The sequence below is a fragment of the Ochlerotatus camptorhynchus genome, unplaced genomic scaffold, assembly GCF_037179485.1.
Source record: "Ochlerotatus camptorhynchus isolate MF236.1 unplaced genomic scaffold, CSIRO-AGI_Acam_v1.1 ptg000062l, whole genome shotgun sequence".
NCBI classification, from domain to species: domain Eukaryota; kingdom Metazoa; phylum Arthropoda; class Insecta; order Diptera; family Culicidae; genus Ochlerotatus; species Ochlerotatus camptorhynchus.
Genome location: NW_027040552.1, coordinates 7,407,538 through 7,479,626, shown reverse-complemented (window position 1 = coordinate 7,479,626; position 72,089 = coordinate 7,407,538).

Below are 72,089 nucleotides of genomic sequence, written 5' to 3'. Positions count from 1 at the left end.
ACCAGCTATTGAGAGAGTAGCTAGTCTTTGCAGTCTCCCCAGCTTCTTCTGAGCCGATTTTTCATTAGTTTTCGGCCACCAAACTAATGATGCGTAGGATATTCTGGGTCTTACAATCGTCAAATAAATCCAGTGGATCATTTTTGGTTTTAGGCCCCATTTCCTACCAAATGTTTTTTTACTTATCCAAAGAGCATTTATTGCCTTATTAACAACCTGCTCTATATGTGAATTCCAGTTAAGTTTACTGTCAAGAATGACTCCCAGATACTTGACTGTTCGTGAAAGTTCTAAAGAGGTTTCTTTCAATTTTAAGTTATTTATAGAAAATTTTCTTTTCCGTGTGAACGGTACAATAGTGGTCTTAGAAGGGTTTATATTCAACCCTTCTCTAGCGCACCACGACGAAACATAATTTAAAGCAGTTTGCATTCTATTTGAAATGATATTATCAAATTTTCCTCGTACTATTATGACTATGTCATCAGCAAAGCTAATTATCTCGAAGCCCTTTGCTTCTAAGTTTTTGAGAAGTTCGTCAACAATTAAAGACCATACAAGAGGTGAAAGCACACCTCCTTGAGGACACCCTTTTACAGCTCTAACTGTTATGGATGAGCTTCCAAGATTTGCTGAGATTTCTCTTTTAGAAAGCATCTCATTAATCCACTTAACGATGCTTTTGTCGAATCCACGCTTCAACATATTGTTTTTCATGGAGTTATAAGATGCATGCTCCTTCAATATCAATGAGTGCTGCTAGTGACATTTCTTTTGATTCAAAAGATTTTTCTAGTTTTGTAACAAGCGTGTGAAGAGCTGTTACTGTTGATTTACCAGCTTGATATGCAAACTGATATTTACTCAAAGGAATTGTAATCAAATACGTTGATTTTATATGCTGATCTATTATTTTCTCCATTATTTTTAGCATAATGGATGATAAACTGATCGGCCTGAAGGATTTAGAAGAAGTTTTATCCTTTTTATTAGCCTTCGGAATATATATAACCTTTACTTGACGCCAAGTTACCGGAATATAACTGTTAGAATGGGTGTCAAAGTTTCTTTTCCTTTCTGAAGTAGTACTGAAAAAATTCCGTCCCTACCTGGTGATTTGAAAGGAGCATTCGACTCGTTTTTCTGTAAAAATTTTAATGGCCAGATTACGAGCATCTTTCCTGGCAATCTCTAACCCAGTCGATTCATTCATTGGTGTCTGAACTTCCGTCCTTATTTTTCCATAGCCAGTTTGCGCTGCACGTGTATTTTGGTCTTCATTTATGTTGGTAATTGAACATGGAAAGTGTGTTTTCATCATTGTTTCTAATGTTTCTTCCACAGACTTAGTAAAAGTGCCGTCTTCATTTTTAAGAGTTCCTAAGCCATTTGAATGATCTTTTGAAAGGACTTTTTGCAATCTGGCAGCAACTGGAGTATTTTCAATGTTTTCACATGTATGCCTCCAGTCCTTCCTTTTAGATCTTCGGATTTCCTTATTATACCATGTGAGGGCTTCCCTGTATTGATCCCATTGTCTTGTTATTTTCGCCCGGTTAAATAGCTTCCGGGTTTTCTTCCGAAGTTTCTCTAAGGTTTTATTCCACCAAGGTACATCCCTATTCGTAGAGCGTTCCTTTGCAGGACAGCTGTCGTAATAAACTTGTTGGATTAAGCTTGAAAGCTCATGAGAATTTTTCTCAAGTTCATTACATGTTTTTGAACATCCTCTCAAGTTATTAACTCCAACTATAAGCTTTGAGTTGTATTGCTCCCAGTTAGTTTTCCTGGGATCTCTTATAGTTTCAATGATTTGTTGATTAACTTCATAATCAAAAATAATTTGCTTATGATCGGACAAAGATACTTCATCCGATACGTGCCAATTCTTGATTTTGTCAGAAATCGTTGGACTACATAGTGTTAAGTCAAGAACTTCTTGCCTAATTGTGTTTATAAAAGTTGGATCATCCCCCTTATTACCAGGGTTCCTTCCATTCATTTTGGCTATAAAAATGTTTTATGAAATTATGGAATAATAAGATATTATAATAATATTTTGTTTGTGTAAGAAACAAGAAAAGATTGTGGAGTTTGTGTTTGACACATAATACCAGCCAATGTTGCTGCATGAGAGTGGCAATAAGCGATTTTGTCATTTATCTCACCCACTCTTCGCTCTTCACTCTTCGCGAAGAGGCGATCAGAAAATCGCTCATTGTGGCTCTGTGAAAGCTAAATTTGCAGGTTTTATGTGTCAAACACAAACTTTAAAATCTTTTCTTGTTCCTTACACATGCAAAATACCACCATAATATCTTATTATTCCATAATTTTCTAAAACATTTTTTTAGTCAAAATGAATGGAAGGCACCCTGCTTATTACATATATCTATTTCATGTTTTGAGATAAAGTCTAAAAGGCACTCACCTCTGCTGTTGATGTCTGAACTGGACCACACTGTATGATGGGCATTTGCGTCACATCCAACTATGAATGCTTTATTTTGTTTCTTGCAGTAAGACACAAAATGTGCAACCTCTGGTGATGGTACATCTCCCACGTCTCCAGGAAAGTATGCTGAAGCAACATACATTTCCGTTTTGCCGTGGGTTGTTGACAGCTCCATCATGATTGCTACGATGTCTCTTTTAATAAATTCTGTAATCGGAAAAATTTTAACTTTTTCATTTACTATAATGGCAGCTCTTGGAGATAGCTGCCCTTCATCATAAATTAAGTTACATGATTTTGTAGGAATTCCTAGAATCCTACTTTTGTTTGCCCATGGCTCCTGGATTAGCGCTACGTCCAGTTTACTTTCTGTGAATCGTTTGTAAAGTACAGCGGTTGCTCCCTTTGCATGGTGCAGATTCACTTGAATACATTTTATTTGCTTACTTTTCATGTTGTTGATTGAATTTGCTGCGCTTATTGGGTCGAACTTTCTCCTCGGCGCCGTTATTGACCTCAACAATAATGGAGGCGAACCAGCCCCAGGCTGAAAACCTCCCTAATAAAGATAAATCAATCAATCAATCAACCTCAACAATAAGGATTCTCCAGATTTTGTACACTGAGAATGGATTGCTAGTCCCAAGCATTCATATGGTTCTTTGTGCGAATTTCGCTAAATCTGGTGAATCGCGACATTAAGACATTTGCGTGAAAAATTCATGTAAATTTAGATTCTCCGACATTGACATATACGACCGTCAATTTTGACATTACTTTAAGTCATAACAGACGTGAAATTCAGCTCAATCAATCGTATTTTTTTGTCTAATAACGAATTTTTCACTTTCAGAGCTCTTAATATTACATGACTGGTTTGTTAACGTCTCATCCTTTATGTGAAAGATGGATTCCGTCACGTGTAAAATTAGTTATTTCTTAGTGTGTATGATCGGGAGTGTATTTATTGGCATGGAAACAATATCAACAGAAAATTTTCTCGTATCGTCGTGTCTTCGACTGAACGTGAGACGATAATTACATTTGCGATAATAAGTAAATATTAGTCGCCTCTCAAAACACCAAACACGTATGCAGCCGGGTCGCCAAATTCCAAGCTACAAGTTTGTAAGCCGCTCCGGTACTTTTAATTTCAAAGTCATTTACTTCAATTAATGTTCATCATCCGCTAGTCATTCGTCCTGCCCGGTCAACCTAACACTACAACCGTTTGTTTCTGCAGCCCTTCAACGAACCTGCTGCAGAACACAGTGCAATTATATATGGAAGGTACTTATGTTGGTACATATGTGGACACGCAACTGTAACTGTGTCTCACCGAGTCACCGCCACCACCGTCCTTTGCCGGGTGATCGTGAGCCTAATTTTAGTTCAGAAGCAGACAAAATTTAAAGTAAGTACATAAGCAACCCTACTCTATGCGTTTGCACTTGCACTTCAAACGGCTACTGCACTTCGCACGACATTGCAGTCAGTGGGGCGAAAAAAAAACTGTATCAAGTGCATCCACTCATCCTTTTGACTGCAAGGCGGCAGCGGTGGCGACGATGATACACTGTCAGAATTTTTCGTTGAATCCGCTTGATGGATCATGGATGATGGTATGTAGATGCAATTTGGGGGTTGCTGAGGTGGATGGAGGGAAGACGGCAACTCGCACTCCAAGTATTCCATCGCCATCGTTGTCGTCGTCGTCGCAGTGAACTGTGTTAGGAGTGCAACTGCGAAAGTCTGTGTAATGGCAAAAAGGTTGCAGAGGAGGGTGGACGTGTAGGGACAGGCCGAGTTGTCAGTCAGTCAGTCAAGTGTGAGAAGACGAACCAAGTGCAGCATGAACGTGGTGAGAATGAAGAAAGAAAGGAAAAGCCCCGAGACTCAGTCAGTCAGTCAGTCAGTTAAGTGGAGCTGTTTCACTGTTTTTGCACTCAGATGGGCGGTGGGATGGAGGTGGAAGCAATGGATAGAACACTAAGAAAGTGTTAACAATTGAAAAGTGGAGGTGGTGCTAGTGGGTGGTAGAGAATGGATACAGACAACAGGACGGGCGAACAGAGCGAACAATAAGTATGAATGTTGCAAAACATAAAAATATATTTCCAGAACGAGGACTCCTCGTGAATGGCAACGTTGTCAACGTTTTTTCTTTGCCATTTAAAGCGGTTTTACTTGAAGCGACGAAGACTGAATTTCAATCAGTTTTAGGAATTTGGTGTTCCCAATTTTAGTTGGTTAAAAGAAGCATACGCCCCCTTCCCCCATTCTTATTTTTCTTTAGCAAAAATATTGCAACGAAAAAAACACCATGCTAATGGTATTGAAATAATTATGAGGAATCTATCATTGCAGCTTTTTAGGGTGTTTTGATAAATTAGAACATTTCTAACTCCAAAACTGAAAATTATAATCCAGCTTCCGATTTTTTTAATAAGTATAGTAAATTGGTGGCAAAGTGATTACTGTTTAAGGTGAATAACGGACTGCAAAAACAGACATTGACCAACAAATGGTATTAAACCAGTTGCTATGAGGGCTCTATCGTTCTACTTGGCTATTAACAAATATTATAAATTAACAATATGGTTCACTCTTCTATTATCCCCAAGACACGATTTGTCCCGACACTAGCGGCACTAGTGGCACGGAAGGTGACTAGTAAACTGTAAATTGTGCGCTTAGCAGTTAACAGCTCAAACTCACCAGGCTATCAAAAAAACTCACAGTTGAGTAAAATTTTACCAAATATTATAATTTAACAACATGGTTCAGTATTGTGAAAAATTACCTGTTTTCAATTATATCACAATTTTATTCAGCGGCGCCGGTGGTGTGGTGATAAGCGTGATTGCCTCTCACCCCAGCAGGCCTGGGTTCAATCCCAGTCGGCGCCGCCGGGATGTTCTGAGGCATAACATCTCTGAGCACGCCTTCCTTCGGAAGGGAAGTAAAGCCGTTGGTCCCGGGTTCATGAGTTGATGGGTCGATAGGTAGGATCCAGGTGTGGGAGCTGCCTTGCTGGCGTCGGTAGCATTGGTGCTCAGCACGGGAAACAAGACCGACGGAAAACAAATCAAGGAAAAAAAACAATTTTATTCAAACTGGAGGCTATGGTAAAACAGAATATGACATTTAATAGAAAAAAAAAACAAGCTTTTTAGTCTAATACGAATAATATTTAATCTTAGTTGTTTTATGTTGAGAGCCGGCAAAATACTTACAACAGAAGCGTTAAAAGCCTACACGCTATTTGAAAACTTCTCAAAATTGGGTAGAGTCTACCCGGTTCGGTCAAAACTGAACATACCCAAAAATGGGTAAACATGCATTTACTCAGATCTGGGTAAACATACTTTTGAAGGAAAGTTTACTCAGGTGTTGACGTTTTATATCTGGGTAAACTTTACCCCTTTTGGTAGATATGAAAAGCCGAGAAGAAGTTGTTCCTCTTCGTCGTTGAAGGATGTAGTGTTTTCCAAATCCGGAAGTGACTGAAAAAATATCTGTAACATCAATATCCTATCAAATCTCTATTATGACCACTACAAATTACTCAGCGTGAAAGGAAAAATCCTAAAATAGTTTACATAAAATCAAAGGCTACAAATCAAGAAGACTGGCAACTCTTCCAAAAATCAGGAGACAGTAACGGCAACGCCTCTTCTGATCAAAAGTGGAACCTGTGTATGATGGTGAGTGTTTATTTACGAGTGCATTCACACACATAGGTAGAAATAAATAGTTGTCAATTATTGGTTTTGTTATGATTGTCGTTAAAAGTTAAACGTTTTTTTTCTTTGCTTTATGCTGACAACGAGTAAAATTCCAGCTGAAACTGAACAGATGCGTTAGTAAATTTGTTTTGAAAATTAAAAATATGACAATGATGCCATTCACAATGATGGTGGGACCTTCCTCCTTAATTTGCTATCTCAGAATTATTATTCACTTTCCAAAGCCTTTTAGTGATGCATTTATGGGCATTCGTATGGTGCATTAGTAAAATGCATGCCCGTTCCGCACGGCTTTGACAGCTGGCCACAGCGGGGGGAGTTAAGTTGTGACGCTTGGCAACTAGGCACAGTACTCGCTGACTATTTGAATGTCACTGGTCAATCCGACACTGCTGTTACCATTCTCTGGAAGGGGTCGGTCGATTCCAAGAAATGGTAAAGCATACAGAGGATCTGATCTGTTCTGACAGCATCTAAAATGGAAATATTTTCTTTATCAATACGTACCGTTTGAGATTGCAGTCCTTCAACCTTTCATTTTTATTTTCTCCAACATTAGATCCTGCTACGCCTTCCGTTGGATCGTGCTGTAGGTACCAGATCTTTCTTCTTTTTGAATCCTTGAATTTTCAGCAGCTTCCGAATGATAGAAGTTCAGTCAATGGTGGTGGAAGCAGCCAATTCCTTATAATTGATTGCTTCCAACAGGCAAAATAAACAATATGTCGGTTTCTCGTTCACAAATAAAAGTTACTTTCACTAGATATCGATCCGAGCTTCAATCCTCTACTTGATCCACCATGACAAGTTTTTCGGTTTGGAGTTGGAAAACCACCGGCTTGCTGGGATTAGGATACAAATCACCGTGAAATTTTATAGAGCAAAACAAAAACAACAACGGGTACCGTGTTATAATTATTCGTTTCGGTGACATTAGGTCTCACACACACAGTCACTGTTTATGAGCACTAACACTTGTGCTTCATAGTTCCATCTTTGATTGACAGAGGCGCTGTTATCAGAGACGTTTGGCATTTGTATGGGAGAATGGAACTGTTGCCAGTCTTCTTGATTTGTAGTCTTCGTTCGTCTATACGTTCTGTAACTTAAAACTTGGATCTTGCAACTTATCAGGTTGGTTCTATAGGTGCTGGTTATATAGGTATCTGTTAGGTACTGATCTAAACCTAAACTTATCTAATAGTTTAAAAGAAGAATTTGTTCCTAGAAGTAAATTGAATTTCTTACATCTAACTTAACCTAGAGACATTATTTGCTGTCTACCTTACAAACTACGAAACAGATCTAATTTCTTATATACCAGTACCTACGAACTACGAACAAATCACACAATGCAAACATGCAAATACACCGATCGCGATTATACTACTCGATCCCGATCTTTTTCCTTTCAAACACATACATATATGCAGAGCAGAAAGCAAAATCAGTTTAAAACTGCGATCATTTTGTATGTAGATTTAGTTGCCATCAGAAGTTCGAGAAATATAAACGTTCCAACGAGAAACGCTATTTTTTTAAGTGATCCGAAAGATTTTCTCTTGGTTAACCGAGGTCGGTGTCCGCCGTGTGGTTTTTGCTAAGTGCCGTTTTAGCAAGACACTTTGCCACTTCGGTTGTGTGGTCGAGGAAAGTTTCCACTAAGTCCCAAATTAACGGGGGACTTAGCCGTTGATGGTGAGAACTTGACCATATATGCGTCGGCCGATCTTAAGTGAAAAAGAGGGCGAGCAACGATCAAGTTCTGGATGTAGGAAAACCCCATCGCCACGTGTATGGGAAGCGAACGCCTTCGTTCAATTCCATCGTGACGTTTATTTTTTGTTTCAACGTACCGCAGATACGCTTTTGGGCCCAGAGGCCACCAGTGCCGTCAAGAAAGCCTGCGTATGTCCGGAAATTAGTGCTTGGCGCGTACATTGGTCCTTCGAGCCGGATACGTAGGACAATCCGGGACCAGGAGTGTGTCAGTTCTGTGGCCACGTTGGCACGAAAAAGTGAGTGGCATTTTCGGCCATTGTGAATAGAACCTTCTCGACCCAAGCCAAGTCACACCTTGAACGACATTCTCCTCGTTGGCCCAGTCGTGCAAGAGGATCTCCAGTCCATCGAAATGCGCTTCCGGACGAAACCTGTTGGAGTCGTGGCGGATGTGGAGAAAATGTACCGGCAAATTGGAGTTGTACGCATCGACCGATCGCTCATCCCATCTCTCTTCAGAAAAAAAAACCAATAGATCCAATCTCCACGTTCGAGCTTCAGACAGTTACATATGGTACATCCTCTGCACCATTCCTCGCCACTCGAACCCTAGTCCAACTCTCCAACGATGAAGGTGAGAACTTCCCGATGGCGAAGAAGGCCGTGTTAGAAGACTATTACGTCGACGACCTCATCAGCGGTGCCGAAACCCCAGAAGAAGCCATCGAACTTCGTCGCCAGCTCAGTGAAATGCTACATTCCGCCGGTTTTCCATTGAGGAAATGAGCCTCCAATAGCTCAGCCGTCCTGGCCGAAATTCCTTCGGACGAACTAGCAATCCAACCGTTCTACGAGTTCTCCGATGAACAGTCGGTGACCACCCTCGGGCTGATCTGGGAACCGAAGTCCGATACACTGCGATTCTGAATCCAGCTTCCAATTCCTGCTACCGTGCTCACCAGACGAAACGTCCTTTCGTATATCGCGCAGATCTACGACCCACTGGGCCTCGCCGGTCCGGTAATCTCCATCGCCAAGCAGTTCATGCAGCGCCTGTGGGCGTGACGACCAACGACAGGAAGACCTACGCTTGGGATGATCCACTTCCACCAAGACTCCAAACCGAATGGAGAACGTTCCATGATCAGCTGAATCTCTTAAGTGACGTACGAATTCCCCGATTTGTCTCGGTGGCCGGTGCAACCAACATCCAACTACACTTCTTTTCGGATGCTTCCGAGAAGGCTTCTTTTCTTTTTCCTCTGTTCGGGACATAAAACCACTGCGACCAGTAATTTGATCTATTGTAGTATATCCCGTGTCCTTAGTTTAGTGCATGTCGTATTACTCCATCACTATTGAGAAATGATGAAGTATTCGGTTTTGATACAGTTGTCATTCTTGCCTTTATCGCAAGGAATCGATTCTAATTGAAAGGTCCCGCTATTTATACCCTTCGGAGTGTTGAAACACCCTCCAAAGACGCGCCCCTTTGTCAGTCAAAATTGGATTCCTTAGCAAAAAAAACAAGACATGACACCGATAATGACCATGCATCAGAACCCTAGTCTTAACCACTTCAAACTAGGAAACAACGAATAGAAGATTAGGAATCACATAGGTGAAGACTAACTAACTCATTTTTTCCTTGTTTCAAGATCATCCTCGGTCCACGCAACCCGAGGACTTATCACTATCAACAAGGCATAAAAAGTAACAAGGACTAAGATGTGTTCCTTTGATTACTGTAAAATCCTGTTCCCCTAGTTTGAAGTAGTCAAGACTAGGAATCGGTGGTAGATCTTACATCCCGTAACGTACAACGAAAAGGTGATCTACCCACGTTACGGGGCTCCGAGAAGGCTTACGGCGCATGTGCATACATGCGCTCCGAAGATAAACATCAGAACAATTTTGTCCATTTGCTGGCAGCAAAGTCAAGAGTCACGCCTTTGAAGACCCGCCATTCCATTGCGGGCTTGGAACTCTGCGCGGCGGTTTTGTCTACGGAACTCTTCCAAAAGGTAATTGCTTCCCTAAAATCAGACTGTGCTGTATTCTTTTGGGTAGATTCCACGACGGTGCTGCAGTGGTTAAAGTCATCACCGGCCTGCTGGAAGGTATTCGTGGGCAATCCAGTGTCAAAAATCCAACAAGCTACGGTGGTTCATCCATGGAATCACGTCGCTGGGCCCGACAATCCGGCCGATGACATCTCGCGTGGCCTTACTCCGGCTGATCTTCTCCACTGCGAACGCTGGTGGACCGGACCAACATGGTTGAAGCTTCCGTCGAACCTGTGGCCAAACCAATCCATCGGAGGCGATAATACTTCAACAACCGTCGCTGAAGAACGCAAGATTTGTCTAGTAGCCAACGCAACACAATCCAACGAGTTCTCCGATTTCTTATTTGGTCGCTTCTCGGCATACTCCAAGCTACGCCGAATCGTCGTTTATGTTTCCCGCTACCTGCGTGCACTGCACGCATCAGCCGCAAGCAACCATCCAAATGGTGCTTGTGCGGTCTCATCGAAGCCTCTGGTACAACCCGCCGCATTCCTCACAACGTCGGAACTACGGGAGGCCGAAATCGCCTTATGTCGCCTGGCTCAGCGTGATACGTTCTCAGGAGAAGTGGCAGCTCTACGAAACGGTATAATAGTTGATAAATCTTCGTCGATGAAATGGCTCAACCCGATCATTAGCATAAACGACGACATTCGGGTAGGTGGACGACTCGAAAACTCCAAGGCTGCTGAAGATACCGAACACCCAAACATCATTTCCAGCAAGTATCCGCTGGCCACGCTACTGGTCAACCACTACCATCGATTGCAACTGCATGCCGGACTCCAGCTGATGATGTGCATCATTCGTCAAAAAATCTGGATTCTCGGAGGTCGGAATCTCCTTCGTCAGGTGTACCACCAATGTCACACCTGCTTCCGATGAAAGCCAACTCTTGTGTAACAATCAACTGCCGATTTACCAACCTCACGAGTAACTCCATCCCGTCCGTTCTCTGTATCGGGAGTGGACTACTGCGGTCCAATTTACCTCAAAGGAGCACACCGCAAGGCAGGACCAGTGAAGGCATACATCGCTATTTTTGTATGTTTCTCCACCCGAGCGGTCCACATAGAACTTGTTCACGATCTTCCGACGGCGGCATTCCTTGCTGCACTCCGAAGATTTGTTGCTCGTCGCGGTATGGTCTCAGAGTTGCATTCGGATAACGCGACCAACTACAAGGGAGCTGCAAACGAGCTCAACCAAGTGTACCGAATGCTCAAGACGAACGAACAGGACCGCAAGTTTATCTTCAACTTGTGCACCAACAGCAACATCGAGAGGTAGTTCATACCACCCCGCGCGCCCCACTTTGGTGGACTATGGGAGGCGGCGGTAAAATCGACGAAAAATCATCTGCTGAAAGATTTAGGCACAACAACAACCACCCAGGACGAAATGATAACTCTACTCGCTCAGGTAGAAATGTGCTTGAATTCCCGGCCAATTACGCAGATGTCACCCAATCCAGCCGATTTGGAAGCACTCACTCCAGGTCACTTCTTGGTCGGCTACAATCTTCAAGCGATTCCCGAGTGCGACGTCAAACCAACACCGGACAACAGGCTGTCACGATGGCAGTTAGTGCAGAAACGAGTACAGCAGATTTGGAGAAGGTGGTACCCGAATATCTCCAACAACTTCAAGCCCGCTCCGCCAAAGGCAGTCGATTGCCCGTTAACATCGAAGTTGGTCGTTTAGTCATCATCAAAGACGATAACCTCTCTCCGGCACAGTGGCCGTTGGGCCGCATCTCGAAAGTCCATCCTGGGAAGGACGGAATAGTACGAGTCGTCACACTCCGGACGGCGACCACCGACAGTGTTACCCGACCAGTCGCCAAAATCGCTCTTCTTCCGATGCCATCGGATGACACCGAGAACGATAAAGGTAAAATCTGATGTATCTGATGTATCAAACTAATCAGTCTAGTTTCTTTTCCGGTTACGATCATCGTCTGTACCTTCAAGATACCAGGATGCTCAATACCCTCTGCAAAGGGCACATGGCGCATCTACGCCAGCAGAATGATTTAGAATTAGGTTCGTTAAAATAGGCTATTTTAAGGTGGCCGGAATGTTAGGTACTGATCTAAACCTAAACTTATCTAATAGCTTAAAAGTAGAATTTGTTCCTAGAAGTAAATTGAAGTTCTTACATCTAACTTAACCTAGAGACATTATTTGCTGTCTACCTTACAAACTACGAAACAGATCTAATTTCTTATATACCAGTACCTACGAACTACGAACAAATCACACAATGCAAACATGCAAATACACCGATCGCGATTATACTACTCGATCCCGATCTTTTTCCTTTCAAACACATACATACATGCAGAGCAGAAAGCAAAATCAGTTTAAAACTGCGATCATTTTGTATGTAGATTTAGTTGCCATCAGAAGTTCGAGAAATATAAACGTTCCAACGAGAAACGCTATTTTTTTAAGTGATCCGAAAGATTTTCTCTTGGTTAACCGAGGTCGGTGTCCGCCGTGTGGTTTTTGCTAAGTGCCGTTTTAGCAAGACACTTTGCCACTTCGGTTGTGTGGTCGAGGAAAGTTTCCACTAAGTCCCAAATTAACGGGGGACTTAGCCGTTGATGGTGAGAACTTGACCATATATGCGTCGGCCGATCTTAAGTGAAAAAGAGGGCGAGCAACGATCAAGTTCTGGATGTAGGAAAACCCCATCGCCACGTGTATGGGAAGCGAACGCCTTCGTTCAATTCCATCGTGACGTTTATTTTTTGTTTCAACGTACCGCAGATACGCTTTTGGGCCCAGAGGCCACCAGTGCCGTCAAGAAAGCCTGCGTATGTCCGGAAATTAGTGCTTGGCGCGTACAGTATCTATATGAACATCTGACGGTCCGGGTCCCACATTAATACATTAACAGATTAACAATTAAGAAGTTCATTGTTAGTAGAATGGGGCTAGCGCTAGCAGTGTTATGATATACTTCGTAAATTAGATGCTAGCGACACTCACGACTCTTTTGAAATTCTCAGTCAGGCTACTTTCAGGACAAGAAGCATGACTTTCCTGGCCACGCCCATCTTTACTTTAACTAGGGATAGAAAAGGAGATGTTGATGTAGTACTTACTTAACGAGGGACACCCTCATAAGTGCTACGGAGTTGAAGGGTTGGGTAAGGTATTCGCTTCGCCTCAAGTTGGCGGTGCAACCTAAAGTACCCGAGCAGGAACGAATATCTCGATACCTTAAATTGGTATGGATGAGCCTGACATAAGAGGTAAAATACCAAAAAATAATACCAAAAAAATGTTCTCACAGTACCATTTCAATACCAAATTATGATAATGTAATACCAAAACAATACCACCCAGGTATTCTTTTGGTATCCAAATATCAATTTTTGGTATTTACAAAGTATTTTCCATGTAATTTTTTGGTATTATTCTTTGGTATTTTACTATGGGCATCCCACTCTAAACTTTGTATTTCTAATAAAGGCCCCGCACATTAGATCCGGATCGGACGCGTTGCGGCAAAGTGACAGCTAAATCTATTGTCCAACTGTCAAATTTACGTCAACGCAACGCAAACGGATCTAATGTGGGTGGGCCTTAACGATGTACTTATAAAGTTCTAACTGATATTTTAGATGCCTATAAATACCTAAAAATACTTAAGAAATACCTAGTACTAGATTGCTTCCCTGGTTGCAAGACAAATTTCTGTTGTTTGTTTACTCAATGTTGTCAGTAATTTTATGTGTTAGGTTGGATTTTGTGCACTGCGAGCTTTAAAATATTCAGTATTAAGTAGCTATTTTTGAGATGGTATTTGAGCAAACACACTTTTTCTGAACAAATTTCACTCTGATATTCACTCCTATTCCCTATTTGGATATAAAAAGATTTGTCATAAGTATTTTTATTGAAAATTTGTTTCGATCAAAAAAGGGTAGATAGGTAATACATAAATATATAGAAAAATATAAGAGACTAATTTGAATCCATAGATCAAATTCAGTACTGAGCAAACATGTGCAAACATGTGAAAGAGGACAGTGAGTCAAATGTAAGCCATAACTTTTTTTTATAAATGTGTATGTTTTTTATTTGTCTAAGCTCCTTTTCATTAGCTTTAAAAAAAGCCAAAGTTCAATTTTAGATTAATAGAGTTTTCTTAAACCTAATGCTAGTGGAACGAGGGCCGATTACTCGTGGCATGCTCTATGTTAGGGGTAACAATTGGGTAAACAGATGGAAGTTGACTGTGTCATCGTCCTCATGTCCTCTTTCAATTGAGATGTAGCTTCAGACTTCAGGAGCACTATGGTTAGGCTACCTGAAAATGCCAGTACGTCCAGCACCTTTTTCATCTTTACAGGAAAATCAGGAAAGACCCGTTGAATGATAACTGCAAACAAAATATTTAATATAAAATAAGTAACAACAATAGTCAATTAAATTATATTCAAATCATCAAAATATTTATTTTATCCTATCAGTATGAGTATAGTGAATAAATAAATATTTTACTTACCGCACAGCAGACAAACTCTTCGATAGAAATTTTTCAAAATTCACGAGTAATGTTTGACAACGACATTAAAAACAATTGCACTAGAAACCGATGCTATAGTCAAGACTTACTATGATCAAAATAACGTCAAAATAATAAAAATAAAAACTAAAAAATACTAAAGAGAGATTTAACAATACTTAATGAGTATTGGAACTAAAGTTTAGAGTGGAATGCCCTTAGGTATTTTACATCTTATGTCATGCTGGTCAATACCAAATTTTGATATCAGGTCACAATGACTTATTTAGTAGTTATTTTCTCCTGCTCGGGTATACATTTTTTATGTGCTGCTCATTTTATCTCTCGATAGCCGACTATCGAAAGAAAATATTCATTTTGCAGGAGAGCAGGAGAAACTAACTAATGCATACCTTATTCTGACCTGATACCAAAATTTGGTTTTGACCAGCATGACATAAGAGGTAAAATACCAAAGAATCATACCAAAAAATTACATGCAAAATACTTTATAAATAACAAAAACTGATATTTGAATAACCAAATAATACCTGTAGGGTATTGTTTCGGTATTGCATTATCATAATTTGGTATTAGAATGGTATTGTGGGAACATTATTTTGGTATTATGTTTTGGTATTTTACCTCTTATGTCATGCTCATCCATACCACTTTAAGGTATCGAGATATTTGTTCCTGCTCGGGTTGAGATTAAACCCATGATTTTCTGCTCAATAAATAAAAACGATCCCTCGGGCATCTCGCAATCCACAGCGCTTCTGGTCAAAGTATCATTAAGTTCTCTTTTGGTATGTAACGAACGATTAAGAAACGCAATAATGTTCTACGGTCGAAGGTTAATTTAAAATATAGTATACGAATAGTACTGCCAACGACGACGATAATAGCGGATTTGGAGCTGACCTTTTGCCTAGGATAAAAACCCCTTGGCACCTCCACTAAATCCTCATGAGCATCTTGTTCCAATTCTTGTTCTTTGTTTTACGCTAAAATCCTTGTCGTAAAATCAGTTCATAATCTTTCTCTGTTGTTTTCTGTCCTCCGTGGTGGACGCTCGGGTTTGCGAAGTATTTCCTCTAATGCCGTACTACGATTATCGTGCCAGTGTTCGCGCCGCACCTCATCACTTTTCAACTGTCAGATTGACAACATTGCCCAGGCTACGCCACCCAGCTATTTCCATGTTTCAGCTGGTAATCGTTTGTAATCATATGACTCGTGCAGGCATGAGGTAGGGACTTGTGAGGATGGGAGCTAGGTACCACGCTTTTTCCAGGTTGTCAACTTACCATTTTGTAGCCCTTCATTGTTAGTATAATTTAATTTATTTATTTCATCAACCGATGTAGACTAGTACAAATACATATACAAATTTGTTTTTCTTAAGAATATTAAAAAATATATTGTCAGCTATTATATTTTTACTTCCTACGAGTTATGATTTCGTATGGAGTTAAAATATTGTTTTAGTTTATGCCGAGACATTGAAAAGTCAATGGTTTCGCAGTATTGATTGTAAGACGCCATCATGCGATTTAATGGCCCAAATTTTGCATAATTTGTGCGATGATGGGTTACGGCAAATAAATTTCGATTTCTGAGTTGTCGAGTAGGTACATAAAAATTTAATTTTGATAAAAGTTCTGCTGGTTGTCCACATACTAAGTAGAGAGCCGTTTTAACGATTTCGTTTTTCAATTGTAGGAACTTTAAAAATCTAATATAATCCAATCTAACACATCACAGCCAGTTCTTGAAAGCATCCTGGAATATGATGGATATACCTCCATCGTTTATCTTGTCTATTTGAAATATGTTTCACATCAAAGATTCGTCACACATACCAAATCGGCCAGGTCTATTGTGTAGCATCTCGTACCGTACGTTCCTTTTTTGGTAATTATATGACCGATTGGTCGTTCGAAGCATCTAAGCTAGATAGGTTAAGTGATGCTCCATTTTCCTCTGACGGGTGAACACTGCCGTTTCTGCCCTACTCCGGATATTACAACCGTCACTACCTGTGACTTTTTCTCCACCCGAGAGGTGTTGCCAGTCCAGCGTAGACAAAGTGGTTGCGAACTCCCCTTTACCCCTACCTGAGCGTCAGTGATGATCCTTCATTCAAGAGCGCGTAGGTATTCACGCGTCTTGAGCTGCCATGGAGTGTAACGGGAATAATTCTGAAAGCTCGAGTCGACAAAGCGATGTGTGTGATTTTCAGCCACTAGGGGGATTGACTGCACCGGTGATCTTCTATGTAGTAACGGGTGGTGACGGTACTGGCAACCACTCACGTTGCACCGACTTTCACTGCGCCAGGAACGTTTCCCATGTTCGAAAAGGCAGATTTGACAAACTCCCAACGATCGGATTCGCCTCCAGCGTTTGTCTACGCTGAGCGATTTGAACGCTTCGCACTCCGCATCTTGTAGCCTGCCTTGTTGCAGTTGATGCATTCAACAGACTTCGTTATTTTCATCGGTGACGCTGATAGTCCTACGTCTGTCACATGAGAGTTCACGTAGTCCTTCGATTTACCACCGCTCTTCTTATGATCCGGTTCGTACATAACCACGCTCGCTGCATCTTGCACCACACCAGTAATATAGTCTGCAAAATTCTTCCAGTTTACTCCGTTGAGCTTCCGTTTGTAAGACGCCCCCATCGTTTTCTGATCCGCTGGTAACCTCGGGTTTGCCAGATGATCAGCCTGTCGGATCGAGGAGAGGGAATCGAGCAAATTTTATGTAAAAGGGCATTGATGAGAAGTTCCGGACGACCATACCGCAATCGAAGAGCTTCGATGACGTGCGGTACCACTGATGGCAGGACAAGCCGATTGCGAACACTCTCCAACGCGTGCCCATTCAAGCTCTGCTGGAGTCGAACCATGTTTTCACCATCGTTGTATCCGCACGCTCGGGTGATGTATTCATAGTTTGAAATAAATATCGGCCAATCAGTAGGATCGCTCGAGAAGATAGGGATACCTCGAGCCAGGGACTGCCGTGCTGCTAATTGCTGTTGAGTTGCATAACCAGCTGGACGAAACTGGTCATGCACCGGGAGGAAGTGGACACTACGATTAGGGTTTGGACGATGGAAGCCAGGATTACAATTAAAGATTGTACTCGAAAAAAATGCAACAATTTCTTTTGTGTATAATTTTTTATTGCATGGGTAAAAAAAGATGAAATTTTGAGTAAAACTAGTTAAGACTGTATTGTTTACATGTGAAAAATCTCGTCAGAATCTGTCTAGTGGTTATGGAGATGGCTTCCAAGCAAGAAGTGCTTCGACTAAAAATTATGGGAGCAGTCGTGGAAAATCCAGGCCAGTCCCACAGGTGGATCGCGAAACAGTTTGGAATCGATAATTCGACCGTGTCCCGTGTGGTAGATTCGTTCAAGGAGACCCAGACGATCCAGTGGCTAGCTGGCAGTGGAAGAAAAGCGAAGACGACCTACCCCGTGAACGCAAGGAAGGTGAGGGATTACTTCAAGCACAATCCGAACCTTTCAATTCGGGACGTGGCCGAACTTTATGTTTTCAAGGTAAGGAAGGCGCCTATCCAAACCGATAAACAGAATACGGTGGCCAAATCCCGCGGCAAGAAGCTGTACCGCGAGTGGTTGGTGCAGCCGAAATGCATCGTAATGGACGCCGAGACGTACATTAAAACGGACGTTAAGCAGATTCCCTGCTTGAACTTTTTCGTCGGCAAGTCCCGCCTTGATGTTCCGGAGAAGTTCTGGAAAAAGAAGGTCGACAAATTTGCCAACAAGTATTTGGTGTGGCAGCAGATCTATGGCTGCGGCAAATTCAGCAAGCCGTACATAACGACCGGCACCATCAACGGCCAAATATATAAAGAAGAATGCCTCCAGAAGCGCTTGCTGTCCTTTCTCCGGACCCACAAAGATGACACTCTGTTTTGGCCGGATCTGGTATCGTGCCATTACGCAAAACCGGTGATACGAAGCCAACGATGTTGTTTTTGTGCCGATGGAGGTAACTTCGCCCAATTGAAAAATTCTGAATTATGAAGGGCAAGCTCCGGAAAACAGGGGAGGTCTTCAAAAACGACAAGGATTTGAAGAAAGAGTGGATGAAAGTGTGTAAGAAAGATGGCGCAAGTTTTGCACAGGATTCGATGGGTAGCGTCCAAGGGGGGGAGGTGGCTGTCAAATACGAACAATCGTCGCCTACCTCGCATACCTCGCATAACTGGTTCCAAAGGTAAACAAGCCATAAGAAACCTACAGCGATTGTTTACGTTTGGAGCCAGTTTCATACAAGAATGATCAGTAGGCTGATTTGACAGCACATCCCCCCCCCCAGGTAGCGTCAAGTTCAAAGTGTGGGAATTTAGCCTAAGAGAGGAGGTTGAATAAACCAACTTTGCAAAAACATAACTTATAGGGGAATTTACGTATTCTCGGCAACCTAAGCAGTCATTGCCTTTTTTTCTCTAAGCAACGCACACATATGCAGTATTGGTTTGTTTACAGTCATTTGCTGCCAGCTGCTCTAACAATTTTAGTCGAAAGAATTGTCAAAAACTGTTTTGAAACGCTTTTACAAAGCTCCAAATTTCTCTATTGAGAGTGACCATTGTGGGCAACATCTTTTTATTCGGCAACCTTTCTATTTGAGCTGCGTGTTAAACAGCTGTGCTTTCATCGGAACCTCGAAATCAGCAGAATTTTGTGGTGCCTGTGTTTCATTTCAAGAAAACCCTGCTAGATTGCTTTTTTTTCAGTGGTAAAAATGTAATCAAATGGAAGCTGAAAGCCTAAAAAATTGTTTGAATGCATTCAGCGAAGTGTTTTCGTAAGAAAATCCAGTGCAATTATAGTTTCAATTCGGGTTGCTGAAAATAGTGTGTCATGCCGATGCCGTAATTTCCCCTATGTATTTATTTATTCCCTACGAGTTTCAAAAATATCCGACTTAAAATAAGTTTTTGTTGTCTGTTGATTTTTTTAGTACTGTCTTTATCATTTATCATTATGTACGAGATAGGGACGCAGCTCTCGATATTATCATTTGAAAGCGCTTGTCCGTTAATCTGCTGCTCAGGATAATGTGTCGGAAATGACGGCAAATCGTATTTACTAGTTTCATAGGGAAAGGCTAGACGCTTACCTGGTGTAACCGGTTCCGATTGGTTCTGCTTTGTAATTGTACATAATGGTAGGATCGTTAGCGGGGTAGACGTATTCACAAGTTGGCTTTGGGTCATCGGTTGTAAACTATGCCGATTCGGAACTCTTGACGCACCCATCAATGGCTGATGCTCCGATCCTGCGACATGCATGCTTTCAATCCGCCGTTTGCAGATTTCCAGTGGCTCCATCAGACCAACCATTTGATCCTGCGTCGGGTTGAGCGTTTGAACGAGATTCCAGCTTCCGCACTGATTTATTCAAGTCATTGCTTGGGGTACGATCCACTGCTGCTGGATTCGTGATTCGCGAAGTAAGTTTTCCTCACCACCTACGGCACCTTCCAATCCTGGACTCGAATACGTTCCTGCTCGTTCACTTGGCTTCTGCTATGTTTTTCCGCAATCAGATCGTCGACCAATTGCTGCGGTTCCTCGGAAACATCTTTTGGAGTTCAATTCCTACTCGCTACCTCACCAATGTCTGTCGCTCTTTCAGACGAGAAAGATTGTTGGTCGTACCTGATGTTCTCGGCCGGGTATTTGTGTGCACTTGTGGGATCACTTGTTTGGCTGGCTTGGTCGGTTCTGGTGGTTCCGTGGGAACTAATGGTTCGGTTGGTAGTGGTGGTTCGGTCGGTGGTACGGACTGTTGACACGTATAGCAAACGCAAGTACAATCAGCTATGGAATCTGTGACATCCGCACATGAAAAATGCCACCATGCATCACATTCACCACATCGGACGAAATCATGCGCCGAAACTGGCCTCTCGCAAGCCACGCAGCTACTTCTGACAGGTGGGGTGGCCATCTTGGATTCTTTGAAAAAATGTCGGTTCAAGTTGTAGAGAAATACTGAGGTTTTCCCGCCATACGAGAACCCAACCATCTACTTACAAAACAGCATGCTCTGCACGATCGGAACTTTGATCCCTACAATTCAGTATGGGAAACTTTACAGAACAATGCAATATACTGAAATGAAATTTTAGAGCATCGTCGAAACTTAGAAATAAATCTATTACCGCTGAAAATAATAAGGTTCTCCTGCGACCACTTAAAACAACTTCAACGGTTATTTCACAAAATGTGCAAACTAACTTGCTAGTTTTTTTTTTTTTTATTATTTTGGTTAGAGTTAAACAAATTCTTTTTAATCCCGAAAACAATTAAATCACTATTAGTTAGTTTGAAAACCAAGCTCATTTTCATCCGTTTGACGTTTATGCTGGTGTCCCGTAGCAATGGGCGTTCCCATTACGGTCGTTCGGCAGTGCTGCCAACTCCACTGCGGCGACATTATCAGTGTGTTTTTCTACACAATTGACCACTTTGTCAAGCAGTTTTGGCGTGACTTTCTACCAGCGATTTCACAAAACTGGACCAAATAATTTATATTTTTTTATGAAACGCACAAATTTTGGCTACTTTTCTCGAGGTTCTAGAAGAAAAAATCTCAAAATAATGTTTTATTTCAAAGTTCGAGTGGTAGTAAACGTCGTTTTAAGAGCTCGAATAAAATGGTTAATTGATATCTGCTATAGAATGCAATCAAGCTTTAATAATACATTTATTAAAACCTTTTCTGGATCATATTATATGAATGAATGCTGTTCACAATTTCAAGTCACCTGAACGGAGAGGTAAAAGAACACCACTTCCAGTATGTTTCCGGCAGTTGTCCGGCAGGATTCCAATCACAACGAAAGACCTCATATATCTAATTTGGCCCGAACAACTGAACGGAAATCGTTTGTGAATCGAGCCACGTGTCGCTTAGGACAATTAAATAATAACAACGATCCGATACAGCTAGTCAGTACTTATCAACATCAGTATTGATTTCACCGACATTTTGGCAGACGATCACGACGTTAAGCTTATGGCTTGCAATCGAATTACCGTCCTCCCTGGAGATCATGGCAATATCTGACCAATTCGGAGTCTAAATGACATGTCGCCATAATGAGTGGGTTGGATTATGAAAGCGGTATTCAAAAAGTTATCATGGAGCTTTAAAATTTACTACTGGTTGTATAACATTTTATGCTTTCTATTTTACCAGTGAAGCAATTTCACACAAATTACTAAATTATGTTTAGTTAAAATAATTTGCCATTTAACACATTGATCTTCTAATAAAACTTCCAAAAGACCACCACAATCGACAACTACCGTACTTTTCGAAAAATGTTACGAATTTACCTTTTCAACCCAAACTCATATGTCGTTCTGCTAGCTGAGATCCCTCTTGCAAGGTGTACGTGATGCGTATCCAGAGAAAAAAAAGGAACGCACAACATCCGGAACGAAACAGGTAAGGAGCCCCCATTCGCTTACCCTTTTTCCCGTTCAGTGCTGCGTCGGTTAGGTACCTAAAGGGATGACTGCTTTTGGTGCTAGATTAAATTGACGCAGAAAAGATCCCGGCCTGACGACCGACGACGACGACGACGACGACGCCGGACGGCTGGAGGAAAGCATCATCGGTAGCGTTGAGGTTTGATGATGACATTAAATCACGCTCCAATGCCGATGTGTGCTCGCAGGGAAAAGCGGAAAAGCGAGATCCTGTGCGTGAGAGTGTGTTTGTGCGTAGAGAAAAAGAAGAAGTGAGTCGCAAAACACGCCAGTCGGTGGCGTTTTGCACTGGTAGATTCGCGTAAAGGACGAAGGGATGGATTCGCAATTTTCCCTGCTTGGAGTGGAAAGGGCATGATAGGACGAAAGGTGCGTGGTTTGTTGAAGAGAAGAGAGGGCTCATCCTTGTTTGCACAGTAGCAGGGATTTGGAAAATGCTCCATGGTAACAACAAATCGGTTTCTGCGAAGAGGGACTTTGAACAAAGGTGTGGTTTGAGTCCCGAGTGATTGGGAGGGACGGCTGGTTTACTCGGTCGGTGGGGCTGCTGGCAGGATTCTACGGCGTTGTTTGTTTGTTTAGAAGAAGGACGTCTTCGAAGCTTGCCTATGTGGCTTTGGCTGTGGTGCAGTCGACCAGAGGGAATGGCAGATTAATTTGGATGAAAGGTTTCATTATTTCTTAGCAAATTGACGTAAGAAACGGAAAACTTGCAGCAGGGAAGAACGGTTTTGATACGGAATGGATCTGACGGTAATTGACGGGAGGGGCTTTGTTGTGACCAGTCTAATGGAAATGAAAATTTAACAACTTTGGAGGAAATTTTGACTTGAACTTGACTCTCTATCTATTGCGAGATTTCCAAAAATGAGTTTTTGAACGAAACAGGTTGATGTTTTAAATCAGTCATCGTAAGGAACTGAAAATTGGTCTTCTTGAACCATAATGAAACACACCCAGACAACCAGAAGTTGTATAACAATGTGCAGACAGTATCGCATTGTGTTTAAATTAAATCGTATAGAATGCAAATTTCCGACTTATATGCCATGATTCATTTTTCCATCGTACTGTACCACAAACTAAATCGCATTACATCGAAAGACTTTTCAAATTGAATTTGTTATTACAGATTAAACGTATATGTTGTAAATAAGAAATTGAAATTTGCATGTATATGGTCTCCACTTTAGTAGGTATAAGCTCTTTTTTGCATTCTATACGATTTGATTGTTTGTATATATGTTTGCATATCACAGAAACAACTTTGAATATACGTGCATTTTGGTTATCTGGGCAGTCCTCAATGCCTATCATTAAAAGACGTATTTGAGCATCTAGTCTTTTTTAGCCTTAAGATCCATTCGTTGTGGCCCTGAGCCATTGAAAGTACTCTAGCCAAGTCATGAGCATGAGCATTGATGACAATACAATTCGCTGTGGGTGCACCGTGATGGACCAGATCGAGCGGAATTAGTACAAATAACCAAATGAATGGGGCCTGGGATTAGCAGTCTATTCTCAGAGTGAAAGCCCCGGTGGAACAGTACTTTCCAGATGAATAACGGATCCACCCACGTTCTTACGGCTATTGAGATGGGGGAGAATTGTTAGTTCGACATCCGCTGTTACTAGATAGGTTACATGCTCCTATAGTTGCAGTACGTTAGAAGCATGCACAACTATTGAAACCAAACACATCTAACGTACCGCGAATATAGGAGTGTTTACCCTACTTCTATATCTGCATGGTTGGCACGGAAAGGACGTGTTTGTTAGTGTGAACGTTTAATTATATATTGATTCAGTTGGGAGGTGATGCGACCTTCTAATGTTAAAGCCTGATATGCAAATGACACGACACTATGAACTCAAGTAATGTAAAAGGACCTGAGATTGGTCCCACGATCTTCTGTTCAGAAGCAAAAACCATCGCCATTAAGACACCGAGTCCCGCATAAATCCACTGTGACGTACAATCGTTTAAGCCCAGTCACTTAAAGCTGTGAAACTCATAGGCGACTAAACTCAGGTATGAGATTTGATTTTTGTTTTCTTTTTCGAAACACTGCATATAAGCCACTAACACATGCATAATTACTTTTGAATGCCATGTCACGAGCCAGAACTCGTAAAAATTGTAGACCTTTTGCAAAACCAGATGTTCAGCAATCCGCCGAAAGCGCGGTTTACACTTACGTTGCTCTCGAGTGATTCCATTAGTGCTTAAATCAGGCCTGCTCAAAGTAGTTGAACCGTGGGCCAAATGTTAGAGTCTATATCAACTGGTGGGCCAGAATTGATCATTATACAAACATTGGAGCCGGTTTTTGACTCGGTACGTTTTCAACATTTTTCCAATCGCTTTAATCTGATTTAAAAAATTAATAAAATTGCTTTGTAAAACAAAATTAACAATTTTTGGTGTAAATCCAGAAACATTAAAAAAATTGTTTATTGACCAGAATGCACGAAACATTTGAAAATGTTTAAAAATGTGATTTGGTTGGTTCTTACGCGGTTACACAGTCCGAAGCTTTTGGGTAATTTAACAAAATAAAGAAAACCAAAGAAGGATCTTATAACGTCGCTCAGTGCCATCACGAAAAGTTTCAGCAACTTGTTTATGACTGTAATAAGTCTTACAAATGCTTCCGCAACTGTTTTATGACTAGCGTTCAACTAGAGTTCAGCAATGTTTAAAAAATTTGGAGTTTTTTTTTTGAATGACTTCAACTGATACTCAATCAAAAGCTCCCCCAGGAACACAGAAGCCATTTGATCTTTTTTTTTAGCAAAGGCCAACTGAATTTCTGTGGATTTCTGTTCCCTTACCCTCACGGAAACCAAATTGAGTAACTGAGAGTAAGTGGTTCACCCGTTTGTCCAAGCGAAAAAGGATCATTTTCTTTAACAATTTTCGTATGCACGACAACATAACGATAGGTCGATACGAGTTGCAATCTAACGCGCGTTTGCTAGGCTTTTTAAGGGCTATCACTTTCACCCGCCTCCAATCATCCGGAACAATATTGAAAAACCGACCAAACAAGTTCTACATGCGTCTCTTAGCAACGTCTGGGAGGTTCTTCAACAAGTTGAACTTGATCCTATCAGCCGCCGGAGCCGAAAGGAGCGCGAGTGATAGCTACAGCATTGAGCTGATCTCGTCTACCAAATTCGTCGTTTCGCGAGGAATCATCTGTGCCGGCACGGAATCAGGACATACCTTTCGCGCGAACTTGAGAATCCAACTATCCGAGTACTCCTCGCACTCGTTGTTTGAAGACCGGTTACACATCCCTTCACGCCGCGATAATCCGTCCACGAATTGCCGCCAGTATCCGCGTTTCTTGGCTTTGATGAGGCTTTTTAGTTCGTGTTCAAGAGCCGAGTACGCTTCGAAATGTACGGGTGTTACACGTTTCCGGAATAGCTTAAACATTTTTACGATAAACTTCAGTGCATTGCTGATCTCACCAATGGGAAGAAGGTTCCTAGACGTTCCTGGAACCGTTCGTGTTTGTGCTTGAAGCGTGCTGTTCAAGATCAGATTGGAGAGGAAGTTATATTCCTCCAACGGTGGAAGCTTTTCTACCGACGTTAGTGCTTTATCTATCACAGTCTTGAACTTTGCCCAATCGATATTGCGGGTAAGATCGTACGCAACGTTAACCCACGGATTGAACCCACTGGCAACTGAAACTTTGATTGGCAAGTGATCACTACCGTGGGGATCTTGGATCACATTCCACGTGCAATCCAACGATAATGAAATTGAAGCAAAGGGTGAGGTCTAATCTACTTCCATTCGAGGATGGGCCAGCCAAACGTGTTACTTCTCCATTGTTAAGAATTGTCATATTGAAGTTGTCACAAAGGTCGTATATAAAAGAAGAACGGTTGTCATCGTACAGATCCCCCCAGCCTGTACCGTGGGAATTAAAATCTCTCATAATCAACCGTGGAGTAGGAAGAACTGAACAGATATCAGAAAGTTGTTTACGATTAACCGAAACTCGAGGAGGAATATTCACAGAACCTATACAAAGGCTCTTGCCTTTTAAAAATAGCGTGACATGCGACAACTTCAATATCGGGAAATTGTGGAAGATTCACTTTATAGAAGGACTGGCACTTTTTGATCCCCAAAAGCATCCCTCCTCCACGCAAATCCTCACGATCCAGTTGAAAAATGTTAAAATCATAAAAAGGAAGATCGATATCTGAAGAGAGCCAAGTTTCACAAAGAGCAAATACATCACAATCATTATTGTGAACTAAAAAATTAAAAGATTCTAATTTAGGAATGAAACTTCGACAATTCCACTGTATAACAGTGATCAAATCCCCGACCTAGTTTGGAAAATTATCCATCGAAGGAAAATTATGCTGCAAGGAGAGGTCACGTCGATGTCAATTGCTGCAAGAGGGTCTTGACAGTTGGAAGCATTGCCAGAACAATGCTTTTCAGAGAATCTAAAATATCGAGGTTCTTGAGTATACCGTCCACAATGTTATCAAATGAGAACAACCTTGCTGAAGAAGGGGCTTCTGTTCTTTAAATTGGGGCATTGGGGATTTTAGGTGTCCCTGTGAGAGGTGGTAAATCCTGGGTATAGTCAGTTCTGCGGAATCCAGGAGCAGTAGAAGTCTCCTTTTTTCCACCACTCCTTGATTTGATCCTTCCACGAACGGATACGTCTTCGTTTCCGTGTAGAACCATCCGGAAAACTCAAAGGATTTCCTTTCTAAGCCAAGTCAAATTCAGTCTCGTTATCTGACAAAAGAGAAAAGGGTTGTTGGTCGATGGCGTGGCTGTCTTCAGCATTTCTGCAAAAGACTGCCTGAAACGTTCCTTAAGTGAGCGTTGTAGATTATCCCACGTTGTTTGTACACCAGCCACGACGAGAGACCATGAGGAGGAGTTCCTTTGCAGTACACGCATTTTAGTGCAGTAGCTGCTGTAACCAGTTGGTTACAATCCGTGGATTTTCGTTTGTATGAGTTGTTGTTGTTTGGAAAATTCACGTTTTGTTAAACCTAAAACAGTAGACACACACAAGAGCGAGAGGGTTTGTGCCGCAGCAAACAACAACGTAACGTTACTGAAGGGAGGAAAATCTTGGCTATAAAATAACAATGGATGCGCAAATTGGATGATGAATAGCTAGCCATCTTAGATTTGAAAGATTAGGCAGAAGTAATCAGGCGTCCGTGTAGACCGGTATCGTGAAGTGTAGCGCATATTTAATACACCCCCCCCCCCCCTTGTGGGGTTTGGGCTGGAAAGCCTACCTCCGTTCAGGACCTCTTGTGCTTTTGTACATTTTGTACACCTCGTACCGTAAACAAAACGGTTTTACACGGCTCGGCTCGGAAGTCAAGATGGCTTCCGAGCCTAATAGTAAATGATCCTCGATCGTCCGTCAGGGACGATTCCCTCAGGCCGGTGGCCTTAATTGCCAAGGAGGGTCCCGTCTCGGCTCGACCAAGGTGGCCATGCCACGGACAGCCGATTTTGTCAACGACGGAAGACGCCTGCCAGCCAAACGAGCCAGCAACGCCTGCTGAGCCGTATATGGCTGATGAACGCCACCAGATCCGCCATTCTTCCAAAGCTGCAACAACACTGTCTGCAGCCCGCGCCGCAAGTTTCCGGCCACACGGTAGTGCAGGAGCAGCCGTGTGGGCCAACGCTAGCGTCGCGACGCCGTAGGAGATCCCGCTGCAGCAGTGAGTACAGTGCAAATTTTAAAACCCTCGCATACACGCCACATATATGTGAAAACCCACACCCACACGCCACAGAATAGGGTAAATAAATGTGTTATAAAATGTGAATATTCCTGTGTTTCATACTTTGTCCGCGGAGCCCCTCCGAATACCCAGTAACATGCCGTCCCTGCGACACAGTTCAGGGGTCTCATGCTACTGAGCTAGGTACCCGGGAGTGTCTGGTCATGCCATAGTCACACTGCACAGGTGCTATCCTCATGCTTCTCTCCGCGTTTAGATCAACGTGCCATACTGAACCAGTGGCCGTATTTCCCATCAGCTTACAGTTTTGGGCATTTCATAACCCGGGGAATGAACAAGCCAACAGGTAGACGATGTTTTCCCAGCTCAATGTAGTGAGGAAGGGCTGATCCAGAAAAGGTCACACGAAACGAGTATGCTTCTCCATGATCTCGGTGGTCAGACTCGCTTCGGTGACCACACCTTCGATCTCCACATCACGAGCTGGGATGTAAGCTCTATACTCGAGCGTAAAGAGCTGGAAGACCTAACCTTCGTGATTTCGGTCACGGCCGAGAATCGCTTCGTCAAATCATTAGAAATTTGTACCACATTCATGTTTGTGGGCTGAAAGTAGACAACCTATGGACCAGTCGAGTCATTCGGGTGGGCCCGTGATCTGGTGCTTTTGTTAGACTGCCCATTGGCGTTGACGACACCGTCGAAAAATCGCCTCTTCTAGCAAAGATTAGCAGTGTCGTATTTTTTTATGAATTCAACATATAATTATGAAAAATGCATGATTAGGGGAAAGATCTACCTTTCTTGTTTCTAATAATAATATAAAAAGTTAAATATTATAAACAACTGATTTTTTAAAACGTTTTTATTCAGCAAAGAATTATGATGTTGGATGGACCTATACTGATCTTGGTTGGACCTAAAAATGATGATGATTGGACCTATTTTTGCAAATGCTAGTTTAGCCCATATTTGTTCAAAAACTTTGTTTAGAGCTTATTGGTATCATGAAAAACCCTTTTTTATACAGTTTTTACGAATTTGCTATTTTAAAAAAATCAAGAAATTTGAGTTAAACTTCATTTTAAAAAAAGTTAATTTTCCACGCATTAGCTATTCATCATGGCTCATTTTCTCGGAAATCATTGACCCGATTTGGAAAATTTTAAACGTCAAACTTAAGGTATTGTGGTCCCATTGAAAGCTATCGAATATTTTTGGAATCGGTCTACTGGTTCCGGAGATATGGCCGGAACAAGTTCCAGGGTATATGGAACATGGACCTAATTTTGACATGGAAGGAATAAAACCTATTATGCGACACTTCACATTAAAGGGCGAACACAAAATTATTGCGACACATTCAACAGGGCATAACTTATTTACCATTGGGTAAAAATCAACCAAATTTTGCACACTTTCTCATTGATGTGTATTGTGTACATGCTGTCAAACTCGAAGTCGTGTTTTTAGATTCAACGAAAATGGAGGTGAACAAACGCGAGTTGAGAGAACAAATTCTTTCCAAACACCTGGAATTTCCTGACCTGTCGCACCGGCAGTTGGGAAAAATGTTGAACATTCACCATTCAACCGTCTCCAGAGTGTTGAAGCGGTTCCAGGAGCGGTTGACGTTGGACCACGGCAGTAATTTTCATGTTTAGTTTAGGTTACATCATACATAAATAAGTAAATAAATAAATAAAGAAATATATCAAGCTAGCTTAAAATGAACTAGATTTCCTTGGAATTTTCTTGCAGCTCTCCTCAGAACTTATCTTTGATTGATTGATTGATCAAAATTTAAGGGATTTTCAGCCGTATCCAGGCCTCCGTTGTTTGTTTTTTAGCTAAGGAACTTTTCGGGAAAAGTTTGAAAATGAGTGAAAAAATCAAAGTTTATTCCGAATTTGCAAGAGCCATTGTGTCAAAAGTCTCGCTAGTTAAGCAATAATAAAAATTCCGAATTTGTACAGACTTTGTTCAGTAAACCAGTTAATGATAAAAAATAAAAATGGTCGATTTTATTAATTTCTTACGTGTAACGGTCATTTTACATTTTACCAACATTTTCAGCTGTTCAAAAACTCGGTAAAATGTTATTGACTTTGGTGATTTAAATTCAGTGTGTAGGTGATCATTAGTCTCAGGATTGTAGTCCTATCATCATAAAATTTGTGTACGGTTAATTCACATTGAAACCACTTCTGAATTCCCTTTGAATGCTATCTGAGATTCCTTCCAATTTGCAGATTAACTAGACAATTCTGAACTTATCTGTCTACCATTCTAAATTCTTGGTCCGAACCTAAATCATGACTTTAATATTGTTATTGTTGGCTCTTTTGTAAAGCTACCAGTCGCGTCGAAAGTCAATTCATCAGTGACATACAGATAATTTGTATCGAAATGCACAATAGAAGTGTTTGGTCAGCTGAATAACTGTCTCTAACATCCTAGATGGTAAAGGTATCAACATATAGTCGCCAAAACAAACAGTTAAGGTATGTAGATTTTACAGATACCAACCGCCTCCAACCACCCACACTAGTTTGTTTGTAGTGCGATGAAGCCCATGTATCAGGTGCAGTACAAAACCTCTTTGAAACTGACACCAATGTGTACGGTAGATACACAACTTGCACAAGCTGATTAAAATCGAGTCCCGATGAAGATCCTAACCCCTGGTTCGAAACATTGGCGATGATACGGTAATTAGCACTTTTGTTAAAGACTAGCAAGCCGAAACAAAATTTCCCAATCTATAATTCCAATCGAATATCAAGCTATAGTTTATACAGAAAATTGCATGAACATTAAGGTCGCGTAGTGAGAACATTCTGAACTGCTGTCCTCTATCCAAAAGGCCTTCACCCACTGCACAACTTTGCCGAAGATTCCATGTGGCCGTCTTACACCTAGGGTGACCATTAGACTGATGCAAATATTGAAATTTTCTCTCCACGGTCCTCAAACGGTTCTAAATTGGGTGCTGATTAGCCTCCCAAAACTTAAACTCATTTATTAAGAAACTGACTTGGCACAAACATTATGAAGTTTATATGGTAATTACTATGAGAAAACCAAATTTTTAGTACATATCTATCTAAAAATTCACCATATCACTCTGCTTTTAGGTGATAGGTGTGCTTGTAGGAAATTTTCTCAGCTACAACATTGTTCAAGACCACTTTTTGGTTAAATGTTAAGAAGAAAAGTTATAATTGATTCAAGTCAGTAATGTCCTATGATTATGCTCAATCAACTGTTCAGCAGGAAACATTGGTGTTTCTGGTGCGTAGAACACAAAAATCATGACTACTTTGTTACACTGCACAGTACAGTGTTGCCCACAAAACAGCTGCTTGATCATACCATAAGATTATCAATCTGTTAAACAATTAATAACTATTTATTTTGACGTTTGGCTGAAAAACGACCTTCTGCAAAGTTGTAGCTTACCATAAGAATAGCTATAGAACTTTTTAACAGCACAATATCGAAAATGGATAGAAGACAATGAACAAAAAGTTTGGTTTTTCCATAGTAATTTCTATATAAACTTCAAATGGATTATGCCAAGTCAGTTTCTAACGAAATGAGTTTAAATTTTGGGAGGTTAATCAGGACCCGATTTGGACCGAAAATTTTAAATTTTGCATCACTTTAGTGACCATTAGTGTGGGTAAAGTTTGTATGGTGGATCACAACACCGTGTTATTCACTGCTCTTCCGATGTTTATTGAGGTCCCCAACAACGGTGCCAAATTTGTACGGCTTTGCTTATGATCTGGATTTGCGGGAGAATTTTAAATTGTGTATGGGAAAATGTATAGGAAACGAAACGAACCTCCAAAAAATGAAATATTACTAAAATTTCAGGAGCTGGAAGAAAACCGGGACCGGAGAACAAAAAGACGGAGGGAAAGGTGAAGCGGATGATTAAAGCAAATCCCAACGTCTCAAGCCGTGATTTGGCTAAAAAGATCGGCATGTCGCAGAGCTACGTCCAGAATGCAAAAAAGAGAGCTGGACTACATACATACAAGGTACAGAACTTCCCAAACCGCGATGAGCGGCAACAATCGACGGCTAAAACTCGGGCACGGAAGCTTTACGAGAAGATGCTGACAAAATATGGCTGCTGTGTGATGGACGACGAAACGTATATAAAAGCCGATTTTAAGCAAATTCCGGGGTTGGAGTTTTTCACCGGCAAGAGCAAGTTCGATGTGGACGACAAATTTAAGAAGAAGAAAATGTCGAAGTTCGCCTCCAAATATCTCATTTGGCAGGGCATCTGCTCTTGCGGACTGAGGAGTGAGCCTTTCGTGACAAAGGGCACAGTAAATGGCGAGATCTACAAATCTGCACTGAAAACGTATTTTCGTTATTTCTCTGAAAACCGTTTCGTAAAACTGAATATCGTACATACAACACAGCTTTCATAAATGGTACGAAACATTCATTTTTCCTGTCATCTGGCGCAATGTCAATATTACGCCTTATTCGTATAATATACAAATACATCTTCGTACAATCAAACCAACAACTGCGCTTGTTGTCTCCTAAAGTGCTGATTGTGTGTTGGAGATGGGATATTTTGTTTTTTAGAAATATTGTCGGTTTAACCAATACATGCAAGCTACCACAATACATCAAATTACTCGTCGCGGTGGTTTTATGTTAGAGAAAAAAATACATGCAAGCAGCAGAAAAAGCAAGCGAAATCGAATTACCGTTCCATGAGTGCTTCTTATTTGACTCTAGCTTTATTAATCTCAAAGCACAGATAAAGTAATGGGATAAAGCATAGATCTGTCGATCGCAAGGTTCATGAGTCGAGTCCGGTCTGAAGCATAATTTTATTTTTTTGTCATGTTTATTCCTTCCAATGATGAAGTTATTTTTACCCATCCTCACTAACACACTCCACATTTTTCGATTTCCACAACCAACACTTGTGACCCACTCGTTGGGTGTAGCGATAGCGAGTGTGGCAGTTCTAACGAAACTAGCTTCATACAATGTACAAATCCATTTCGTTGCAGAAAACAACGAATAAATTCGTAGAACAAACGAGCGATTTCGTTGTATAAACGAAATTTTATTTTCAGTGTGAGTGCCTCGAGAAGCGCCTTTTGCCGTTCTTGCAGCAGCACGACGAAGTTCCGCTATTTTGGCCAGATTTGGCATCATGCCACTATTCTAAAAGTGTCCTGGAGTGGTATGAGGCCAATTCTGTCCATTTTATTCCAAAGGACATGAATCCGCCAAACTGTCCGGAGCTGCGCCCGGTGGAGCAGTACTGGGCAATAATAAAGCGGGAACTTCGGAAGAGCAAGAAGACAGTCAAAGACGAGAAGGACATGTTAAGAAAATGGAAAAAAAAAACTGAGAAACTGGTACCGGATGACACTGTAAAGACTTTGATGGAGGGCATCAAGCGAAAATGCGTTCAATTTTACACTCAAGGTTCCGTCGATTAACTTTTCTTTTGATTTTTGAAGTAAATATATGTATAAAACTACCCTAAAATTTTGGTTTGATTCTAAACATTATAAGAAAATTGGCATGACATTTTCGGTGTCGCAATAATTTCGTGTTCGCCCTTTACTTCCAAATTCGATAACAAGATGAATAACAAAATTGAGTGCCTTGGACCACATTGGCCACTTCCGGGCATGTTCTGGGCAAAGTTGCAAATACTCATTTCAGCTAAAACAATGTTTTTTTTTTATTATGAAATAATTAGATGCCATGATCATATTTTGAATTGGTAGGATACAAGAAGATGTTGCAAAGAATGTGTTTGACATATTAAACCTGTTTATTTCACTTCATGAGAGTTACAATCAGCGATTTTTCACACACTCACTCACTCACTGACTCACTCACTCAGCGATCAGCAAATCGCTTATTGTGCTCATAGAAAGCAAAATTTACAGGTTTTATGTTTTAAACGCCATCATACCATCTTTTGGTTTTATTATTCCGAAAAAAAAACATTATTTTAGCTGAAATGAGTATTTGCAACCTTGGTTCTGGGTGCCCCCGGGGAATTTAGGAGCTTAAAATGACAGAATATCAGAACTTAATTCCGGTTTTATATTTTTTTTTCTCCTATACCCAACCGAGGGATGTAAGATTCGCTTACAATTATGTGGGATTCATCATCAGAGGATGTTAGTGGAGACCGCATGAACCGAGGATGCGATATACCTAGCTGCGGTCCAATGCAAGAAAATTGGAGACCGAAAAATGTAGAGTGTATTAGTGAGGTAAATTAGTTATGTCGAAAAAAATTGGAAACAGACTGCCGGCTGGACTCGAACCACGAACGTTGCGATTATCAGACCTGTGCTTTCTCCACTGCTCTCTCTATACTCCTGAATATGGATAGCCTAAAAGCAAATATGAAGCGCTCATTTTCTCGCATACTCGACTTCGTATGCTTTTTCTGCTGGAGAGATTCGAGGCAAGTGTGTGCGTCGTTCTACAATGTTCTTCAATGTGCGTCGTTCTACAAGCTTACTGGTATAGTCGAAAGCGTAGATAGAACACGAAATGAAAAAGACAAAAAACCATAACATCGCCTGTAAGGTCGACTTCTAACATTCGCTGCGATGTTCATGAACAGAGGATGATAGGAAACGGAACTAACATTCATTGTAATAGATTTTTGGTTTGCGTGTAGGAGTTTTTTTTTCAGTAATAAGTTTCAGTTAGCAATTTTTAATTTGTAAACATTTTATTTCAAGTTAATTCACATACAGAAGGTGTATGAGAAGTGCTTAATGTAAATTCATATGAACAGATTCTTTCGGCGCTTTTTTGGTAGTTCGGAAATCGGTGGTTAGCCTTTCAGCCAACCTGACGATGGAATTCCTCCTTTAAATTTACGCCCAACTAGTGACGCAAGGTCTTTAGCAGCTTCCAAGATCTTTTTGGTTGTCTTGGGACTGCCAAAAGCAGCGTGCATACAAACTCAATCCCCTAGCTGGTTCTCCAAATCCACACTCAACACTATTTCCCTTCCATAAATTTCTTGCCGTGGCTTCGCTTAATTTTTCGTGAAGTGTCGTTTTCGGAATATTGTACCTTTTCTGTACCTGATACGCGGTAAGTGATTTATTTCTTACTAAAAGAACAGCCTCTTAAAGATTTTCGACCGTATAACTCTTTTCTTTAGCCATTTTTTCAATCGAAGAAACTGATCACTCGGTTAAAACGAAATCGAATTTCAAATCAGCTGCGCATGAAGGATGTAAACAAACCGAAGCGCACCTAGCCGTCTTAGGAAACACATAGGTCCAACCATGATCATATTTATCTATTCGAATTTCGTCAATTATTCAAACATTTTAGTGAGACCAATGGATAAATGGCGTACTAAAGTGTTGTTTACACCTTAAATCAGTATTTTACTGCATGAAAATAAAAAAAATGTAAAAAATGTATGTTTTAAAGTAAGGCATGATGACGAGCTTATGCGTGGAAAGTGAACTGTTTTGAAAACACATTGAAACTCAATTGTTTTGAAGTTTTTTCAGCCATGCAAATTGAAGAAAAAGAGTTTTTATGATAGTAAAGTGATCTTTGAAAATAAAAAATTAGCGAAGATTGACTAAACTAGCGATTGAAAAAATAGGTCTAACCATCATCAGTTTTTGGATAGGTCCAACCAGAATCAATTACCCTTTTTTGCTGTTTTATTTAAGCATTTCGCTTACAACCCAATTTCATTACCTCATAATATTAATATTTTATTATAATCTTGGTTCGCTTGACAATTTTTAGTCGAAATGAATAATACACGAAAAAATAGAAGGAGTGAAGTGAAGCTTGTGATAAAAAAGGCAACGAAACATTACAATCAAAACGTCGATAAGCTTCGTTGAGCGCATTGACCGTCGCGCGGATAAGCACTACAATAATTACCTATATAATATTTTTTGGTATAGGCTAAGCTCTTGATTGATAATTCCGCAATTGTATGGTTATAATGTTGGTTTTGTGCAAAAATGTTATTTTTTTATTGAGGGGTTTTTAAGATTGAAATTTGTTTACAGTAGAGAACATCTAAGCCTTAGTTTTTCAAACATGCCATATTATTTGACGCAAGGTCAACGCAACTCACATATGTCGGAATTTTACATTCTAGAAACCTCGAGGCTATACGAGAATACTGTTGTTTGGCTAAGAATTAAAATTTTATCCATCGTAAATCATCCATCTCAACTTATATCTGACACACTAATCATCACTTTTATTGTCCAGCTAGAAGTCTGCAACGCAATCCCAAATCACGTTCATTTATTTTGCTTCATCCGGCAGCTCGTTTCATCTATTTTTTTATTTCTCTTCTAGTGGAGTTGTTCTAAAACGATAGAAAAAATACCACCACCTTTCATAGATTTAGAAACCTTTGAAATTAATCCCTGCCTCTGCGCTTTGGTGATGCTCATAGAATTCGCGACCGGCGTCGCCGTCGTCGGCTGCCGGTCCTTTTTTTTGTTGGTACCGCGACCATTAAATACATCTCTCTCACGCGCGCGTGCAATACATACAATAAAGGAACAGCAAACAAAAAAAAATGTTACACGAAACAACTGACATTAAAAATGTGCAAAAACTGGTTTCCATGGAGCCCACCGGGTGTACAAGTTGCAAGGGGTATAAAGGGAGCTCCCGCCAATGTGCACACGCAGTTTTTTTTTATTATTATTTAGTGCGCTGCGTTCTTCCAGCATTTGGCTATAATCGTGAACTAAATATAAAATGCTGTATGATGCTTCTGCTGTTGCCGCTCTGTATCTGTTTGCGAAACGCAATTAGGCTTCTGGATCCCGGGAAGGGGACAGAGGGTGCGTGCAGTGGTACTGAAAACATAATAATAAAAAAGGAATGATTAAAAACAGCGGACTTTTTCAAGGACAAAATGTTGGCAGTCTTCCACCTCAGCGGCAGCATTGCGACGCGACTGACGACGCCGGCCGATCCAAGCGAAGAACGCATCCGCCGCTTACTGCGTAGGCAAAGGGGCGATGGGTGTTGTTGACGGTGGTGTTTTCTGCGTGTATGGGTGTAGGTTTCCAGAACATGAGCGGTATGAGCGATCCCAACCCACTTCCAGACGAACTACTCGCGAAAATGATGGTGATGCGATCAGCAGATGCGTTCCAATATGCTGCGTTACTTTTGCAGTGTGCGTGAACATTAGTACTAGTTCGTGGCCATATCAGCTAGGCGGGGTACCGTAGGAGATTGTAATTTTGGAACGTGGGGCTCAGCAATCAGGAGATGTTATAAGACGTCTTCTAATCCGTTCGATTGTCCATCACGAATGATGGATATCATTCGATGAATTGAAACACCATAGTATTACCCAACAAACAATTTTAGCTGCAGCTTGGCTGATACAGACAAAAATTAGCTGCATAAGGCAAGTTTTGGCTGCATAAGCTAATCTGCAGCTAAAATTGTTTGTTGGGTAATTGCACGGTATTACACGACAAAAATAGCTTTTCAAGTGACCTGTTGTAAGTTGCTAGTCTAGTCAAATATATCCAAAATTTAAAGTTATTGTTGAAAAACCGATTTTGGGTAAGTGAACGTATCCCAAGTAACAAATCTAGAGCTGCTTGGCTATATTCAAAATTTATAAAGGTTTTATTGCAGCTGCAACCATTACCTACTGCTTTATTACGGTCATATACAATGCAAGTCATGAAACATTCTTATAGCTATCCCCTTACAAAACCCCTATAAAGCTAATGAAAAAACCAACTGAAGCTTATGCTATTTTCACTTATGAAAGGTTTTATAATTGCTTTGAAGTATAAAAAAAGCAATATGAGTTGCCCTTATAAAACCCAAAAATAAATCCTTTTATTGCTTTAAAAGTAAGCGCAATAAAACTAGTTGACTATGAAACAGTTATTTTAAAACAATTATAAGCATTCAGTTGCAGCTTGTCAGAAATGTAAATAGGCGGTTTATTTTTACAACATAGAAAAGAATCAAAACTTTCCGGTACTTCCAAGCGGAGTGCAAAGAAAATCAGCAAAATTGTTAGCATGAGCATGAAAACATTTCGTGTATACGTATACGCGACGTAGTGTGCGTAAGAAAAACGTCAGTAGTCTCTATAATTCTTCCGTTCTCGCTCGCATATACATGGGGTGACACTGTCGAATCTTGGTCGAAATACATGGAATGGTGACAGTCCTAGGACAAAAAGGTTAAAAACACGCATAACTTTTCATAATGGTTAATGTACCATTCAAAACTTTTCCAAATGTTTGTAAAATTCATCGGTTGCACCCGTAAAACAGGAATATACATTTGCCCCCAAATAAAAAAAAATAGTTCAAGCTGAACATTGCATTAGGTCCTAAGTAATATTGACAGATTCTCTTCGTCGACTTTCTCTTTGCATCCCCACGGTCATGTAAAGACATTCCCAGGTATTTTCAGCACATAAATCGATAAAAGAAGCTTTTATCTAGCATCCAATACGACAAACACATCAAGAAACCGTTCGGTGAATAAGTTATTAACGAAAGAGAAAGTCGACGAAGGGAATCTATCAATGTTACTTAGGACCTAATGCAAAGTTCAGCTTGAATTGCTCTTGTAAAAAGAAAATAGTTCTTGTAATAAAATCATGCATTATGCTTTTCTGTTCTGCTTTCATCCTATGCACACTGGGTCAGGAATGCAACCTAGCGGATCAAAATTAATAACTCCGAAACGAAGCATTTCCGCGACTTGGTGTCTTCGGCAAAATTTCTCGTCATAATAAGGACCATCTATTGACATAAACGAATAGTTCAAAACTATTCCGCAAAGATGGTGCCACAATCTAACTTCTTTCTCTGACGTTTTGGAGACTTGATGTTTTGGGCAAAGTTGTTTATCTTGACAAAATGAACAGCTCTTTCAAAGACGTAAAATTTCCACTGTCTACTGGTTCCATGTTATATGGAGTTAAAGAAAAAAATGTTGAAAATATGATTTTTTTTTTCTGTTCCGGTTTTTTGCTTACAGCTTTATAATGTTTTATTATTCTCTTATGCAAATACATTAAATAAATAGCTTTTGTGAAGAAACATACTGGATTAAGCTTCAAATTTCAAAGATATTGTTGAAAAAACGAGAAAAAAAACACAATTTTTGAACATTAATATCTCCCAAAGCGCAAAAAATCGCAACCTGAAATTTTCAGCAAAAATTAAGCAATACTCGATTAACAAAATATCAAAATTTGAGAGAGGTATATTTTGGTGTTTGCAAAGAGAAAGTTGACGAAGGGAATCTGTCAATATTACTTAGGACCTAATGCAATGTTCAGCTTGAATTTATTTTTTTTATTTGAGTGCAAATGTATATTCCTATTCTACGGGTGCAACCGATGAATTTTACAAACATTTAGAAAAGTTTTGAATGGTACATTAACCTTTATGAAAAGTTATGCGTGATTTCAACCTTTTTGCCCTAGGACTGTCACCATTTCGACCAAGATTCGACCGTGTCACCCCATGTATATGCGAGCGAGACGTATACACGAAATGTTTTCATGCTCATGCTAACAATTTTGTTGATTTTCTTTGCGCTCCGCTTGGAAGTACCGGAAAGTTTTGATTCTTTTCTATGTTGTAAAAATAAACCACCTATTTACATTTCTGACAAGTCGCAACAGAATGCTTATAATTGTTTTAAAATAACTGTTTCATGGCCAACTAGTTTTATTGTGCTTATTTATAAAGCAACGAAAGGATTAATTTTTTGGTTTTATAAGGGCAATTTATATTACTTTTTTGTATACTTCAAAGCAATCATAAAACCTTTCACAAGTGAAAATAGCATAAGCATCAGTTGGTTTTTTAATTAGCTTTATAGGGGTTTTGTAGATAGCTATAAGAATGTTTCATGACTTGCATTGTATATGACCGTCATAAAGCTGTAGGTAATGGTTGCAGCTGCAATAAAACCTTTATAAATTTGGAATATAGCCAAGCAGCTCTAGATTTGTTACTTGGGTCACTTGCTATAAAACATGTTTTTTGGGTTTATGAAATCATTAAACGTTAAAATGATAATGAGCTCTTGTAATATTCAAGAAGATGTTGTAAAGTATGTGTCTAACTCATAAAACCTGTAAATGCTACTTTTAGAGAGTCATGATTACCGATTTTACGATTCGTGAGCGCTCACTCTGAGTGAACGCTCACGAATCATAAAATCGCTTATTGTGACGCTCTGAAAGCAAAATTTACAGGTTTTATGGGTCAAACTAATACTTTACAACCCCTTTTGGTAACTTACAAGTACAACATATCATTATAACTTCTAATGATTTAATAATTCCGAAAAACAATTTTTTATAGCAAGTGAGTGGAAGCAACCCTGGTATGCAGTATGGTTCGATTTGGCAAACGGTACGCTAAATGACGTGTTTGAGTTAAGAAAAAAATAAGCTTACGAATATGGAAATAAGATCAAACACATTATGTTCTGCTCAGTAAGCAAAAACGGTAGCTCTAAGGCCACCGAGCCCCTCATATCACATCACACCATTAAGTTGTTGTAGCTTTTCAAACCCGGCACATACGTAAACGACGTCGATTTTCACAAAGCATGGTGAGCTAGCAATGTTAATATGAAACTATTTGATATCATGGAGCCTAGATTTTCAGAGCAGTAAGCGTTTGTTGATCGTTCTTTGGCTTCTAGGATACTACAATTTCGCTCAAAAACTACCGAAAACGAGTTTCTCGATTCCGAATCAAACATCGGTACGCTTCAACTGGAACATTTGGAAGCAAATTATCCTTCAGACTCAGTCGAGCTTGCCGTTAGCTCCCACCGTATTAGTCGTCCCGGCCCTCAGGTCAGGCGGGGAGATGGGGTCCTCCTACCTGTGATATCAGAACCGGAAACCAAGAACAGATACTCCTTCGATCACTTCTGCAAATTGATCAGCTTCATCCCGGGACGCACCAGCTTGAGAACTTCGGAAGCCTCTGATCCCCCCATCATAGTCGTGCCGTCCCGGCCCTGTGTTTGGATCTGGTGAAGGGGTCTTCCAATCCGCTACTTCAGGCAAGTACGCTCTCAGTAACAGCAATTATGTACCTGATACATCCGTCGTTTTAACGGTGCCGGTGGTGTAGTGGTAAGCGTGATTACCTCTCACCCCAGCAGGCCTGGTTTCAATTCCAGTCGGCGCCGCCGGGATTTTCTGAGGCATAACATCTCTGATCACGCCTTCCTTCGGATGGGAAGTAAAGCCGTTGGTCCCCGGTTCATGAGTTGATGGGTCGATAGGTAGGGTCCAGGTGTGGGAGCTGCCTTCCTGGCACGTCGGTAGCATTGGTGCTCAGCACGGAAAACAAGATCGACGGAAAAAAACAAACCAAAGAAAAAAAAAAAAAAAACTTCCGTCGTTTCTAGCCAGCCACTTCATGCTCGCCTCTACCGTACCTCTCGTTGATGCGCATGAACATGTGCGAGAAGTTGTGCTGAAGCGCCAGCATCTCCCCCTTCAGTCGATTTATCGTTGTTAGCATCGCAGGGTTCTGGTAGTAGCCATCGTACGCTAGCCGTAGTTCGGCATAAAGCCGTTGGTGCTCGTTATGAAAATCGTCGAAAGCGACTCGAGATTTCCATTTAAAAAATGATTTGATTTTGGGCTTAGCGTACGACAGCCACCACTCCATCCAGGAGGCGTAGTTGCGACGCTGGCGGGTCCAATATTGCCACCTATATTGGAAATCCGCCACATTATCTTCGGTCAGCAGATGGGGGCGAAGGGACCAGAAACCTCGGCCGTGTTCACGTCCGAGAAGGGGAAGACAAAGCCTGAGTGTCAGAGCTTTGTGGTCGGAGAATGAGACCACATGCGTGTGCGCCGCTCGCAGCTGTTCGCGCAACCCGTTGCTCACGTAAATACGATCGAGACGGGATCGTGCATTCCGACTGATAAAAGTAAAACCGTCATCTCGTGGGCACAGCTTTTCCCACACATCGAGAAGCTGGAGTTGTTGGACGGTCGTTTTGAGCGACGGGCTTGAATTCGGGCTGGATGAATCGCATGGGCGAAGTACGCAATTGAAGTCGCCCGTGAGTATTACGGAGATAATAGGAGAGTGTGCCGTTGAAGAAATCTTCTCGAGCGGCACGCAGCGCAGAGCCCGACGGGGCGTAGACATTAGCGACGGTGACGTTTTGCACTCGCAAGGCAATCAAACGACCGTCCAAGCTTTTCTCGACGTGTGAATGAGCCGCGATGTGCGGCTTTAGTGCGATAGCCGTTCCCTTCCTCGCGTGATCTACGTTGGCGACAACGACGAAGCCTGGCAACGAGAGCTGTTCGTTTTCGACCTCTTGTAGGCACACGATGTCGAGGTTTTGGCTGTTGACGAAGGTGCTCAGAGCGTTTAGCTTTGTGGGACTAGTAATCGTGTTTACGTTGATAGAAGCGATGTTGTAGGATGTGTGAGCCATTACGAAATATAATCCTCACCCATCTCGTCGTCTTAGTTTTCGCGACGGAGCTTTTTGCCAGGCGGTCGCTTTCGGTGTTGCCTGCTGCTGCTTGTCGATGTGGTCGATTCGTCCGTCTCATTGCCGTTGTATTTACTGCGCAGAGTCATACTACTTGGTTTTTTGAACAGTTCCACAGAAGCCACGCTAGTGTTTGGTACCTCGGTGGATTGTGGAGGTGTCAACGACAACGCCGGTGTTTCTTTCGGGCGAAGCGGTTTTACACTTGGGGTTAGCAATACCACCGCTGTTTGTTGGTTTGTGGTGTTTGTTTCCCCGATAGGTTGCTCGCTCTGACTCATAGCCTGCGGTACTATAGGGGGGAAATTTTCCGGCGTTACCGTTGGTGGTGCAGCGAGTTTTGGACCGGCTGGTTTCGGTTGTGGTGGTTTCGGTTTTCGCTGCTGTTGCTGCTGCTGCTGCTGCTGTTGCTGCTGCTGCTGCTGCTGTTGTGGTCCAGTCTTCTTTACCACATTTGCGTAGCTCTTCTGCACCAACAACTTTTTGTTTTGGACACACGATATGCCCGAGTGTGCGTGCTCTTTGCAGTAGCGGCACGACTGCAGTTGCCCTTTGTAGACGGTATATGCCTGCTCTCCGTCGATGGCGACCCACGAGTCGATGTTAGTTTTCACCACCATACGGATAGACCATATACCGAGCGGCACGCCTCCGAAATCGTACCTTTCACCCCACATTAGTTCCCGGATCGAAAGCACTTCACCATACGCGCTGAGAAATGCGACGATCTTCTCCTCCGACACATCTTCGGGTAGATCGTGTACACACACTTCGACACTACCATCTTCCATCGTTATACGAAGTTTGTACTTCTTCCCCGAACACTCCACTTCGTGCTTCTCGTTGTGTTCTTCAACCACTCTCTGGGCCGTCTCGAGGTCACCGACCTTCACGAACGCACATGACCCACCGTGATGGCACTGGAGTCTCTTCACGTCGTCCCTCGTCAGTCCAAGTACCGTACGACAAAACGCGTGGATTTTTTCGTATGAGGGCTTCAGGGGGAAGTTCGAATAATCAATCCGAAAAGTATTTTCTCGCCTCATCGCGGATCACTACACGCGACGCGGCACAGCGACACACGAAAGAAGAACGATATTTCAAAATGCTTGACTCACTGATAAGCGCAATCGAGAGAAAACGTCTGCACGTCTCAGAGGCTGAGCGATAACGTTCCCAATTTCCAGTCTCGTTTTCTTGACTTGGTTTTTGTTAGCGAAAGTGCACTTCTGGACTGTGTCGTCGTTGAAGCGCCTGACGTCATCGTTCCTCTTGACAATTTCCACCCTGCTTTGGATATATCTATCGCGAACGGATCTCAAATTCGTTTTGATGAAACCATGACTGCCACTCGGCTCAATTTCCGTAAGACCGATTTCCGTTTGCTGAGGCGTTCCCCGGATCAACTGGAACGTGTTGAATGACCTTGATATCGATACAGCAGCCGATCGCTATAATAGTCTTTTGCGCGACTGTGTTTGTGCTTCAGTACCGAAGTGCCAACCTCCAAGAAAACCGCCTTGGTCTAACGGTACTCTCCGCAACCTGAAACGAGTGCGATCTAGAGCTCTCCGTGCTCTCACTCATCGACAATGTACCCTTACCAAACGAAATTTTTCAATTGTCAGCAATGATTATCGCCACTACAACAAGCTTCTTTACAAGAGGTAGGTATGTAATTCGTACTCAAAATGTTTCTCGGCAATGACGTAGCATTGACAACTGAGGACAAATGCAGCCTATTTGCTAGGCACTTCTTAGCGTCTTCTCGAATGACTCCCCATCGCAAGCAGAAATTGAGCGAGCCGTCCGTGATGTGCCAACCGACGTCGTAAACATGGATGTTTTTTGCCGTAGATGTACAAATGGTTCTCTCTGTGATAAGTAAAACCAAATCATCATTTTCACCAGGTCCGAGTGTTATTCCATCTGCTGTACTAAAAAAAATGCTCCTATATCTTAGCTGCTCCGTTGTCCTTGCTCTTCAACCTGTCACTTCGTCAACAGAAATTTCCCGTACTATGGAAACGCTCTACTATGTTCCCTGTTTTCAAGAAAGGAGTCAAACTCAATGTGGAAAACTATCGTGGGATTACCTCTCTTGGGGTTGAATCTAATACCCCGTTCACATTACAGCCTATATCACGTAATATAGGCTGCCTTGCAATGAGCACTCATACATAGGATTTCCAGTGAAAACTAGATGTATGAGTGCTCATTGCAAGACAGCGTATATCAAGTGATATACGCTGTAATGTGAACGGGGTATAAGTTGTTTGAGTCGCTGATAAATCAGAGATTGTTTGCTTCCTGCAAGCATTACATAAGTACGTGTCAACATGGTTTCTTTCCTGGCCGCTCCGTGGAAACTAATCTCGTCAGCTTTACGTCGTTTTGTATGGAAAATGTATGCAAGAAACTTCAAGTGGATGCCATCTACACTGATCTTAAAGCTGCGTTTGATAGAGTTATGCACGACGTTCTGCTAGCAAAGCTTGAAAAAATTGCATGTTCTGTTTCCTTCTGCAGCTGGCTTAGATCGTACCTCGTGCAACGTGAAGTTACTGTATGCATTGTACTCATTGTACTGTTTCTCGAACAGATCAGGAGTTCCACAGGGTAGCACTTTGGGACCACTTTTCTTCTCTTTATTTGTGAACGATGTAACGTTTATTCTACTACATGGAGGTTTTTAGCCGATGACTTGAAGATTTATTTAGTCGTTCGAGGCTATGCTGACTGTTTAGAACTACAAAACCTTCTTGAAGTCTTTAATGATTGGTGTGAACGTAATTTTATGGTCCTGTGCGTCTCAAAGCCCAACTAATAATTTCCACAATGTAAACGCTTTACTCATTTCATTTATACAGCCTCAAGCTGTATTCAAACGTTATACGATATGAAGAAACCTTTACTCAATCTCTATACAAGCAAATCTGGCGAACTTAGTCAGCTAATTATGGTTGTTGGGACGGTTGGGACAAGCTCTTATTGCATATCCATTGAAACTTCTATACAGCTGATATCTTGCTGTTTAGTTGTGTGTCAACTTGAAAGGAGCTTATTCAACCTTTTCCCGGTTATCCAATAATCACTACACAGCTTTCTTTTGAAGCCGGGTTAAATTCTGTTTACGCTTTTTTTATGGAAGAATTTATCGAGTTTATTTTGCTGTGAATCAAATTAATTGAAATTACCCAACAAACATTGGAAGCAGAACAAGAGCTTATTTAGTCAAAAATTTGCTTCTTCAGCTAAAAAATGGCTTATTCAACCTTTAAGCAGCTCAAATTGTTTGTTGGGTAGTTACAAGTCACCACCAATTATTTACCCTGCACCGGAACCTGGAATCGAACTCGAGACGACCGCATTGGCAAACCTTGACACTACCAACTTTCCTACGCCAACACTTTGAACTGAAGTAAACAAATCAACATGCCCTTCTACAACAAAATCGTTGAGTAGATGCTTTATTATAGTGCACATGAATCACTTTTCTCAACTTTGTAAAGGAGCAGAGTAAAAGCTGTAAAACTGCACACGTCTAAAAATAAACCTAGTTGACTGTGAAAATGCTTCCGAAGTAGCTCTAACACAGTTTATTAGCTAAGTACAGGATGTTTAGTTGTTGAAAAAGCACTTTTGATGTTTATGTTATTCAGCAAGAGTGGTTGGTATTCACTTTATTAGCTTTGTTTTTCAGTAACAAGTTGAACATTGATTAGTATGTGTATAAAAGATACATAAGCGTTTTTGGCTGATGTTATTCAGTGCGAATGACAGATTGAATAATGGTTGTGAAAAAGTTGAGTAAATGCTCTCCAAAACTATTTTACTAGCTTCTGCTTGTAGCTGTATCTGCAGCTTCATTTCAGCTACTTTACAGCACAACGCTGAAGAAGTTGGCTTATAAAGCTGAAAATGTTAGTTGGGAGTGCAGCGTAATTAGTTTCCGTCGAACTAGGACTGCCGTTTTGTTTGATTATAACGTTGCTGGGACTGCAGTTCAACGTGTTGATCACGTTAAAGACCTCGGTGTCATGTTGGATGAAAAGCTCACATACACTCGCTACTTCTCAACCACGATCGTCAAAGCTAATCGTCAGCTTGGATTGATGTTCAAGATCTCTAAGGAATGCAGTGATCCTCTGTGTTTTAAAGCCCTACTGGAATTTGCGCGTGTTGTCTGGAATCTCTACCAAGCAGTTGGAGTGCACGATTCGAAGCTGTTCAACACAAATTCGTCAGATACGCACTGCGCTATCTACATTGGAGTAACCCGCTGAATTTACCACCATATGCTGAACGCTGTCGTTTGCTGGGTTTGGATACTCTTGCTAAGCGACGAAACATATCGCAAGTCGTCTTAGTTGCTAAAGTTTTGCTCGCAGCATATGATGTTCCTGAGTTACTGCACAACAAAAAATAAATTTTAATATTACATCCAAGAGGATGCACCTCAATCATGTCGAAAATCTCATGTAATTTTTATGGCCACAAAAATAAACAAATGCAGTAAAAGCAGCGTAATGTCAGTTCAGGCACTGTATTAATGATAATTTTGTCATTTTTGGAAAGTAATATTACACCTAATTTTTGACACGGTTGTAGTGCATCCACTTTTATGTGATATCAAAATTAATTTTTTGCTGTGTGGCCAAAATTAATCTGCAGGCTCCTGCCCGAACACTCCGTCCGAGAACCTTGCAACATGAAGTAGTACATGCAACCAACTATGCTGCAAACAGATCCTTTGTCGCCATGATTCATAAATTCAAAGAAACCTCTGACCTATTTGACTTTGACATCAATGCCTCCAGGTTTCGTCATCGTTTGCTGTCGGCCAATTTTTAATTTTTAATGAGTGACTACATTTAGATTTACGTGTTTCATTGAGACTATCAAGTCAGATGGACAATAATAATAATAAATAAATAAATAAATAAATAAAAACGGCTGTCTGAGGCAGCCGAGCCCTTCATATCTAAACACACACTTATGATGGAGTATGCTATAACCGTTCAAACCCGACGGTGGTGTCCTTTACTTCAAATCAGCCATGATTACCGACGATATTTCAAACCCGTCCACAGGAAGCACTTATGACTTCACTAATTTTTTATTTTTAAATCATTTTGTTTGTCAGACAGTTTTTGAGAGGTTTAAAATCTCCCTGGAAATTTGCGTGAACCGTAGATACTTATCACTGAGTGTCAAGGATCACTTGAGTACCCCCGGGGAAGTCACCACAAGCTGACTTGAACTAAACCAATCAAAAAATAACTTTATTGGTGACCATATTGAGTGTATGTTCACTGAACAATAAAATCGAAAATAATTCACCAAAGTATCATCCACTGACGGTTCCCAAAACCTGTCCACACCGATGAAAGACTATGCAGAAACGCAGCTCCGGGGATAAAAGAGTGAAAATTGAATGTATTTATGTAATCATCATCATCATCATCATCATCATCGTCACTGAAGACCACAAAAAAAAATGAAATGCAGCTGAGAACCACAGAAGAATGCATCCCACGGCCCCTTTTCTGTTTCGGAAGTGTACTTTCCCAATATATGCATTATGCTTGTGCTGGTGTTGGTGCTTCCTCTCTGCAACTGTTGGGGATTAATGCATGGTTGATTTTTTCGCAAAATTTTCCCTTGGTTAAACACGGCACCAGTTCTGGACCATCATCATGGCCTGATTCTACCGAACAAAGCGCTCTGGTTCCGGAGCGCAGAACCAAGAAATCGGTTATTATATCATTAGGTAGCGATCAAGCATGTTTCGGGGTGGTTACATAATTGGTGATTCGTGCCAGCATCCAGAGCCCGCTGGTTGCTTCTACGCAGTCAATTATGGGCACTGGGAAGCGGAGCGAATGTGCGTGGGTGGGATGGCTTCAGGTTCGATGCATTTTTCGTTGGCAATGAGAAATGGGTAGGAAGGGGGGGGGGGGGTCCTTAAATTTGCGATTTTTTTTCGTACTGGGTTTGCATTTCGTGTATGCATGCCGTTTCGTTACGCTTTCACGATTTTGGTGTACTTTGCCTCCCAGGAGATTGTGTGCATCGCCAAAACCACGATTTGCATGAGTGCATTTTTGGTTCTGCTGGTACCTTTGGGTTTGCTTTTCTGTTTTCGGTTCGTCTGTTTGCGAAGTGATGTGAATGCAATTCGAGAATTTCGAGTGGTTGATTTTAATTTCGGATAACATTGAATGGCACTTGAATGTGGTTTGTCGTTTTCTCGATGAATGGTACTCTTTTCTGGTGTGAGAAATCCACTCGGATGGGAAGTCAATTTGAGGTACGTGGGATCTTTGAGTTGATATTTCCTTCCATATGCAAGTGATGTTCTGAAATGTTGTTTTGGAAACTTCAATGTCATGGCAGCTTCAATGATTTCAGATTTCAGCACTGTTTTACAATTTCTGGTTAATTTCATTTGGTATCTTTTTAAAAGCAATTTGACATCTTTTGAATGTCTTTCGCCAGACTTGATGTTTGAAATTTTGTGTAGGAATTTTCATTAAAATTTTTAAAGATTTAGAAATAGATTCAACAACTCAGTATTTTATAATCATTTAACTCAGCATGATCTTTTGGTCTTTCGATACTTTTTTCCCAAGCTCAAGAGCACCCCATCAAATGTGATGAAAACACAACCAACAGCAACCCCCTTAACACCATCAACAGCTTCTGCTACTTACATGTCTGCGTTGGTTGTATGTATGACAGATGATTTTCTATGTAGATATTACATAATCCGTCTCCTGGCGCTCCCGGCGCCAACACATATATGCATCGGGTCTCGGGTTGCGAATTACCACCTCCAAGCCCGACTCCTTTCCTAATGGCCAGCGGAATGTGGAAGGTGTGGCACCCCGCGTGCCAGCCGGAAGCGGGATTTCAAGTGCAAAAATCGATTTTTCGCAAAAACAGCAGCCCTTTTTTCTGTTCGAAGCCTGTGCCTGTACTAGGACATGGTAGAGTGGTTTGTTTTTCATATTCCGGCCGGCATTTTTTGTGTGTGTATGCGTATTAAATGAGGAGCAAAAAAAGAGCGAAAGTTTGTTTTAAATCAAATGAACGCCGGTCGTGAACTGGACGAGGGACAGTCAGGCGAATTTGCAGATAAACAGGACATCAGGGAATCTTCCCGTCACATCACCGACTGGCGGGCTGTTGTTTGGCAAGAATTCAGATAAACGTATAGCAGCGATGGTACGAGGATAAATGAGTTTTTTTTTTTATGTTTGTACTTCAAGCTATCTTGGCTGTCATTGGTTCAGGCGTTTTTGGATCAGGAGTGGGATATAACGTATTTAAAAATGCGAGGGATCTTACAGGGAGTTGGTTTTTATCGGCGATGTGTAAACCGGCACCTAGGTTCGCGAATTTGAACGCTACGCGTGTAAAACCGCGGGGATAAATGAAAACTCAGTTCAGGGATGGGAGTTTAATTTTCGCATTTTTATATTGCGATTAAAACGAGGGTGCTTCTGGCACTTTTCAACGTTGATCGACCGTTAACATTATTCAGATCGTTGCTGAGGTTTGAGTTGTTCATTCAAGGTAATATTTCCAAAAAATCGTTGCTTTAAATATAAAGATTTTGACGTAAAACTTGGTCTACTGAAGAGCCCTTTGATGATTGCAACGCTTCTGGAGGCCAAAAGTTTTTGACACCTGTTTCATATTCGCTTATTTCGTGCTGAAACAAAACAGGAACAGGAACGGTGTACAAAAATCGTACTTGTGGATTTTACCCAGGTTTGAAGGTTGCAGGTGTACGATGAAACGTAAGTCAAAATGAAATTTCAAAGAGATATCTCCTGGTCAGCGATTCTATTTGGCTTTAGCTAAAGAATGCCCCGGATAAATTCAAGTCTGTTTTTGTGGATAAATTTTCTTGCAAGATGATTCTGCAGAGTATTTACTGTTGTGGAAATAACACTTAAGTCAGTGTAATTGATCAGACGATGACTGTATAAAAAATAGTGTCTTCAGTAGGGTAGAGTGGGGCTAGTTGGTCAGTTTTCAGTACAAAGCTCTATTACTTTTTATTTGTGATGTTTTGGTGGGAAAAGAATCATTCAATTGTTGAGATGAGTTTATGCTTCCTGTAAAAAATATGAACGGTCAAAAAATTTTTATCGTCTTTTGAAAATTTTGTGTTTTCCGAAAGGTTGTTAAATTGATCAACTAGCCCCATAGGCGGGGTATGTTGGCCCATACCCTGACCCTGTCGGTCACATAATAAATCGGCTTGACAAATAAAAAGCGATTCATGGAAGATCTTGTTTTTATTAACAGTTCAATACGTTTAAAAAAAATGTCATTCAAAACAAAAACAGGTTAAAAAATCATGTTAAAATGTAAATAATGCAAATAAAATAAATAAGTCAGATGCAATGCTTGCAAATGAAGGGAGATTGATCCTGAAGAGCACATTTCATGTGAGCCCAGTGTTTGCATATGCCCCACTGAATCCGCTTTTTTATTGGCTAACCTTGCAAAAAAGGTTTGCCGCATAACAAACACTTGTTCTTGTCATCAGACTTTGGCTCGATCAGCTTTCGCGAAACGTGGAGCTTCTTATTGGTGGCCGTGTGATTTATATCAACCTTTTCATGTCTACCAGATTTAGCCTGCTCCATTTCCAGTGCGTTTTTCTCGAGAGTATCGGTCAAAACAGCTGCCTTCCTCTTCCGTCTTCCTCCTATGGCGAGCTTTCTTGGTCCAGCTTTGGGATAAGGTTTTACTGCCTCTGGTGAAAATTCTTCGATTTTCAGTTGCGAGACCATGAACGCTTCTCGACGGGAAACCTCCTCAATCTTTCGTTGCTCGAATGGCATCATCTGGTTTGATCCTTGATTCCCTGTGCCAGGATCCACTGACTGCTGCTCGGGAAGTGGTCTGTCAGTCACGTATGGCGGCGCAAAATCTTCCGATGTGAACATACTTGGATTCAAGGGGAAAATTCCAGATTTTTTTTTAAATCCGCTCATAACATTCGATGGAGTAACAGCCAATGACAAAGCAGTTGAAACCATTTTCAGAATATCGTATATGGTTATGGTTTTCCAAGGATTATTCTTCAACCACGAGTCCTGAGCAGATGTGAAATGCTTTTTGAAAGAACTGAACTCTGAGACGTCTAGTGGCTGCATCCTGTGGCTGCAATGCGGGGGAAGTGTGAGCATTACAACGCCACTCTGTTTAGCTAGGTCCAAAGCTGTTATATTCAGATGCAACGAATGATTATCCAGAACCAGTAAAACGGGTTTGTCACAAGTTGGCTTAACGTGCTCAACGAAATGTTCCATGAACTTGTAAAATTCTGCATCTGTAACCCAGCCACTAACGTTGGATGCTCCAATACAATCAGGAGGTCCGGTTGGAACCCCCGGTTCGTCAATGTTCCATACACGCGATGCCGTGAAGTTGTATTTGTCCATCACAGTCGACAATTTTTCAAAGTATTCCTTAACATTAACCACAGACAAACAGACATAACACATTGAATATTTATCACTGTAAAACATCGTCGCTAAAACATTACCGCCATCTGTTGAATACACTGTGGTGGGTAGTACACTGAACAGATGGCGGTAGTGTGTAAACGTCAAACGCAAGGGAATTGACTATGCGCGCCACAGGTGGCGGTACTACCAACTACGATACTTTTAAATTGACCGTTAAATGCTTGTTCGATGAACAACTTGCGAGTGTTATGTCTGTTTGTCTGTGCATTAACAGTAGGTTGAATGACGTAGCTCGACCGAGACTGGTAACTTCTGGTCTCCGAATAGACAGTTCGGAATTCCTCTCAAGGAATTTAGTCAGCCAATCCTTCCCAGCGATCTTATCTCTCTCCCACGTAGCTGGCATTTCAATCTTGAACTTTGTGGCACCTTCGTACGCCAAACGACGGACTTCTTTGGGAGAACAACCATGGAAGATTGCTGACATTTGCAGCAAATAGTGGTTTTTGGTGAACACTTTCCTTGGCATTTTGGAGCCTACTTCCGGAACCTCATTCAAAGGATTATCTCCCAATGACTTCATCTGCTTGATGAATCTTGACAGAGTCGTTCGTTTAATGTTGTGTTCTCTTGCCGTCGAGGAAATACTTTTGCTATCCTTCATCACTGCATTAGTGGCATTATGCAGTTCTTCTGCGGAAGTCAAACCTCTTATGGTTTTCCGCTTATACGTGCGCATCCTAAAACAAAATGTAAATGACAATTCAATAAAAAAAAATACTTGTTACTATTTGCTCCTAGCTGTTGAGATGTATTATTCCTCGAAGCAGTGATGGTCACGTGGGACAAAATTGACGAAGAATCGGATTAAGTTTAGAAATTCCAGGTTCACGTTGGTAGAATCACAAGCACAGCCGGATGTTTATTAACATTTGCTTTTGACAGCGCTTGCTGTTTTCGTTTGTCTCAAAGTATACCGTGCGGGACCGAAATCCGTACACCTAAGCACGAGAGAATCATTAACGGTCAATACTAAATAATGCTATCATATTATGCTCTGTATCACATCTTTTCCCCATACATTTATCTTTATTTTACCATTATTTGCAAACACCAGGTCTTAAAATTACCTTTAATTATAAGAAAAAAGTATTTAAATTGCACATCTCTTGAATCAAAATCCGTACAGCGTTCTACGATTGAATCAAAATCCGTACAATTTTGAATCGAAATCCGTACACTGTGTTGAGGATGAATCAAAATCCGTACAGTCATGAATCAAAATCCGTACATGCATGTAAATCGATCTAAATCTATGAAAAAAAAAACATGTTGCTGTCTTGAATAATGTATTTTTTCAGACGTTGCTTGGCTAGGAGTCCAAAACAGATATACTCGTTTAAATACAATAGTTTACAGCATATTTGAACGTTGTACGCTGATGGTCATTTCCCATGTAAAAACGTGCGCTGAATCCAAAAATGTAGTCCAAAAAATCTCAGTAGGATAGTTTTTGAGATAGGGGAAACGCTCCTATAGTTGCGGTACGTTAGAAGCGTTAGGTTCCTATAGTTGTGTATGGAGACTCAATACACAACTATAGGAACCTAACGCTTCTAACGTACCGCAACTATAGGAGCGTTTACCCTATAGCTAAAAAAATTGGGGGCGACCCCGGCGTAGTGGTTAACATTTATACCTCTCACGCCAAAGTCACGAGTTCAAATCTCATCCCCGGACAAGTCACGAATGACCCTAGAGTGTTAAAGTGACTATAATAAAAAAAAAAAATAAATAGCTAAAAAATTAAATATCACTTTAAAAAAAAAACGTGTTTACTAAAACTACAAATACCTCCGGCTGTAATGAAGTAATATTAATTATTTTAACGCTGAATTAAACGTGATAAAATTTGATTTCGATCATTATAACATTTTTTTTCCGTGAGGGTAATGGTAGAACCACAATAAACATTTTTATTTACATTGCTTAAAAAATTAGCAGATATTCATTTTTTCTAAGGAAAACTTAAAAAAAAACAACTATAAAATAATAACAATACCACTAATCTCACTGACAATTGATGTTCAATTGATCGAACGAAAAATCTCTTACCTCTAATTTAGCGTTAAAATAATTGATATTTATATTGTTGGATTCAGCGTACGATTTTACATAAGAATCATTCGTCAAAGGTTCAAGTTCATTTTTTTACTTTTATTTTTTAACTAGTAATATCAGCGTTAGATTAATTGATGCTCCAATCGATTCAAAGGAAAGGTAACTGATTTCTTTTTATTTAAGAAGGTGACTGCTCTGGATTTTTATGCTAACTAATATCATGCTTAAGGATTCATTTCCCCAAATTTTATTCTATACCAGTGCTTTGGGTTAAATATTATTACTAGAGTTTACCTCCGATCACAACTTCGAGGTCTTTGAAATTTGACATGTGATAACGTGCAAGATGCGCTATACTTTGGAACTTGGGGGCACTCCAGCTCAACGCTACAAAACATTATTAACTGGGACTAAACTGGGCGGTGTAGCTTGGACAATGTTGTCGAATCAATAATAGCAAACTGAATAGAAGACTGCCGAAACATCGTTAATACACCGATAATGGAAACGCTCCACCAACCCACTAGCATCAAGCGATAGAATGAGCGGTTCCTAAAATGGTAACCCTATAATGGCGGATAAGTGAAAAAAAAAATTACAACCATCTTAGAAACCAACATAAAAAGACAATGAACTGACATCAAAGATTAGTTTTTCGTTTTGTGCATGAAAAATAAAATAAACGTAAGTTAACGACTAAAACTTAATTTAATTTAAAACGTCAAGAGAGTAATAATTATAAAAATGCAGATCTTTCATTGCTTCTTTTCCGCAGCTTTCTTCTGCTTCTTCTCCATTGTTACCATTGCCTTTTCAAGTTATAATGCTTTCTTGCTTCCAGCTTTCTTTCCTCTTCTTCATATTCTTCCTCCTCTTCCTCTCTTGCTCAACCTTTTTCTTTTGTCGTTCCTCAATCCTTTGCTTCTTTGCGTTCTCTTTATCAATTTTCTCCCGTTCACTTTCATGTATATTTCCGGCCATTCCTCGCTGGTGGCTACTGTTGGGAATGCTCTCTTGCCCATTTCTGTCTGCTCTCTGTAATTTGTATATGCGTGTTGGTGTAGAGGAGCTGCGCTGTTTTCCTTTTCGGCTGGTTCTTGATTGACGTTCTTCATTAAAAGATATTAATAATTTAACATTTACAATACGAATAAAATAAGAGAGTAGCGATTCAATACGGCATCTCTTATGGTGGTAAATGGAACGGCAAAATCCCTGGATGCTTCTCGGTAAGATTTCCCCGCACGCATCATTGCCACAGTCTTCTCCAAATCCTCCGGCGTGTATTTAGCTTCCATGATCTGCTGAAAAACATTGGATAAAGTGGAGTCGTCATTGTGAATTCACAAGTGTACGGATTTAGAATCAGCTGATATATATGGATCGAAATCCGTACAGTACTAATTTTGATAAATAAATACCATATGAATGATCCATTGCTTAGAATTGAGATATAAAACGATAAACACTTACCTTTCCGATCGACCTTCAGGAAACTACTTGCAAAAATCACTTAAATACGCTTAACAACTGGAAGTAAATCCGAGAGATTTTCTTAGAAAATTGTTAAGAACGCAACCGATTGATAGAAATGCCCGACATGTGATAAGGTTTTTATTTTTCTTATTTTAATTGTATGACATACTGCTTAATTGTTGACGTAAACATCAAGCTAATGCATGAATGAACATGAATATGTATTCATGTATAATATTTACATTGTTGTGATGCATATAAATAAACAAATTCAACAGGGTGTACGGATTTCGGTGCTGTACGGATTTCGGTCCCGCACGGTATAGAAATAACTTCCAGGTATGCTACGTCAGGCGATACGTTAGTATGAGTTACACATATTTAATGTTAGTGTTTCAAAACTATTGCAAAGTATTGCAATAAAATCCACAAAACAGAAAATATTGCAATAATTGGTTGGAACTGCATTGTTTAAAGTTTCAAACAAAAAATTTAAAAAAATAGAACAGCTGTTTTCTCGTTTTGTTTACAGGTTACGTCATGAAATACAGCACACCTTAAAATTTGAAAAACTTTGCACCCACACATCATTTCTTCTTATTCTACCTGGCATTGACTTCTTGCCGCAAGATTTCACTAATACAACGTTGCTAGTGTAGCCCAGAGAAGTTGAATAGAGATACGCGTAGATTGAAGCAAGAAGAACCAAACGAACCGTCAAACGCTGAACCAAACGAGCAAAGTAAATAAACATTACTGTTCGCTCAATTCACCAGAAAGAAGTATTGTTCTCAATGACAAAAAAAGTGTTTAATTATTTTCACGAAATATTTTATATCTTATATATCAGGCATAACATTTGATAACGGCACAAAAGCATTTGTAAACAAACTTTGTAAAGCCCTTTACACGCGAAACAAAGTACGCCCACGCAAACCAACAATATCATTGGATAGGGGCAACTATCACCTTTCCGAAAGTGGTATTAGCAACAATCAATACAAAACTATCGATTTTAAATTGGCTCACTACTTGACTAGCCTATTGGTCCCAAGCAAATCGATTAACGTTACCTCTATAGTATTAGCTAGAGTTACCTCTATGGTATTAGTTTGCGTGGGCGTACTTTGGTTCGCGTGTAAAGGGCTTTAGAAAGTTTGTTTACAAATGCTTTTGGGCCGTTATCAAATGTTTTGCCTGATATATAAGATATAAAATATTTCGTGAAAATAATCATCGTGCGAATCGTCAAGCGTCTGTCCACCAGGAGGGGCGGCTCGAACAGCGTCTGTCTGGAATCCAGCGGCTGAAACAAGAAATGTTGAATCGTGTCAACTAAACCTAAGATGGCAGCCCCATCTACACAATAACCCGAGCGTCTGTCCACCAGGAGGTGTGGCTCAAACAGAGTCTGTCTGGCATCCAGCGGCTGAAACAAGAAATGTTGAATTGTGTCAACTAAACCTAAGATGGCAGCCCCATTAACACGATGTAGGTATCGCGACCCTAGTACGGTAGCATACTGAATTATAAAAGTACTCAGAAAAATGAAGTAAGAAGAAGAAAAAACGAACGGAATTTTCGTAAACTGACCCAACGGCAACGAAATAAGGACAATGAATGGAAACTCGGTTCTTGGAATGTCAGAACGTTAAATGAACCTGGACGAGTGGGCCTTCTGGCCCGTGAACTGCAAAAGGTGAATGTGAGTGTGGCTGCTATTCAAGAAGTACGGTGGCTTAGATCTGGTGAACGTGAATTCAGGGCGGTAGATCCTATCGCCAACACATCGTTCAAATACCATATCTACTACAGCGGTGGCGATAGAGCAGAACACGGAGTTGGTTTCGTAGTGATTGGGAAACAGATGAAGCGGGTTATGCGGTGGAAACCGGTTAGCGAGCGCATCTGCGTTTTGAGGATTCGTGGCAAATTCTTCAATTACAGCCTGATCAACATCTACGCACCGACTAACGATAAATCCGATGACGTGAAGGACGCGTTTTATGAAAGCCTGGATAAAACCTATGATGAGTGCCCTAAACACGGCGTGAAGATTGTCATCGGAGATGCAAACGCGCAGGTCGGAAGAAAGGAATTCTTTCGCCCGATCATTGGAACAGAGAGCCTTCACTCTGCAATGAATGATAATGGCCTGAAGCTGATAAACTTCGCTGCTGCTCGTGATATGGACATCAGAAGCACCCACTTTGCACGCAAGGATATCCGAAAGCACACCTGAAGACACCCTAATGGCGAAACTTGCTCCCAGATCGACCACGTGTTGGTGGATGGTCGGCATTTCGTGGATGTCGTAGATGTCAGGACCTTCAGGGGTCCTAATATCGACTCGGATCACTACCTCGTTGTCGCGAAAATTCAAGCGCGTCTATCGACCGTTACGAGTTCGAGAAACCGGAGATCGATGCGTTTCAACATACAGCGTTTGACAGTAGATGGTGTTGCTGCAGAAGCTGAATGAGCGGATAGCGGAAATCAACGTGAACGAGAATCTCAACAATCTTTGGGAAGCTGTCCACGGAGCGGTGAGCACAACAGCACGAGAGGTGATAGGCACAGCTCAGAGGCGCCCCCGGAACAGGTGGTTTGACGAGGAGTGCCAGCGAGTGACAGAGGAGAAGAACGTCGCCAGAAGCCGGATGTTGGTGTCTGGTACCCGTCAGAACAGAGAGCGGTACAGGGTAGCAAGGTCAGCCGAGAAACGAACCCATCGCAGGAAAAAAAATGCAGTACGAGGAACGCGTTATTGCTGAGGCGCAAGAAAGTATTTAGCAGAATGATATGCGAAGGTTTTACGCAACTGTCAATGGCGTGAGGAGTAAGACATGTGCTTTGACCGTGAAGGTAATCTGCTGACAGATAAAACGATGGTGGCTGCCAGGTGGAAGGGTACTTCGAGACGTTGCTGAACGGAGAGAACGAAAGACCATCTACAAAACGGAACACACATCGACGAGGATGGTCAAGCTGTGGAACCACCAACGCTAGAAGAGGTGAAAAAGGCGATACGAGATCTGAAAAACAGTAAAGCCATAGAGGTAACTCTAAGACAAGTAGGTCCCGAAGAAACGTGCTCAACTTTTTGGCTCACCTCTGGTACTATCTTCGGTCCCAAGCTAATCGATGCACCCCTCGAAACATAGGTAAAACAAATAACCCCTCATTTTATCTGTCAAACTTTCATAGCGAATCAAAACAAACATTGCGTAGTACTAGAATTTTGACTAGAATAGGGTACGTTAATCGTTTGCTTGGGACCAATAGGCTACTAAAGTGGTGAGCCAATTTAAAATCGTTAGTTTCGTATTGATTGTTGGTAAAGCTGCGGGGAAGGACGAGCTCCCGGCCGAACTTCTCAAACACGGAAGTGAGCAGCTGCACCAGATGATCCACCGTATACTGCTCAAGATATGGGAGGAGGAAGAATTGCCCGCTAGTTGGTTGGATGGTCTCGTTTGTCCCCTCTACAAAAAAGGACACAGACTGGAGTGCGCCAATTACAGAGGAATCACGCTTCTGAATTCAGTCCGCATCGTGCTCTCTTGCCGTGCGGATCTATTTGCTTTTTGCTGAAGGAAGTGTTACTACTACCTAAAGCTACAACAAATTTAAACAGAACTTTTCAGTGCTCAACCTGTAAAAAATTTCTACCTTGTTCAACTCTTATTCCTCTTCGATCCTTGTTTGGACCCTACCCGAGGTAATCCTTCTTGGATATCGATTTGGAAAATTCCTCTTCGATCCTTCAGATTCTTATAGTAATCTGCTTGGAAGTCGATTTGGATAAAAAATTTACTGCCGCCATGGCGCCTAAACGCAAAAGAAAGGGGCAAACTCTTGACCCCCCTTCTGAAGAAATTAATTTGAGTAATCAATTTGATTTGCTCACGGATGATGAGAATGATCCATCATCCAAGAAAAATTCTAGTAAACTTTCCCGGCTTAATGCCAAGAAGGAAAAGATTCCCCCTATTGTGATAACCACTACCGATTTCCATGCTCTTCGCATGGAACTTTTGAATTTCGTGAAAGTTAAGTTTTCACTACAAATTGGACGTCGGGGTGAATGCCGTGTATTGGCTGAAACCTTGGACGGATTTAAATGTCTTCTCAAGTATCTTACTGAGAAGAAGCACAAATTTTTTACTTACGACACCAAAACTGAACGTGTGTTCAAGGTTGTCATGAAAGGACTGCCCAGTGGTGAATCCCTGGATCAGATCAAAGATGAACTGGCAAAATTACTTGGAGTTGTGCCACTCCAAGTAATCAAAATGAAAATGAAATCCCGTCCTGGCGATTCGCGCAACGGGATTTCTAATGATTTTTATTTAGTTCACTTCAAGTCTAGTGAACTAAACAACCTTAAGGCCTTAGAAAAAGCTAGCCTTATGCTCCATGTCCGAGTGAAGTGGGAACACTTCAAGAAGACTGGAGGAAATTTCCAAAACCTCACTCAGTGCCGCAAGTGCCAGGGATGGGGTCACGAAACTAAAAATTGCTACATGCCAGCTAAATGCATGAATTGTGGTGATTCCTCTCACGCAAAGGACGACTGTCCTGTGAAGGAAGATCCTAAGAAATTTAAATGTTCAAATTGTGGTGAAAATCACAAATCCAATTTTTGGGAATGTAAGACTCGCAAAGCGATCCTACAATCTCGTTCTAACCGTCAGGTAGGAAACGCTCCACGTTTCCGACCAGGTACAAATTCCTCTGCTGTTAACAACGGTCAGCGAGGAACAAATTCTACATTCGTACCCGTAGGTACAAATATCACCCCTGCTTCAAATTTTTCATCTGTACCTACTCCCCTCGCTGCTAACAATGTTCAGCGTGTAAATGGAGCTACCTATGCTGCTATTGGGTAGAAATCAAAATACTAACCAACGTTCTAACGGAAATTTTGACAATTTTGACTTAGGAAGCATTACTGCCCCCAAAATGGAATTTTTACAGAATTCATTAATTGACATGATTTCTGATATGCTTAAAACTCCATGTTTGATGCTATTCAAACTGGAGTAAAATTTGCAAATAATATTGTCATGACTTTAAAATTCAGTAATGGATTTTAAAGCATTAAATATTGTAAATTGGAATGCTCGATCTCTTAAAGATAATGAAGACGAGCTATTTAACTTTTTGAGAGTTCATAACGTGCATATTGCCGTTATAACTGAAACGTTCCTTAAACCTGCCCATAAGGTTAAGAAGGACGCAAATTACTTGATTTATAGAAATGATCGTCTTGATGGACCCTGTGGTGGCGTTGCCATCATTATTCATAGACAAATCAAACATAAAATACTTTCTTCATTTGAAACCAAAGTTTTTGAAACTTTGGGAGTTTCTGTTGAAACAAAATTTGGACAACTTACGTTTATAGCTGCCTATTTGCCATTCCAATGCGTAGGCCAGCAAAAGAATTTTCTCAAGGGTGACCTCCAGAAACTTACCCGTCATAGGTCTAAATTCTTCATTATTGGTGATTTTAATGCAAAACACCGCTCATGGAATAATGCTCAAAGCAATTCCAATGGTAATATTCTGTTTGATGATTGTTCTGCAGGTTATTACACTATTCAATATCCAAACAGCCCAACATGCTTTTCTTCTGCAAGAAATCCCTCCACTATTGATTTGGTCTTAACTGATTCATGTCAACTTTGTAGCCAATTGGTTACCCATGCTGACTTCGGTTCTGATCACCTTCCAGTAACTTTTGAAATATCCCAAGAAATAATTTGTAATCCCAACAGCTCTACTTTCAATTACCATAGAGCTGATTGGGAGCAGTATCGAACATTTATGGAATATAACTTCGATCCAAACATTCCTTTGCAAACCAAAGATGAAATTAATTATGCTCTTGAATCTCTGACTACTTCTATAGTTGAAGCAAGAGCTGCCTCAGTACCAAAATGCGAGGTTAAATTCGATTCAATTATAATAGACGATGATCTTCAGCTCTTGATCCGTCTTAAAAATGTCCGTAGGAGACAATATCAAAGAACACGCGATCCTGCCATGAAAGTTATCTGGCGGGATTTGCAAAAACAAATTAAAAAGCGATTCTCTGCCCTGAGGAACAAAACTTTTGAAAATAGTATTTCTAAATTAGACCCGAGTTCCAAACCCTTTTGGAAACTCACAAAAATTTTAAAAAACCTCAAAAGCCTATTCCAGCGCTTAAAGAAGGTGGTAAAATTTTGATCACAAATTTGGAAAAAGCTCAGAAACTTGCTAAGCAATTCGAGAGTTCCCATAATTTCAGTTTGGGTCTTACTAGTCCTATTGAGAATCAGGTTGCTCGGGATTATCTGAATATTTTCTCTCGGGAAAATATTTTTGATGATTCCTGGGGGACTGATTTGGACGAAGTAAGGTCTATAACTAAAAAGTTTCAAAATATGAAAGCTCCAGGTGATGATGGAATTTTCTACATCCTCATCAAAAACTCCCAGAGAGTACCTTGTCTTTCTTGGTAAAATTATTTAACAGATGTTTCCATTTGGCATACTTTCCTGATAAATGGAAAAATGCAAAAGTTGTTCCAATTTTGAAGCCGGATAAAAATCCAGCTGAAGCTTCTAGCTACCGTCCAATAAGTTTGCTTTCTTCAATAAGTAAACTTTTTGAAAAGATAATTTTAAATAGAATGATGCTTCACATCAATACGAACTCAATTTTTGCAGATGAGCAGTTTGGATTTCGCCATGGGCATTCAACTACTCATCAACTCTTAAGAGTTAACAATTTAATTCGTTCAAACAAATCTGAAGGCCACTCAACTGGAGTTGCTCTTCTAGACATAGAAAAAGCATTCGACAGTGTTTGGCATGAAGGTTTGATTGCTAAATTGAAAAAGTTTAATTTTCCACTTTACATTATGAAATTAGTTCAAAATTAGTTAACTGACAGAACTCTGCAGGTAAATTATCAAAATTCCAAATCTAATCGACTACCTGTAAGAGCAGGAGTTCCTCAGAGTAGCATTCCTGGGCCTATATTGTATAACATTTTCACTTCGGACCTACCTGATTTGCCTCAGGGTTGCCACAAATCTTTGTTCGCTGATGACACAGGCATTTCCGCTAAAGGAAGAAGTCTTCGTGTTATTTGCAGCAGACTGCAGAAAAGTTTAGATATTTTCTCTTCTTATTTACAAAAATGGAAGATTTCTCCCAACGCTTCCAAAACTCAACTTATAATATTTCCACATAAGCCCAGGGCTTCCTTTTTGAAACCTAGTAGTAGTCACATAGTCACTATGAACGGAGTTCCAATTTCCTGGTCAAACCAAGTGAAATATCTTGGATTAATACTTGACCAAAAATTAACTTTTAAAGATCACATTGAGGGCATTCAAGCTAAATGTAACAAATATATTAAATGTTTGTATCCTCTTATAAACAGGAAATCCAAACTTTGCCTGACGAATAAACTTCTAATATTTAAACAAGTTTTTAGACCGGCCATGCTTTACGCTGTGCCAATATGGTCTAGTTGCTGCACTACCAGGAAAAAAGCACTTCAAAGGATTCAGAACAAAATTCTGAAAATGATTTTGAAGTTGCCTCCCTGGTACAGTACAACCGAAGTACATAGAATTTCGAATGTTGAGACTTTAGCACAAATGTCCAACAAAATAATTAATAATTTCAGGCAAAAATCGTTGCAATCCTCAATTGCAACGATTAATTCCCTTTATACTTAGATAAGATTTAGTTTTAGTTTTTAGTTTTGAGATATCAATTGTTATACTGACATGCAGGTTAAAAAAAAACCTGTTTAAAATACTGAATTGTCAAGACAGGAACAATGTAAAAATACTTAGATATATATCATAACAATTAAGGCTGGTACGTTACTGCAGTAACTGGAGCACCTAGGTTAAAATGAAATGTAATTTAGTTTGAATTTGGAACAAATAAAGAAAAAAAAAAAAAAAAACGCTTCTGAATTCGGCGTACAAAATATTATCACGTGTTCTGTTCAACAGATTGAGACCGCTTGAGGAATCCTTCGTCGGCGAATACCAGGCTGGTTTTCGTGAGGGTCGATCAACGACGGATCAAATGTTTACCCTGCGTCAAACCCTTGAGAAGTTCCGGGAATACAACTTGCAGACTCATCATCTGTTCATAGATTTCAAGGCAACGTACGATTCAGTAAAGAGAAACGAGCTATGGCAGATAATGCAAGAAAACGGTTTTCCGACGAAACTAATTAGGCTGATTCGTGCAACGCTGGATGGTTCAAAATCATGTGTACGGGTTGCAGACGAGATTTCGGCCTCAATCATGACCTTAGATGGGTTGAATCAGGGAGATGCTCTTTCGAACTTGCTATTGCTACCATTGGCATGCCGCCATCACATCGCCGAAATTGTATTCAAACACGTTTTACAAAACGAAATATATGGCGATAAGTCTTAGTCGAACAATCTCGATTCTGTCAATGAATTCAAAAAAAAATTCAACCAAAATCAAGACAACCGAAAATTCCGGACCGTTATGGATGATCTGGAGCTGAGGAGCTTAACTGAACCATGGAGAGACGGAATCATCGCGTTTTGTAACGACCAGCTGTTGATTAAACAACAACGATCAGACTACGAAGAGCTCCTCGAATTGGTCGTAATGTTTTTGGGTGGAGTTCCTCCAAAAGGATTAAGATTCCACAAAGCAGGTAGCCTTAGCCGTGCGAGGTGGATCGGTGGCGAAAAATCATCATTTTGAAATCGTGGATGTGCAGCAAAAACTTCGATGATCAGTCTCTTTGGAAGCATAACACAACTTTGGCTCTATTTCTATCACAATGCTTCATTCGATATTGGTATCGTCTAAGTAGTTCTGTTTCGGCCCCTCGAGTGGATCTGGAATTTTGAGCAGATCTTCACAATTTTCACGATCAACATTACGCTTTGATTGCCATGAAAGCCTATTAAAATCATCTATGGTACTTATCAGAATGGAACGTGGCCCTTGCTTTTTTCGAATCAAAAGTAGAAATAGACTCTGATTGATTGATTTCTTTATTGAAGACGAAAGAGTAAAGAAACTACTAGTTTTGAATGAGCCAAAAAAAGCGATCGAAAAATCCGGAAAACGACGCAAACTCAGCGAGGATAAAGTTCCCGTCAGAGCAACTAACATCAGGGACCACTCGACCCTTTCGGACTTTATTACTGAGGCTTCAAGTGAGTTTTTTTTACTGTAATGAACATCTCCACCGATTTTCTCGGGGAAAATCTTGAACAAGATTATCTAAGAGGTAAGTAAATATAACAAATCATCAAGATCAAAGTTATTTTTTGTTAATTTATTTTGTTCATGAATATGTATTCACTGTTACCAACCGAAAGAGAGTGACATATTTTCATAAACATTGTTTCGATTTTGAACAAAAAAAATGCTTCAAAATTATTGAAAGTGACGGCGGTTTTTTTCTACTTATTTATTTATTTATTTTTATTTTGAGTACCCTCCACTCTCCCCCACACCAAAAAGCTCCATTTTGAGCCCCCTGGTAGTGGACACTCAAAAACTCAGCCATAGGCAACATCATAAATACAAAACACTACATATAAAATGGCTGAGCATATTTTAATTTACAATTCTACAAAAAGGAGATACTATTACGAACAAAACAATTTATGCGCTTCTAGTGGATAAAGTATCCTTTTAAAGAAGCGCATGTATTTAAAACATTACAAAATTAATATTTATATTCATACTAAGGAAAGATGGACAAATAATTAATACTTAAATGTTTGATGACGGTTAAAATATAATAATAAAAAGAAAGAAAATATAATTAAGCTTAAATTAATAGTTGTGGTATTTGCGATCGTAAATAACTTTTAATGTTAGATTTAAATGATGAACGATTTGTTAGCATCTGAATATCTCTGGGTAGGTTGTTAAATTTGTCTGGACCTATAAAAGTAAACCGTTTCTGACCAAAGTTTGTATACGCACGAGATCGAGAGAGATGATTAATTTGCCTGGTGTTGTGTAATCGTGGCGTCACATTTAGAGTTAAATTGTGGATACTTGCTGGATTATTTTGCATATTATGAATCAAGAGCAATGTTTGTTCTTCACACATGCCTTGTATAGGCAATACTTTATGTGGAAAATCTGTGTACAACCGGACAGATGGAAACAGGAAAGGTAGGTTATAGATTATTTTAATACATCGATTTTGTAATACTTGCAGTCTTTTAAGCTTTGATTTACCCCATACAATTATCAAATAGTTCAGCTGTGAGTGAATGTGAGTGTAGTAGAACATAAGCAGAACTTTTCGAGGAATGAAACATCTAACCCTTTTCAAAACTCCACACATGGATGAAACTTTTCTCGCTACTTCCTTGATATGCAGATCCCAAGACAATGTACAATCTAGCTGAATACCTAGATATTTAAATGACTCTACTTTCTGTATGACTTTAACATCCATTACTAAATTAGGAACAATTGGAAGGATTTTTCTTGGTGGTCGGAAGATCATGTATTTAGTTTTTTGTAAATTTAGTGATAGCAGATTATCGCAAAAATATTCCTGGAGAATTTGTAAGTCTCCATTCATGCTTAAAATTATCGCTTTTGGATCGACATTCGGATAAAATAAGGCTGTGTCATCTGCAAACAACCTCGGAGTACCAGCAAGGCAAGTTTTACTAATGTCGTTAATGTAAATGAGAAATAGTAAGGGCCCAATATTGCTCCCTTGGGGAACTCCCGTACTTATTTGTCTCAGGGAACTTATTTCTCCGTCATACGAAACAAATTGAGTTCTACCTTTTAAGTAGCTTCGAACTATATCATTTGCGACTCCTCTGATCCCATAACAATCTAATTTACGCAGTAAAATGTCGTGATTCAGAGTGTCGAACGCCTTTTTTCAATCTAAGAATAAAGCTCCTACATATCTCTTCGAATCTGTTTCCTCCAGTATATGATCAACAAGTTCAGTTATAGCGACGGTAGTGCTGCTTCCGTTGCGAAATCCATATTTCATACCATAAAGTGCTCTATGATTGTCTAAGAAACGAACTATGCGATTAATCAACAATTTTTCGAATATTTTATTGAAAACTGAGAGGGTCGATATAGGCCGATAATTATCGGGTTTTGTAGAATCACCTGATTTCCATATTCGGATAACTTTGGCAGTTTTAAGACAGTCTGGGTAGATATCGTTCCGATTCAAATTTCGGACGATTCAAATTTCGGACACTTTCATTTTTAATTAAATATTACATCCAGTTAGAAACAAAGTAATAATGTTAGATGATCGTGGAGGGCACTAGTTAAAAAAAATTAAAATTTACAAGACATGTGGATCATATTCGACCGAGATAATCAACTTTTAAAAGTGTCCGAAATTCGAGTTTAAGTGTCCGAAATTTGAATCGGCACGGTACCTCTTTGAATCATTAAATTGAATGAATCAGACAAAATACGGGAAAGCGATACAACATTATTTTCAATTATCTTTGCTGGGATATGATCAGGACCAGGGCTTTTATTAGTTTTTAAGTCATTAATTAGCAGGACAACCTCATTTGCGGATGCAGGTTGTAGAAAAATTGAGTTTGCAATTGGTTCTATATGTCGCAATGGGTTTGAACCCGTCGGAGTGATGTTTTTTGCCAACTGTCGAAAAGTGTTCGTTAAATGCATCGCAGATTAACTTACTATCAGTTATACAATTGCCATTAATTACCAAGGACAGTTTTTTAATTGTTCTGCGATTTGCCCATTATTGTGTTGATATTTTTCCATAATTTTGAGTGTGACGTATTGTTCAACAGCCTCTCAGAGTAAGTTTTTTTTTGCTTGTTTCTTAGCTAAATCCAGTTTTTTCGAAACATGTTTTAATATTGCCGCACAACGAGTGTTGTTAGGATCACGACGCGATTTTTTCAGATAATTGTTTTTAATTTTAATTAAAGTCCACAAATCAAGGCTCATCCACGGACATTGAATACCTTTAACGTTAACATGTTTTGTAACTGTTTTGGTGCAATCATTCAATATTACGTTGTAGTTTGATAACATATTTTGAAAACATGTGTATCTTTTGAAAACAATGTATCTTTTGAACTCTACTTGTAATTTATCGTGATTAATTATTTGTTTTGATAACTCTACCCGATTGGTGCCAACCTGCAATTTGAACTCAGATAAAATCATGCAATGATCACTTAAATCGCTAAATATAGTGTGATTACTTAGACGATGAGCATCGGCCATTTTACATATAACATGGTCTAGAATATTTGAGCTAGACGGTCTTGTAACAAATATATTAGAACACATAAACCCATATGACTGTAAAAGGTATTTATATTTCAAAACAACATTATTATTCAACAGATTAACAGGTACATTCATATCTCTTAACAGCGCAGCAGCGAGTTCAAGCTCTTGGGGTTGTGAATGATGTCGCGGAAAGGGCCGTAAAGCTTGTTTCCGACCTCAACAACTCGGTAACCAAGAATCCCAAACAACATGAATGAATACCTATTGCAAGTTATGGAGTACCACCGAAAAATGAAGCCGATGAAATATTGAAGTCTGAGCAGCAGCACATCGACTGATAAAATTTGAATAAATTGTTCGCCAAAGCAAATACACCCTTGTGAAAAATCACGCTTGTTTCCAAATGACCCCCGTGAAACATAATTGTTGTACTTTACCGGAAACCTGTGTAAAGTTTCATCAAGATTCTTTGCGCACACAACGTGACTGCCTCGCGCAGACAGCAGCAGGCGGCAGCTGGCAGTGCTGCTAGAAAAAAAGAATAATGAGCAGTTCGTTTGGTTAGCAATCAGTAATGGCTATATAACTTTTTCCACAAGCGTCGGATCGTTTTGCGGTCTTGTAAGAAAAGTTTCCTTGTAAAATTGTTGGTTGGTTGGGTTGATCTATTTTTAGAGGATAATGGGTGACCTTACCAGATTTTTATTTGAAAAAGTAAATTTTCCCATAGAAAATCCTATGTAAAATTAAAACCGCTGGCGCTAAAATATAGTTCCACCGACCAACCTGAAATTTAACACAGTTATTCTAGGACCCAGAAGGCCCCCGTAAACCATACTGGAACTGGAATTTGAATTTTGTCCCACCCTACTACCTATCGACCCATTAACTCATGAACCGGGGACCAACGGCTTTACTTCCTTTACTTACTTACTAGGAAGGCGTGATTAGAGATGTTATGCCTCAGAACATCCCGGCGGCGCCGACTGGGATTGAACCCAGGCCTGCTGGGGTGAGAGGCAATCACGCTTACCACTACACCACCGGCGCCGCTATCATGTCAGATCTTGGCATAAATATCTTTACATGAGTACCATCGACGCATCCAAGGACTCCTGGGAATCCAGTATTTTCAAAATAGCCAATTTTAATAGAATTCTTTTCTGCTTCATTTGTAGGAAATTTAATCGCTGTTGCACACACATGCTCTTCAAATACTTCAATTACTTTGGATAAAGATTTGGACATGGTTGGCTGAACAACTCCAATGAAAAAATCATTTCCGGCTCCTTTTTGATATCCACCTTGAGCAAAAAACCTCAAAGCAGCAGCTAGCTTGAAAATGGGTAGAACAGATGCCGATCCCACTGTTGGACCAAGTTTTGTATCGAGGATGTTCAAAAGGTGATTGAACAAATCTTTGGAGACTCGAAAATAGTTAACAAACCTAAAAATTGCCAGATTAGTAGAAGAAAAAACTCCTTCGCTCTAGTATACGAAAACATACGTATCGGAAGGCAAATCCAGAGGATTTGACGCATCTTGAAGTCTACAGCGTTCAATTCTTACAGACAACAAATCTTCTTTTGTGATATCATCACTGTCAAACCAGAGTTAAAAACTGCTCATTTTCGTGTTTTGGGATTACAGGTCCGGAACCAGGACTCCGACCAGGAATAGAATTTTGGCAGAGGTTGAACAATTGCGTAAACTTACTGTCAGTCGGTTATTTTGCCTTCATAAAGCAATGACTGCTTTATGAAAATGCTGTAACTGCAGGATAAAAATACAACTTACTTCAATTTCTAATCTTTCGGTGAATTTATTTATTTTTGTTTTGCGCAAATCCACAAGTAAAATTAATTTCTCGAAAGTTACTCGAGAAATAAACGAAACATGTCGACGTACTTTGTGAATCATGATAAATAAAAACGTTCCTCAAGTAACATTTAAGGTTTTATTAGGGTTCTGTAGACCATAAATTAGACTTGTAGAATGCTTTAAATCCTCGATAAAACTTGCAATGCTGCTTGGGTCTGAACTATGAACGAATTATTTCGTATTGTTTAAGCACATGGTTCGTGTAATTTATGTATGATTTTCGTATTACATTATGTTCTATTCCAAGGCAGTTTTCACGTCCGTACAAAATTCAGTTCATGTATTGTATGAAACAAACGTAATGTTGGTATTTTACCTGCCGACAGGCAAAACAAATATTTTGTACAATGGACGAAAAAGGTGTTTTATCTACGAAACCCATTTTTACAAATTGAGCGTAAGAGAATTATCGAAAAAATATGTTCAGTGTAGATAAGATTTAGATTAATTTTTTAGTTTTAAGATGACAATTGACACGCAGGTTTATAACCAATGCCACCGACGCCAGGGAGGCAGCTCCCACACCTGGACCTTCCTTACCTATGGACCGGGGACCAAGGGCTTTACTTCCCTTAATGAGAGGCAGTTTCGCTTACCACTACATTGAAGATTATATATAGTGGAACGTAAAGCATTGATTAATTTTGTTCAAAGCCAAATCAAATCACCGAAAAATCCAACGAGGTTGGTTTCATTACAGAGCCTACAAAGCACCCACCATTGATAAGGCTCCAACCCCAAATGATGGGGTGTGGGAAACGACTTCGATGCTTCCGACCAAGACGAACCTTGAGGAACTGAACATTTTGTTTGATTAATCACTGAAACAACCACCTTAAGCAGTAGTTAGAAACAGCCTGGCTGCAATCAGCCCCGCAGTTGCGATTATAATTCGATTCAACGATTGTTTTACAATCTTTCAAACATTTGTTTCCGAGATTCAACGCGAACAACCAGGAAGAAGGGTGTAAGAAGCACCTTCTTCTCGTTGATTTTTTATGCTCTTCTGCAAAGCAGGTTTCTTCAGTCGCACACGCGGACCAGACGGTGCGCGAAATTTATTTTCAAGGTTAATTTAATCAAACTAGCTTCTCTAGCTAGATGGGCTAGCTATCCTAGTTTTTTTTTTTTACGACGGCGATGAGTACTGCTTAGTATGAGATGGCTATGTGTGCGGTTTTGGTACATGGGTATAGACTTCGTCTTATTTAATTTCGTACCTGCGTCTAGGTGGTTTCACGTTTCGATCCCTTCTTCTATGTACAGAACTGTACGGATCTTGAAAGAGTTGTTTTGTTATTGCTCACTTTTGCTGTTTCAAGATTTGTTTGTTTCGGCATCTCTTGGACACCAGAGTTTCAATGCGCTTGAAAACATTTTTTCTAAAGCGTTAGAATACCAAAAAGCCCACGGTCACGTGCCCATAACCAGCTGGTTCTTTGACCAACATCATCATTATCTAAAAATTGAAACGGAAACACCGCCAAAGGTGATAAATGGCCAACGGTTCCAGCTGAACGAACGTTGCCAAAACCCATTCGCTACTTTTAACTAATTCCACACACAAAAAACACATTTAGAGTTCCCCCGTTATGACGACATGACGTGAAAATGTGCCATAAAGAAAGGCAACCAACCAACTAACCAACTAACCAACCTGGTGGGGAGCGTCGATAGCGAGAGTTTCAGGCCTATCCACTGCACACAAACCTTATAATTATCTACAGGGCTTCAATTATATTTGGGCGTTTCGCCAAAGCGCATCACATGTGGACTCATCATTTCGCTAGTCAGCAATGCTTTGTCTTGTGGGTTGGTTGGTTTGTTGGTTAGTTGATGCGTAAATTCATAGAGCCTATCCCAAAATAAACCCGCGTTCGTAATTATAGGTTGGAGTTTTCGAAACGAGCTCTAGAATATATTGCGTTTCGGGGTGGGTTCCATATGAAAATTGGATGAGTTTGGCATTGTGGATCCGAAATCTAATCAATCACTAATGGGATGGTTAAATCAATTTGTCATTTTTCGATGGTTTCGTATTATATTGGTTTGGTACAGTATATATTTATGTTAATATTGTTTTTCAAACAAAAATCGAATTCAAATATTAAAACGCAAATGGCCCCATTCTAGCCGCAGGGAGAAAATGGAGCTGAACATATGAACAATACGTACGTGTCCCGTATTAGCGTATCTCTCATACAATAAGCTTTCCACCTTCCCAGGAAAATAAGAAGAACCCATAAATATGGTTCTATACTAATTTTATTTGTATTATGAAACTTTTCACTGTTTCTCGGCTCCGTAGAGTCTGTATGGACATTTGAGCCTTAATGAATAAATTAAATCTAAAAAACGTTTCCCACCTTGTAGAACAACTCCTACTTCATCTACCCTCGCATCCTTCACGGACTGC